Source organism: Strongylocentrotus purpuratus, unplaced genomic scaffold (genome assembly GCF_000002235.5).
Source record: "Strongylocentrotus purpuratus isolate Spur 01 unplaced genomic scaffold, Spur_5.0 spur5_scaffold_21, whole genome shotgun sequence".
In the NCBI taxonomy this organism is placed as follows: Eukaryota; Metazoa; Echinodermata; class Echinoidea; order Camarodonta; family Strongylocentrotidae; genus Strongylocentrotus; species Strongylocentrotus purpuratus.
The window spans coordinates 13,861,548-13,933,636 of NW_022145607.1; the positions used below are offsets into that span (position 1 = coordinate 13,861,548).

General features: G+C 34.1%; 1 protein-coding gene across 2 annotated transcripts; it reads left to right on the plus strand.

The window, feature by feature from the left end:
• The first annotated feature begins 1,122 nt into the window (after positions 1–1,122).
• Positions 1,123–33,681, plus strand: LOC591258 (Golgi-associated PDZ and coiled-coil motif-containing protein). Of its 2 annotated transcripts, none has more exons than XM_011669053.2 (8): positions 1,123–1,546; positions 2,767–2,931; positions 4,939–5,114; positions 23,433–23,598; positions 24,138–24,227; positions 25,691–25,855; positions 30,738–30,868; positions 32,129–33,681. In XM_011669053.2, the coding sequence occupies exons 1-8, from the start codon at positions 1,343–1,345 to the stop codon at positions 32,769–32,771; spliced, it is 1,740 nt and encodes a 579-aa protein (XP_011667355.1). In that variant the 5' UTR covers positions 1,123–1,342; the 3' UTR covers positions 32,772–33,681. The 2 variants fall into 2 exon arrangements, with proteins under 2 accessions (XP_011667355.1, XP_795922.3); XM_790829.5 differs by having other exon boundaries at positions 1,124–1,546; positions 32,126–33,681.
• Positions 33,682–72,089: the final 38,408 nt, after the last annotated feature.

The window sequence follows — 72,089 nt, forward strand, 5'->3', positions numbered from 1 at the left end:
TTCTGGCAACTTGTAAAATAGCCTCAGAGGTGGCGCTCCTGGGAGGGGGGGGGGGGGGTCCCACTTTTTCAAGTACCCCCAAAGTGCCCCTATTTATATAGGAAAAGTGCCCATCTACTTTGAAAAGTGCCCCTTTTATATTTTGACACGTGCCCCTTTTCCTTCGACAAGTTTCCATTTTCCTTCTTATAAATACCTCTATCAAAATCTGATGGGTGCCCCATTTCCATCGAAAATACCCATTTACCATTCTCATAAGCTAGTGCTTTTTCCATTCCTGGTGAGTGCCTCTTTTCGGGTTTAAGAAGTACCCCATTTTCACCTCTGATAATAACCCTTTGTACCTTGACACGTGCTCCTTTTCTTTTTATAATAAGCGTCTTTTTCCTTTCGATAAGTGTCCCTTTTTCCGTTCATAATTAAACGTGCCCCTAATTTAAATTCACTAAGAGCAATTTCCCCCAAAGTTTGTTCCCTACACTCACTTGCATTTATAGATCATATAATTATGTTACTTATCAAAGGTCTTTTCAGGCCTTCCGTTAATATGTGAATGACTTGTGCTTATAACCCCACCAGGATTGGGTTTTTCCTCTTTAATTATGAGATGTAATTTTTCGTACTGAGACCTCACAAATCTTGAATTTTTTCCTCGCTCGCTTGCATATAAATATTCAGACCATCACACCCAACTGGAAAGTATGATGCTATCATATCTTGTATGATGAAACAAATATTCCAGAAAATGTAACCACAATATAGGGGTATATACCAATGTCTACATTTTTTCATATTTTCGCTTTGTTAAGATTTCCCTTCGAAGGTGCCCTTTTTTTTTCTTTCTAGAAGTGTCCTTTTTTGGGGTGCCCCAGCCCCCTCTTAAAGTCGCTGCGCCGCCCCTGAATTGCCCCAAATGGGTGAGGATACTAGGCCTAATACACCCCATCCAGATTAATGCTTTTTTATTCTTACAAAATTGAAAAAGTGATTTGCAAGATTGTGAAGAATTAAAATATAGTTGTTCTAGATCTATGTTTGACGAATGAAATTGAATCAATAATTCGAGTTGAATGCAGACTAGATACGCCCTCTCTTATTTTCAACCCTACAACTCGCTGCTGTATGTGGCCAGCTCATTATGCATCCTGCACTGTACACACGCAATACAATGAAGTGTACTCAGTGAGTGTACGGAAGCTAGCAGTTTCATCGCAGTGTACGTGCTCATTTCCCCAGGAGTGCCCCGCTAGAACCGCCTACGTGTCCGCTGTGTGTGAAAAATCAGCCGAGCAGCAGCAAATCAATTTCCTATTTCATTTGGTTTGCCACAGGAAGCATCATCATGGCGGCTCTTCACTGGCTAGATCTTCTCGAAAAGGAATTCGACAAATCTTTTGTAGATCTGGATTTGGTGCTAGGAGAGGTAGATCCTGAGCAATGTGATCTGACTTATGAAGGAAGAGCCAAAATGACTTCGATGAGCTCGGCATTCGCTCAACTGTGTCACAAAGCTCAGACTATTTTCCAGAATAACGCAAAATTGGAGGTGGGTTATGCGAATTGTGTGTGAAAATTACTCTGTAATGAAGTGTACAATAACTATAGTGATGTAAAATAGATTTAATATTAATAAACCTTTGCACTGTGACTTTTTTTGCAGACTTGATCTTGAACATTTTTTTTAATTGATTGTAGACTAGGTCTAGAGCCTGGGGCCGGGGTCTACTTTTTTTTGTAGGCATTTGATTTGATTCTTTGGAAGATGAATTTACTATTTAGACCTAGACTAGTCGGCGCTTGTTCAGAAACCTATCCAAAATTTGGCCCGTAACTCCGGCGTGGAGATACCCTACTAAAACTTGCCCAAAGTGAAATAAATATTCATTAAATAAATGTCCAAATAAAGATTATGAGTTAAAAGTCGTTATGTTTATACTATTAGGTCTACCTGTTTCGTATCAATTTTCTTGTTATTTTTAGAGTATTTTTCTGGAAAAGGATGATATTAGTAGTCTATAGATCTACACTTTTTCACAGGTTTCACAGCAAACCGCTGCACAATACAAGTGCATCCCGATGTTGGGTTGTTGGCGGGCGCGTGCTTGTGTGAAGTTACACTGTAATGTCTCAGATCCTCGTTACGGTAGATAACTTCACACAACACAGGCGCGCACCGCGCCCGCCCGCAACCCACCATCGGTAGGCACTTGTAATGTGCAGCGGTTTGCCATGAAACCTGGGAAAAAGTGTATACTAATATCATCATTTTACCAAAAAATACTCTAAAAATAACAAGAAAATCGACACAAAACAAGTAATAAATAAATCGACCTTTAACTCATGACCTTTATTTGGACATTTAATGAATATTTAATTCATTTTGTGTAACTTTCAGTAGGGTATCTCCATGCCGGAGTTACATGCCTAATTTTGGATAGGTTTCTGAACAAGCGCCGACTAGTCTATATTAAATTTAATAAAGCCTTAAGGGTCGATAGCCAGAGCTAAGTTAATAATTTGATGGCAGGATAGGACTACAGTAGTCTAGGTTCTGTGTCTGGTAATATTAGCATGTTTCATTTCGCTTTACCTCATTTTTTAGGAAAAATCAGATCAAAGGCATCGTTTAACAATGTTTCCAGATACAGATACGAGATGCATTGATGTATGGTATAATGTTGACCATGTTTTGAAATTTGAGCCTCTGTAGTGCATTTCCAGGAAAAAATTAAATGAGTGCAATATTTTCCTATTTTCTACATGCAGGCACACATTCTAAACATGAGAGCTGACCTATGCGACTCCAAAGCAAGCAAAACGATCATGGAGAAGGAATTACACAACCAGCTCCTTCAGCTCCATGCGGTCCAGCTCCAACTCCATTCTAACATGGGCCAGAATGTCGACTCAGAGGCTATCAAGAAGAAACTGGTATGTACAGTACACCTGTACATGTACAGTGAAACCTGTCTATAAAGACCAGCCAAGGGAGACAAGAAAAGTGGTCTTTAGTACAGGTTGTCAGGTTCCTTTATTAAAGTACATGTTTCAATTAGAAACCATTTTCAAGGGAAACACAAAATATGGTGTCTGTAGACAGGTGGTCACTAAACCAGGTTTGACTGTACATGTGGAGGGGTTCAATAAAGTCAAGGGGTGCTTCACCTGACATTTTAGCTCTTGCAGTGTTCCCAGGGATCTTTGAAATCAGGGGTTTTAGAGAGGGCACTTTGTTCCAATTCTCATAGGAGAGAAATCAGAGAATTTCAAAGGCAGAGAAAGGAAGTAGCCAGTTTTCCTACTTTCCGACTACTCTTGTCTTCAAACAGCAAATTTTCAATGAATTATTGGTTATGATCTATTGTTGATCCTTTTTTGGGTTGCTTATTTCTAGAAACCTGAGATAGGCAATTTACCAATGTACATGTACTGTACGAGAATATTTAATGCAGCTATTTTGCTATTTTTTAAACAAAAACCCAAAGTTGCCAAACTACAATGTAATATTCATGTGATATTGTTTCTTTTCAAATAAAGGGTTCTGATGTAATGGAGTGGTAGATTTGGGAGGGGGGGGGGGGGGGAGGGGGTGTTATTTTTGTTTCAGAACATTTGCTCTTAGACCTGATTTGTTCAGAGACCAAGGTAGTGTAGAAAAAAGATTGGTACCAGCAAGTTTAAATTATTTGTCATGAAGTGAATGGCCAGTTCAATGTAACAGGCGCTTACGGTGTGTTCAAACTTCCTGAGGATTGCACTGCTAAAACAAAATCAGTGCACGTACAGTGTAAAATGCAGATAGGTGTGAAGACTATTATTTTCTTTAATCCATCATTAATCAGCTTGCTAATCTCAAGACCCTATGACTCATAATCTGTATGTTTCCTGGTCATCCCATTTTAGAAGGGAAGAGTCATGTCTTACCCTGTTGGGCAATGTTTACTGTGATAAGAAGCTTTTATGGGTTTTCAATTTGATAATATTAATGATAATAATCTGGGTTTAGCTTACCGGTAGTTCATTGATGTCAACTATAAAAGCGTTTAACAATAAAGATAAATTTGAGTTCAGGTAAAAAAAGAAAGAAAGAAAATGAATTCTCACAGAATCAAACAAAACTTTAATGTTCAAGATTACAAATATATGTCATTTGCCAAACAATTTTGGTAGAAAATCTACATGTACAGGTATACTGGCTGAGTAATGAGCATAGAAAGATAAGGATAAGGAAATCAAGGTATATGTACAGGGTACATGTACTTACCATTTGTATAGTCCCATATGTACATCTTTCTGTGTACAGTGCTTGTTACTTTACCAAGACTGGGCCAAATTTATTATTATTTTAATAACTCCAGAACCTTGCAGTACACACCAATACTGTACATGCTACATGATCAACTGTTTCTGATCCATTCCACACCTTTTCTTTCACAATGCAATCGCATGACCAGAACTCAACTTTATCTTTAACCTTATTCGGTTACCTTGTTGGAGAGTGGCAAATGTTGATTAATGTCTTGCCAAAGGACCTCCACAAAAATAAAACTATAGATACAAAGTACATGTACATACTGTACATGTACATTCACTTGTGTGGTAGATGTGTACAGGTTTGAAGGGTTTCACTGTATTATTTATTTATTTATTTATTTATTTATTTATGCATGTTCACAATTTCACAATTCATTGAAGTTAACATCACATGAAAAATTAATATAAGATGACAAATCATTTTCAATTTTACAATACATTTGAATTAACTTTACGTGAAAAAGAATATAACAAAGACAAGTTGCAACTTATATACAGTTTGAAGAATGAACACACAAAGGTGATGAAACATAAGAAAATAGAGCTTGAATCGTTACAACATCTTTCAAATTCCTAAATTCCTAAATTATGATCTGTCCTATTCCATATATCTGTCCAATATAGGAAAGTGAGATGGTAACCTTCCAGACAGACTCCTTCAAGCAGGTCAGGCTGGAAGCTGAGGTGGATGTGATGAGGAAGGAGAATGCTGAGCTCCGGCAGCATATCCTGGGGCTCCAGGGGGAGGTGTATGGAGCCAGGCTTGCAGCCAAGTACCTGGACAAGGAGCTAGCTGGCAGGTGAGTGCATCTTTTTTGTTGCTATAGAACGTTTCTTGTTTACACTAGTCTTTAACTTGAATGAATGGCATTGTGGCATCCCATTCCCAGCGGGAATAGCTTACCAATCGTTGCTCGTGGCAACAAAAATTTGCTTGCAACACAGGATAGTATGCATAAATGTATATTAATCTCCATTCCATTCAATTAAATTAAAATAGCTATTACATATTTTGCAAAATAAACTGAAATTCACATGCATTCATGTATAAACTACATGTACATGTACATGTAGGTAAATAGATCATTCAGAATTAACTGAGGCAGTTTACATGTGTACTTTATCATGCCTAGAGAGTTTAGACTGGATGGCTCTTTCAAATTATGAATAAATATATTTGTCCTAAAGAAACAAGAATAACATTCCTAGAGAATAGAAAAAAAGGGAGCTACTAAAAGGGTTTGTCAGCGCTATTTCACTAACTCTTAGTACATGTTTTCAGTTAAAGTACTGATCACCATTCTGAAAGGGAGAATTCTTTCAAGGTCTTTCTATTTTTATGTTGAGCATTGATTTGGTCACCAAGGATGTGAGACGACTGGACGAGTCCCTGCAAAGATAACTAGAAATATCTTTAATACATGATATAGGAACATTTTGCAAGTATTTGGAAATCAGGTTCTATGTGTGATTTACCTTCTTTAACCCTATCTGCACTAGTTTTTCCAGGAGGGATTAGACCTCCCTGCGTTGTTACTGACGGGTGGTTATCTCTACAAATCACCTCTCAATTAACAAAAGAAAAGGGGTACCTTTTGGTTATATACAGTGCGTCCCAGAAAAAAGGAAACCGAGAATTATTGATGTTTTATCATAACTTAGTCAAATTTATAATTAATAAATGGAGACATATTTGGAAAGCTAAGATCCTCTTCTTTCATTTGATGCAACTCATATAATGCATATTTCACGCATGAGTGATTAAAATGAATTTGAAGAGAGGAAACCAAAAAGTCATTTGGCGGACGGTATCTGAATTTTAAAGAGAAAATCACATTTCTAGAAAGTTGAGTTTCTGCCTTTTCATATGACACCTTAATCAGGAAAAATGAGCAAGGAATGACAAAGTTCTGTTTGTTTTAAAAGTAGTGCTTGCATTTCCCTAATTTTATCAAATGAATTCGTTTTCACTAGCTGCTTGCTGTAGCAACAAACTGAATTGACAAAAGACTTAACTCCGTTTCGTTGATAATCAGCCATGCATGAATTAGTCTTTCGTCAACGGCTGATTGTCAAAGAATCAGAGTGAAGTCTTTTGTTAATTCCGTAAGTTGCTACGGCAGGCAGCCAGTGAAAACTAATTCGTTTAATACAATTATGGAAATGCAAGCACTTCTTTAACCAAACAGAACTTTGTTATTCCTAGCTCATTTTTCCTGATTAAGGTGTCATACAGTGTATGAAAGGGCAAAAACTCCCTTTTTTAAAAATTGTGATTTTTCTCTTTGAAATTCAGATACCGTCCGCCAAATGAGTTTTTGGTTTCCTCTATTCAAATTCATTTTAATCACTCATGCGTGAAATATGCATTATATGAGTTGCATTAAATGAAATAGATCTAAGCTTTTCAAATACATGTATGTGTCATTTATTAATTATAATTGTGATTAAGCTATGATAAAAACATCGATAATTCTGTATAAAGGGTTCAAGTAGCTACAATGTACAAGTAGTGCAGTCCTGCTTTAAAGCATTTACTCAAATTAGCAAATTGACAGCAATAAGACAAAATATATTTATTTGTAATCGCTATTACGCAATATGAGAATGGATCAAATCATTGATTTTAATATCTTACAAAGTGACTCCTTTATAAAGTATCAGTATTCATTAAAGATTTGTTTGGGGTACAAGAAACCTGAATTACACGTTATTGATATTGAGAACTAACCATAGATGATAATATACAAAACTTTCCATTTTGTGTCTCCGTACATGTACATGTACATGTACATGTACAGAGCTGAAATTTCCTATTCATGCAGTACACACGTTGATCTAAATATATTGGAAGTTGAAAGGTATTTGTAATCATTTATTTATTTTTTGCTGTTGAAACTGATAGTAGACTCACTCATGACTGGTTTGAAATGTCACCAGACAATGTCAATTAGCATTGGGAATTAAATCGGCAAAATGATGCAGACGTACTAATTTGCTAAATTAGATCCATGTTTTTCTAGTAAACAAACCTAAAAGGGTTAAATTAATCAAATCTGTCATGTGCTGAAAGTTTGTATTATTCATCACAGTATCATGATTGTGTTTTTAAAGGGACATTGTCACCATTTAATTCAGTGCATCCTCAGTTTGGAGCTGAAGGGATTAAACGTCCCTTTTGGCGCTAAATAGACAATAATTTTTCATGAGGTTTATTCATTTAATTAATTGATGGATTGATTAATCAAGTACCGGTATTTAATTATTTCATTTCATGAAATGGGTACCTGGCAGGAATTTTGTCCTTGAAATGCTTAAGCGCCGTAATGGCAGCCATGCTAAAGCCAGGGTAATATTTGCAAAGCGCCAGGAGTGTCAAGTCTGACAGACATGAGCACTTTACAAGAACCCACTATTATTATTATTATTATTATTTATTTGTACATTCAATTTTTTCTTTCATTGAATTATATTTTTACTTATTCATTGGCTGCTTGTTGGAATGAATTTTTAGATTTTAAGCTGTATTGCGAAGAAGACCAAAAAGGGTGTAAGTAGAAATCTGACATTTGTTCTGATGGCAATGATAGGTTTAGGGTTGCGGTTTAGCATGGTTAATCTCGGATCTACAGTAGGTTTGAAATTGGGAATTTGGTTATCTTTAGAAATTGACTTTGAGTCATTTTGTACTTACACTGTACATGTGTGTAAGAAGAACAAGATGATTTAGAAATTAAACAGAGAAATAGTGCAAACAAAGTAATCAAAAGAAAAGGAGTGGAGTAGAAATAACTTTGTTTTTATTTTTAAAGAAAATAATTACCGGTTCCAATACATACCGTTTGAAAATGGAGGGGGGAAAATGGTGAGCATATTATAGAAAACATAGTAATTTTGTTTGTGTTAATTTGACTAGAGATATATGGAAAACCAGGAAAAGGTGTCTATGCCGAGATAAAATTGTATTCAGTGGGTTTAAGAAGAATATCAATTAGACAATTTGTAAGATTCTTTAAGCAAGATTCTTTGGACGAAATGGGAACTGCAGTCTAATATAACAGAGTCAGTATGCTCAATTGCAGATAAGGACAAGTAAACGAAATTCAAGATTTTTGGAATTCTGTAATTTTTTAGTAAAAAGTTAATTAATACAAAATAATATTAAGCTGTTTGTTCTTGTATACCACTTATCAAATGTGAAACCGTAATATAACAAAACCTTATACGTGTACAGAAACTTTAACATGGCACTTAATTGTAATTCTACAATCATCAAATGAGTGTCATCTATTAATTGACATGTAGATGCAATTAATATGAAGTAACCTTGAAGCCCCATCAATTCTGATCCACCTGCCATTAGACGCAGGCCCTCGTCAATGCTGCATTTCGTAGTTTTGTTCAAATTGGGTCATCGGCACCTGTCACCTTCTCTCATAGTAAAATGTAAACATTGTATTGATTGGTAAACGCCTCGTATTGACCCAGCCCTCCCAAGGCAGTGACGTGCTAGCTAGTCTACGACTCCCAGACATGGCACTTAAGAGTTCATGTTATCTGTACAGGTGCATTTGTACATTGTATAGGAGGATTTCTTTGGGTGCACCAAATTGCAAAGGGTGTTTGTACAGTGTACACGTATTCCAAAATGTACACAGAGAATGCGATGAGATCTGCCTAATTGCTACCCAACAGCTTCATGTAGCAATAGTGATCAGGTGCCAAATGGCTCGAAAGTTTTTCAAAATGGTGCGCTACATGCTTTACCTTTGACCACCTGGTACAGTACGCATTAGATCGGCACAGTTAATATGATACGGTACATTAGCATTTGCTTCCAGAAGTGCTTGAACACACCCCCCAGTCTTGACAACTTATCCTAGATTAAGCCCCCTTCCTGTGTAAGAGCTTCTGGTTAGTGTTCTGGTGTCCATGTCCAGTACAATACTGTATTGAATATTCATTTTTCTTCGAATTTCATTTTACAGAAAGATGTACACCCTTGTATTAAACTTTGATACCCTTTTTCCATATCTTATCACAAGTTGTCAGTCTCTTCAGATAATTTCATAAGATTTTAATATTATCGTGACCAGAACGTGTGATGACCTTTAATATGCCTTCCATGGTTGAATTGTCAATATGTACTTTCAACAAGTACCCCCCAACGCGCTTCAAATTATTATGATTACCGGCAGGTGAAAGAGAATTGCTTTCAATTAGCCTTCCCAGCCGTAGACCTCCCTCTTTTACCGCTCTCTCTTTCGTTTACCCTCCTCTTGGTTATTTTGCCCTCTAAATTTGATTGAAATAATCCAATGTTGTGAAATTGAAGTATTGATTTTTTTATCAAATTAAAAATAAATGTTATGAGCAACAGTACTGTACTCCCATACTTTATGGGTTGGCATCATTGCAGAGACAGGAATGATTTACGTTAATGTTGTGACTCTTCGACTTGTGAGAAGCGTTGAGGGTTTTGTACGTTTTAAGATTATTTCAAGAATAAAGTGAAATTGCTGACTTGGGGAGGGAGGAAGGGGAGGGGGCGGAATAAGAGAGAAAGAGAGAGAGAGAGAGAGAGAGGGGGGGGGGGTGAGGGGGGAGAAGGAGAGATATGAACATGGAGGTTCACGATAGCAGCTATTAAGCAAGGGATTAAAACTTTGAAACTAAAATTGAAAGCAAAACTGAACCAAGCATAGAGGGGAGGTTGGCCGAGAATATACATGTTTGTACATTATATGTACATGTACATGTACAGTACATGTACATTTACTGTGCATGTTTTTCAGGGGAGAATGTGAATCTGCAATGTGCATGTAGCTGGCATAGAAAAAAGGTCTTGGGTTTTCACTCACACTTTAGTATTATTCACAATAAATTTGACATGGATGTACATGTACAGTACACAAATCAATGTTAATGCAGGGGGTGTCAGTCTCAGTTTGGGACCTTCATTTTGATGTCACTTGAGCCACTGATGTATTGAAAGGATGATTGAATTTCACCTTATGAATACCAGAATGTTGATTTCCACCTGGTCAGATGTGCATAGCATTTCCAAGCGACATGGCCTCTTTCATTTTTATTTATTGTTTAATGCATTTTAGAGATTTAGTCTCCCCTTGTACAGGTCTACAATGTACTGTACCAATGAAAAAAGTATATGGGGGCTCGGGGCGAAATAATGCCCAAAAGAGCCCCCCATAAATTTGCATAGAGTTCAATAAAAACAAATTCTAGAATGTTATATTCATGCAGGCAAGCTTGAAAAGTAGCCCCCGAAAAATTAATATTAATTTTTCCCCTGCTGAATGTAAATGTGTACATGTACATGTTGGCTATTTCTAACATCTTCCTAACATGATACCAAAATTGGTTCGTTCAACATTATAGTTGTTATTATGTGTATGCACGACTGTTTTAAAACTGAAACCAATGAAAAGGGATTCTTTTCCAGGCCCCTACATGCATTTTTATGTACACTGTACATGTACAGGGTTTCTTAACATCTACTGTAGATCACAGTTTTTGAAACCTGTATTCTGGTCTTCAAATTGATAGTTGATCATACATGTATTTCATACAAAGCAGATCGATTGGGGATGTGTTTTGTATATTTCTTTTGTGCAAATCCTTTTCATGAAGTTTGCAGCAGGCTCATCTGACATAGCAACACATTGCATTAAAGCACTGTGTACCTAAATTGTTTATTGTCATGGATTTGTGTTGTTGAGCTACACCTGTACATGTACAGTGTGTACATCATTTATAATATACATGTAGTTGCAGCGTAGCCTAATAGGTATTTTTTTCATTCTTTTAGTTAACCTACCCCCCACCCCCCCCCCCCCCCCCCTACACACCAATCCTTGAAACTCCTAAACTTAAATTTAGAGAATAATCAGTGAACATTTCAAACATATTGTTATGAAGCCTCATACTGCAATGTAAAAAGGGTGATTAAACAATCTACACTGTACAAGATTTTGGAAGATTGATGTTTGTCTACACTGTCAATTTCCAGATTGTTCATACATGTATATTGAGTAATATATCATTCATTCTTATGTCTGCTTATTAATTACAAGAGGATCTGTGGCAATCTGCGTCTAATGCATGTCTTGGATGTTATTTATGTGGTGGCATCTTTCATTTAAGACAGTAACCACAAAGCGTTGATAAATATTTATAAGTAACCCAAAATGAACCATAACAAAGTCTTTTTCACTTCAGTTTTAGCTCAAAGTAACTGAAAATAGAAGTTTAGCTTCTAGATTTATTGGTATGGACTATAGAGCCATCATCTGTTGATAAAACCACATTTTTTCCTTCTGCATCTCTAGTACCTGTATACAGGTAGTCCTACATGTACATTAGGGCTACACAAAAAAAAGATGTTGTATTGCCCTTAGCGACCGACCCCAAAATCTTGAAATCTATGGTCAGCTTTTTTTAGTTAAAAAAAAATGTATTTAAGCATTAAAAACTGAGAGATATCAGCCCAAAGAGGGAGTAAAAAAAAGTTTAGAAAAGAAAAAGAAAAAGAAAAAGATTTCTGACCAACCGACCCATGTTTTGGCACCTAAAGGGCAATACAATATCTTTTTTTTTTAGGCCTTATAATGGACAGTACATGTGCATTAACTTTTTCTGATATTTATCACAGATTTATGTGTACATACAACTGTACATGTACGAACTGACCTGAAGAAATCTCACCTTTACTAGGGAAAATTTAAGAATAACTCCCATGAATAAAATTATAATTTGTTTACTCCTGACATTGTACAAACAAAGTACAAACATATAAAAACAAAAGGAATTGAATCTTCTTGCAGGCCCTGGTTCAGTTTACCTGTAGTCCCAATGCTACTGTAATAAACATTACATGTTCCTAGGTTTCACACATAACACTAATGGGGAAACCTGAGACCTTACTAAAGACGAGGTGAAAATCAAATTTGACCCGGCATTGGTGACTCTTGGGGGCAAAATGAGAGGTGTAAACTGTAATATTTCTGCCTCAATGCCATGACTTGAGGGGCAGAGGAAAGTGTTAAAAACGAAGCGATGCAATATAGATTGCATCCAAGAAAGGGTGTTCACTTGTTGTAGTCTAAATTTCAGACCGTTGCCAACTTCATGTGCTCTCTGGTGCTGGGGGTGTTTCACAAAGATCCTGAGTTGAACTTATCTTTAAGTTTGACTTAACAATTATGGAAAGTTGTTAGCATCTTTTAAAATATATTGTAAAATTTATTTTAAAGGGCATAAAATGTTGATTCAAGTAATTCATATATTTTCTATTATAAGATATTTCTATTTCTTGATGTGGAATTTATGAAAAGTCTAAAATCCTTTTAAATTTTTTAAAATAACTTTTGCTTTTGAATATATGTAATTTTAAGGCTACAAATGGCTCCCATAATGTTTAAGTCCAACTTAAGTTTGATTTAGGATATGGGAAACACTCCCCAGGAAAAGTCTATACACATTACTTTGTTTGTGAAATCATACATGTACATGTACATGTATGTATCTTAAATACATCATCGAGTCCCGCCGCGGCACCAATGTCCTTTGGCAAGACATTGATCTACATTTGCCACTCTCAACCCAGGTGATGTAAATGGGTACCTGGCAGGAATTAATTCCTTGAAATGCTGGAGCGCTGTAATGGCTGCTCGGCTAATAATTAAAGCCGGGGTAATAATAAATGCGCCTCGGAATAGAATTTTTAGGTATTATTATCATTATCTTTTAAGAGCCAGAAGGGCCTTCAGGTAAATGTAGCTCATATCATTTCACACAGAAGTAACACCGGTATGGCTCCAGACAGATGACATCTTCTTCAAAATTACAATGATTCTCTGCACATTCCAATTGATGCTCATAATCATGTCCTCATGATATCATATTTCTTCCATCTTGTTTCTTGCCTCTTTTGATTTTGTGTGATTTTTGTATGAATATTTATTTATTTATTTATTTCTGATATTTGTACAGGGTAGCACATATCACCAATTTGGTGGTCCTCAATGAGGCCCTGTGGTAAGAATAAATAATAAATAATAAAGATAATTCATCCCTACTCTCTTTATTGTTAGGTTTACCCTTGCCAACAAGAACCGGTTGGCTCCTGTAGTGTACATGTATGAAGTCTAAGGGAATGAGAGAATACAGTAGTCGATAGATTAATTTAGTCATTTGGAAGGAATAGAGGCGTTCTTAGTGGCACTCTTTTTTTGTTGAATTACATGTACACTTGAATATCTTTTTGGTTGCACTCTGTTTTAAAAGCCAGATTTGAGTACATGTAAGTTGAATGTGCCAAAAGGAGCCAATGAGCCTTTCTCTTACTAAATGTATAAATGTGCCTGTAGGGGTAAAAGTACTCCAGTCTTCTCCTGAAAATGTATTTCAATCTGCACAAGTACATGGAAAAATCAAGATTTCATCAGAATATATACACTTCAATGGGATGCATAAGAAATTGAGATGGTGCACTCCAATTATAGTGCAATGCAGTTTAGCGTTACATTCTCGCCTCCTCTCTTCCGACTGCCTGAGATCTCACCGAGGCCAGCCAAGGGAGAGAGAGAGAAGGAGAGAGAGAGAGAGAGAGGGAGAGGGAGAGAGAGAGAGAGAGAGAGAGAGAGAGAGAGAGAGAGAGAGAGAGAGAGAGAGAGAGAGGGGGAGAGAGAGAGAGAGAGAGAGAGTGGACCCCTCTTCACTGATTAGTGATTTGATAGATGCCCTACATACATTGTACACCCTGTAGGAGAAAGAGAGAAGGGATGAATTATCTTTAATCTGGAAGGGTGGCAAGCCAGCCCAGCCAGCCAGATCTGGGGCATGATGACAGGGCAATAACATATAAATCAAGAGAATGGGGGTTCGTGTGCCACAGATATATTGGCATTTGAGAAGTAATTTTCTTGTCAGGTTGTTGAGGGGGAATGACGGGCCAGCGTGGACAACTTCTACAGGGGATGCGGAGACTGTCTGGGGCTAGTGTAGTGTATTATAAGGCATGGGAAAGAGAGAGTTGGGATTAGGTAGGGAGAGACAGTCCTGAAGGAAAGGAGGGAGAGAGAGAGAGAGAGAGAGAGATAGAGAGAGAGAGAGAGAGAGAGAGGGTGAGAGAGAGAGAGAGAGAAAGAGACAGGGTAGGTGTCGAGACCGGAGGATACCGGTAGTCATAATATGGAGGCAGGGAATTTCATACAGAATATCTGTTTGGAGCCACAAATGCGTCAACTCAGAGTTAAAAGGCTTATCGCTCCAACGAGACAATCAGGGCTCAAATTAATTTTTTGTCCACGGGGGCTCTTCCCCCCAAAAAAGAGCCCCCGTGAGCCTTCTCACGGGGGCTCTTTTAGTACTGACGGGGGCTCTTTTTGTATACAAAAGTCCATTGAATTGGTAACTATGATACTCCTCAATTATTTGCTATTTCATCATTATCATTTCAATCAGCATTTTCCCTCTTACAAATTTACAAGCTACATAGCTGTTAATGGCCTGTGTATATAATATATACGCATACAACACTGATCTTTATGATGTCTTTAACGTGACATAATTATCTTCTTCTCCCCTTGCAAACGAGAAAGAAAACAAGGTCATTAAAAGGGATTAAGCGACAAATAATGATTGTGATTCAAATCGATGCGAATATTTGTTTGAATAAGCACTGCTATTCACCCGAATCTTCTTTGTAAAAACAACTTTTACAAATCTCAGCCATACTTACTGAGTTGAGACGTTCCATTCAATGTAAAATACTCATTAAAGAATACACTTCTCCTAATCTGAAAGTGATCTTACAACACAGTGGCAGATTTGGGCTGAGATTTGTAAAAGTCGTTTTTACAAAGAATATTCTGGTGAAAAGCATTGCTTATTCAAAATCCTTGCATCAATTTGAATCACAATGATTATTTGTCACATGATCCTTTTATTAAATAACCTTGTTTTTTTTTTTTTTTTTTTTTGCAGTGTTTGCACTGCGAGCTGAATAACTAGGCCTACTCATAAAACGAGAAATCTTGCACGCTAATCTAAGTTCCATTTCATTGGTTTAAGGTTTAAAAATTGAAACTCAATATTGTGTTAAAGTTATAACAGAAAAGATAATCTTTGTTTTATAATTCCACGGGGGCGATTTTTAATTTTGCAATCGCCCCCGTGAGCAACCTGACGGGGGCGATTATGTAGCTCACGGGGGCGAATCGCCCACCGCCCCCGTGTATTTTGAGCGCTGGAGACAATACATTTGTATGTTTATGTAGACTGAGAAGAGAATAGTAATGAAGTTTAACATTTTATAAGAGATGAGGAGAGCAAAAGGTAGAGAGAGAGAGAAATTATATAGAGACAGAAAGTGTTTGATTTGGACACAGGCAAATTTTTTTTAAGACTTTGCTCACTTTGTTTTCACACTCGGGTTCTGTTTATAAACCAAAGTGGGCTACACTGTACTCTGTAGCTCCACCGGTAGAACAGGAATATTTGGCTCCGGAAAAAGGCAGGGTTAGCACCGCAATTGACCAGTAACCTTGTCCTTGGGCAAGCTTTCAGGTTGTCAATAACAACCTTTGTTTAATATAACAAAATTGTTAAAATTTGAATACGTTAATAAACCGGTCTATTTGCGGTGCTGTCTCTTGAAATGCGGTGCTACATGTACATGTAAGAGGTCAATGAGAACAAAAGTGTAAATAGTCTTGGGCTAAGGAAGAGCGGTGCTAACATGTGAAGGCGGAAACACAGTGTCCAATCAGAGCTGGTCTGGTGTTAGCGATTTTGAGTATTAAAGATCAGTGTGGGTTTCCTTAGCCCGGGTTAGGCAAATACAACTGTAGTATAGGGTTAAGAAAAAAAAGTGTGAAAAGGAAAATAAAAATGTATGGGGCCGAAATTGTACTGGGCTAAAGATACATGTACATGTACGTGTAGTAGGGCTAAGAAACCGAGTGTGAAAAGCATTAGAAAGATACTTATAAAGAGAGAGAGGGAATTTGTATGGTATGTTTTTCTCTTTCCTTCCCATTGTAAATTATTACAGTGCAGAATAAAAAGATTGATCCTAACTGCCTGCCTCAGAGAGGGTTACATGTAACTACTGTTTAATACTGGTACAGTGCATTTTTCCAAATGGAAATTACGCATACACTGTACACCAGCGTGGGACCATAGACAGGGATGCCTGCACCTACTTGAGAAGTAACATAAACATGGAAAGCTGACAAAGTAGTCCAATTGTCTCCTCTTGCGAAAACAATATTTGACTTTCTTTTGGCTGATAGGATTGAAATGCAAATTGAGTTCCACAGAATACATAGTTGTTCATGTATATTGGATCTGTGGACTGTAAGTCTTAGCCCGGATTAGCTCAGCATTGAGATCCAATAGGTGTTTGCAAACCTTATTCTCTTTTTAAAGGGCGCATACAGAAGTTTACAGAGCCTGGGTCTTCTTCTTTCCACATATATTTGTCCATCTTTTCATTCCTGCTCTTGTTTTCATTTTTCTGTTTCCCCCCCTTACATGTATTTTGTTCCCGTTTATCGGGAGAGCACACAGCTAAAGGTATGCCTACATTCAAGAATAAAACTAGTCCTGCGTGCAGATCTTATGTTTTCAGAGGCAAACTTCTTTATATTCATAGGCTTATGTTTTAGAGTTTGATGCTTAATACCGTAATTAATGTTGTATAAATGGCCCTCGTGTATTAACCGCACCCCTCTTTTTCACCCTAATTTTTTTTATTATTTTTTTTTTGCCGACTTAAAAAACAGTAGAAGACCTAGGATAGAACCTTGTGGTATGCCGTGTAATAGAAGAAAAATTGGAGGAATTATTATTATAAACTACATATTGAAATCTATCAGAAAGATTACTTTCAAACCAAGATGACAGACAAATTTGAGTGTTGTTCTACTTTCCGAGTGGTGAGTCAACACACCGATAACTGAGCTGGGAGACATTGCCAGGCATAGCGCCAGGTGAAGGGGCATAAATCGAAACTTTAAAAAAAAAAAAAAAACGGTTAATACACCGTTAATTACGGTAAGTTCATAGTAAGACAAATAGCTGTTGTTTATTTCAAGCCTTAAAAGCAATCAGAGGGCCTATCATTCAGGTTTCTGAGCATGCAATACTTTTTTGTGTACCGTACAGTAGATAGATTCTGAAGTTTTAATGGTTGAAAAATTACATGTAGATCTAACTGTATCATGAATATAAAGTGTTAGATGTCTTTGTGGAACTCCAAAGTGATGCAACATGTATGCATTGCTTTATAGTTAATTAATGTTTAATCGCTAAAAACTCCAACTAGACAGATACATGTACAATGTATGCTGACTGTGATTGTGAATACACACCCTATTTTAATTGAAGATACCTCAGAAAAGAAATGAATGAAATTTGTGAAACATGTTTTCCCAATTTGAATAGCATTTAAGAGAGAAGCCATATTGCCATTCAGTTGTAGTTTCCTCCAATTTACGGTAGTTTATTTGCATTTGTCTTCCTGTAATGCACTCATTGTCATTATTTGTAATGGAGATCAGTAGCTGATTTACATGGCATACGTGATATGGGATACCTTGAGTACACAAAATGTGAGCCCCCAAATTGTGCTATTGTGCTCCTTTTTTGAGACAAAATAAGGCTGCTTAGACAATGCTAAAAACTCTCCTATAATTGTCTTTTTGTATCCAAGAATTTAATTTAGCTTTTTTCTTCTTTTTTTGCTTGCGTTTTAGAGATTTGATTGTTTGGAATTGTGCCTATTCTGCTCCCCCTTCTGTACAGAATACTGAGTCCAATCCTGATCAAGATAAAAAAAAAACATTCTGAAGATCATGAGAATATTCAATAGGTCATTTAGATGTTTAATGCCAAACCTCTTCACACATGGGTCGTGTAGAAACAGGGGGCATGTACATGTACCCCCCCCTCCATGGTTTGATGAAATATATTTCAAAAGCAAGAAAAGGGAGAAAGGGAAATGGAAAGAGAGAAGGCAAGGTAAGGTATGGTATTTATTCATCAACATATCGCAGCCAATGGCTGAATTGCATGCATGATTTACAGAGATTTGATTAAAAAAATTAAAAACATATTTACAATTCATTATTTAACAATAATTCAACAAAAAAACTCAGTTAACCTCGAAAAGGGAGGAAAAAAGTAAAGGAATAATGTGGAGCGGGAACATAAGGAGAAAAGGAAAGGAGTGTTGAGGGAAAGCGAAGAAGGGGAAATGGAAATAGAGGAGGAGGGATGGAAAGAGAGAAGGGGGAATGGATGGGAAAAGAAGGAGCCCTGGACCACCTCCCTCTCTCTCTCCCCCTAACAGTAGCCTTTTTATTTTGTTTCTCATTTTGCGAGTGAGACCTGTGCCTTCCCATGCAATCATTCTATTGCCCCTTAATGGATGGCTCATGCTCCGGCACTGCATAATACATTCACCTACATGTACATGTACATGTACATGTAGGTTGGACCAGCTCTTATATTATTTAAAATCTACAATGTACATGTAGGCATTGAAGGGCGTAGCCCATTCTTCATATGAATGTTTCCAGCTACAATCCAGGGATCACTGCTTTATCTCCTGTTTGGACAAACGATGCAAAACGCAAATTACATGAATAATAGATTATTAGTACGTCATTTGTCCCCAAGGCTGCGTTTGTGTTGAAGGTCGATCAATAATGTGATAATGCAGCGATAGTGCCTTGATAATTTGCCTTGTTGTGACAGCTTTGTTTTTGCCTCTTTCAGCCCCAGCGTGAACTTGCTTTCAGACATTGAATAGAGAAACATTCTAAAAGTGGAACATCTGTAGCTACATTTCAAACCATTGCCAACAACCGTAACCACAAATATGACTTTGATTATATCAGGCTCGATTTTTAACTTGAGTTTACTTATATTTTTAAACCCTAATTTGATTGCTTTATTGAATTGAGTTGAAAAGCATTGAGAAGGATTAGTGTTAAAAAATCCAAAGTCACAGCCAAAAGCTGATATAAAGTGCATTTAGAAATAAGATAAAATGCATTTAAAGATAAAGACCAGTTATGGTCATGTGATTGCATTGTGAAAGAAACGTTGTGGAATCGATCAGAAAAGGTTGATCATCTAGCATATAAGTATTGGTGTGTACTGCAAGGTTCTGGAATCATCAACATTATAAGAAATTTGGCCCAGTCTTGATAAAGTTACAAGCACTGTACACAGAAAGATGTATATGGGACTACGCGACATGTTCGCAATACCTATCAGGTCCAAATAGATATAATAATTTACCAAATATATCAATTAGTAGGCAGTTTCTCTGCAAAATTTGTATCACATATTTATAGTCAAAACATATTCTTTTACATGATTGGTAATAAGAGCTTCCATTTTATTTTTTGAGAGAGGGGCGTTTCCAAAACTGGCCTTTACCTTTAAAACCGGTCCCACTTCTTATCATTCTGTAATTAATAGGTCACTGGCCTGGTTTTTGTTTAACTTTCCAAAGCTGTTAAAAATTCATCTCTATTCCCTTGTATAATTCAATATCTTGTTGTTGTCAACCATCTCATTGTGCGTCATGTTGCACTTTTGACATTTTCCTCCCCCCAGCTTTCCACGTTTTATCTCGGAAGAGTCAGAACATGAATGATTTATCGACCAGCCCTGTTTACACTGGCCACTACGGACCTGAAGTACAAGTATAAGTTGAAGCACATGATTTGGAAGGGAACTTTTAAAAAAAATTGACTTACAATCAAGTGTACAATTTACAATTTTTCTCCATATATTCTATCTAGAACTAATTGTAAACTGCTGTTGATGGTAAAGATGTGATTGATTTAGGGTACATTTAATGAGATTTGATTGAAACTTGGTGACATACATACATGTACATGTATGTGTATAATTATGAGACAGTATTGATGTACATTAAATCTTCATGTTACAGGACACAGATCTGTGAAATGCGATCTCCAAAAGTTGTGTTGTCTGGTTTGTTCTGGTGCCGGTGCTGCATACAAAAAGAGCTCTGCATGTATTAACATACATGTAGCTCTCAAGATAATGGAAACGGCCATGGCTGAGCACTAAACATGTAATGTTAGATTGGCTAGCCGCCGTGAAGGTTGTACTTAATGTATGGGCTTTGAGGCACATATGTGTGCCAGGCAGAAAGAAGAAAAAAAGGGAGACAGTCTTGTATTTCAAAGACATTTATCATGCGTAGAGGCGCAATGTACATGTAGGATACCGGTAGATTGTGGATGAGCCACAAATTGATTGAAAGAGGAAGATGTAGGGGAGAAATTTGGAGGGATCTTGGCATCCAGCCTTGAGCTGTTCAAATCAGTGTCTCCTTTTTAGGCCTGCTCCTTTTAGAGATGTTTGTGGGTCCAGAATTCTAGGAATTAGCATAAAGAGCAATAACAACTCTGTAATTGTAATTTATCATTGAAGTCTCTTTATTGACAAGTCTCTTAATTGGCAAGTCTTGAAATCACTATTTTCATGTCAACAATTATGTCTGAGTAGAAAATGGAAGTAATTGGTGTCTGTTTGAGGAGGAAAAGCTGATTTATTTTAGACCTTAGGAAAGCTCTTCTTTATATACAGTATATAGAGAAACCTCTTAAAAACAAGCAAAAGACAGAGTAGAAACTATTTTACCTGGAAGGTTGGGGATGAAAAGTTATACCGGGTGTCCTGCAAAATGTGGAGTGCTCTTTTTAATACATATATGTACTGTACAATGGATGTGTCTTTTCACATTTTGCTGCACATTTTGCTGCACATGGTGATTTTTGAAGCGGTGTACTGAGTTACAGTGTGTATTAAAGTGCTTGAACGGAGCTTCCAACTCTTCATTTGTGCAGCTTTTAGTGGCTCATTTGTGGGAATATGTGCACAGCCACACAAGGCACTTTATATGCACTTTCCACTCTTTGTAAATGTTACCTTGTTTAATAGCAGCCTGCACAATGCCTTGCCGGTCTTAGCTGTGCATATTAAAGGTACTATGTCCCTTTTGCAGCCAACCTCAAATGCTGTAGAACTTTGCAGGAAAATATGAATATGTCATGTATGTCCTATCTGTGAAATTTAAACGTTAGCAGTGTCCTCATATTCAAATTATGCAAGGAAACCTGTTTACTTGCTAGACTTCACTGTCAGACACTATTGAGTGACTGACTGGATTTTTTTCTTCTTAATTGGTAATAACATACATGAAAAGAGTTGTGGGTACATGAGCATTTGTCTACATCAATAACCCACTTCTTGTGATGGCCAAGATTAAACTGATTGAATCTTTGCGCAGCATAAAACGTATGACAATTCGGTACAATTGTCTGAAAATCAAGACTATTACTTTTGGGCTCTATAGCCCTAAAGTCGATTTGACAACTAATACTCATTATTTTCCCACTTGAAGACATTTTCAAGCCCAACCTTTTTTAGGGAAGTTTTAAATTAGTATTATCTTTCAAATGCAGTTGGAATTTAACTTTTTCATTTTTTTGGCCTGCAAATGGGACATAGTCCCTTTAAGGCTGTATGGAAATGTGTTCAAAGTGTCAAATTAAAGTGTGTGCCTACAGACTTTTAGCTACCAGTGATGAATTGCAATTTCTAAGTTAAAATGGGCTTCCCGTTCCATATTTTCAAATTTCTACATGTAGCTACTAGTTTGTCCTCATACTCAAGCTACATGTATTTTATGATCATCAGAGCTGCAGTATCTTGGAGCTTCCCAGAGCTACTTGTAAATCACTCACTTTTCCTATGTTTTTTTTCTTCCACCGCCGAGCCTCCCTTTCGTGGACAACCCATTCTTTCAATTTAGATTCATTAGGTTGTGAGATCTACATACAATGTGTTTGATGATAGGAAGATGGGATTTCTTGGGCGATGCAGAAAACAGATGCAAATCTGGCAAAGGAAGGAAACATGGAGGGGGTGATTGGGAAAAATGAAGGCTAACTGTATTTTTAGGGTTGACTTTGATGTTTGAACAGCTCATTTTTTTTAGAGAACCCAGTACTTTCAAAAACATTCATTATAAAATATTCCATCACTTTATCTCTATCAAACATGTAAGCATGCTCAGGTTCCTCTAATTATGTGGTTGGTAGTACTATCATTTCATTGTTGTATTAGTCCTTCATGCCTTGTTCTATCAATAGGATGAAATCATTTCTTTATGAACTCAAGATGACTGCATCATCCGATAGCTTTACAAACACCTATACAAATACACTGCCTTTGTTTAAAATCATCAACAATTCATATCATATCAGTCAAGCCAGCAAATGGTTTATTCTCTTCACTTGTCATACAAAAGTGCATTTTTGTAATGCAATTACACTGCAAACGGTATTGGCATTAATTTTAAAACGGCTCCTTTTGATTTGGCGTATCTACATTTACATTTATATAATCAGGAATTGCATGAGGACAATAGGGTGTTATGGAACATTACAAATCAATTTTTGCTCCTTTCTCCTGCGAATTAGAAAGATATAAAGTTCAAGGTTTTTCACTGGGGTAGAAACTGTATGCACTCAAGGTCACCAATCATTGTCAACTTTCCATCCATTAAATATGCAGACTGCTCAGTAAAACGGTATCGGATGAAATTGGAATGTGTCACTTTCAATACAACTTTGTCATGCATCGAGTTGGGAGAGTTTAATTAAATGTCGTCAGGTAAACATCCCTCTTCCTGGTTACCATGACTTTAGATGGTTGGCGGTCTAATGTGCTGTGAAACGGGGTGATTACGAGCATTAAGGAGCAAATATTGGAAATGTGTTTATGACAGGTTTTCCCCACGATTCAACCAATTAATTTGAAATCCTTTTTTCTTCATTAACTTCACCATGAATAAAAAAGATATGATCTACGTTGGAGGATCACTAACTTTTCTGATAAAATTGGAAAATAGAGTGAATTGACTTTGCACATATTTGCAAGTATGTCTATGTATTGCACTCATACTAATTTGAATAAAGTATGATTTGATGACGACTTTATCTAACCTATTACACTATCTCCTTCTTCTTTTTATATCATAGGATCCAACAGATTCAGCTCCTTGGTCGCGACCTTCGAGGACCAGAGCACGATAAGCTGTGGAATCAACTAGAGGCAGAGATCCACCTTCACAGACACAAGACAGTCATCCGGGCCTGTAGAGGGCGCCGTGCAACCAGGAGGCATGTCCCGCAGCCAGAGGGTCATGTGAGTATGGAGGTCAAGGTCAAATAGAAAGGTTAAAGTAAATGATGATTTGCCATGGATGGTAGTCCAAAGATCTTTTCAGCATCAGAACTTCTCACTTTCTTGCAATACATCTAGTATGGACTTCCCAGTAGCTACATGTAGAAGGTTCTGAACTTGTTTATGACTAAATTACCCCTCCCCCCTTAATGCAGAAACTCCCAGGTTGCTGTAGGCCTTTGATTAAGATAAAAGATCCATGGAAAGGATATTCTGATACATACATGTAGTTGGAGGGTCCATCATGAGACTGAGATATTTTGCTATTAAAGATGAAACTGGTAATGTCAATTGAGAAAGTTTTTCTGTAAAATATGTATGTGCATCTTCCCATTAAGATAAAAAAATATTTGCTTTAGCAAATTTGCCAGATGTATGTGCTTCGTCAATTGTCATTTTTAAATTCTTGGCTACATGTACCTGTACTGTTCACAATTATACAGTATATAAAAAGAGATACAATTTGACATATGACTGTAAATTATTTGCTTTTCATACAGGATACTGCTATTAACAACAGAGGAGTTGGTGATATAAGGACGGTAACATTGGTGAAAGAACCAGAGGAAGGCCTAGGAATGTCCATAACAGTAAGGCTCATGTATATTTTTGTAAAAACAGATTCATAGCCCAAAACATTGATGGCAAAATCTCACTTAAATTGTATCATAATATGGAAGAGGATTTCATTTAAAACACAATACTGCAAGGATTTTCAAAACAAATGTGTTAGAAGTTGAATATTGATGAAAGAATACAAAATTTAGGTTTTTTGCAAACACAGAAAACCCCAATTATGTATTCTTTTTATCCATATTTGTCTTCAAACACATTTTTTTTTTCCGAGGGGGGGGGGGGGGTGGGGTAATTTTTGCACAAGTGTGTCTTAAATGACACCCTCTATCACATTCTCATACTATTTCACTTAAAGTGAAATTTTGCCATCAAATTTTTGGCGAATAAGGTGCTCTCAACACTTCAGAGGGGCTTTAAAAAGAATCAAATATTGATAGTAAATATGCCTCTCACATTAGGATGTCCCTCCTTAAGCCCTGCAATTAATTGTGGTTACACAGAAATAACAGAATGAAAGCATTTACTCCTTCTATTATTGATAACCTTTGCTCACGCAGGGCCTTTGCTGTGGAATTTCCTCCCTCAAGAGACTCGTAATAATAGATCAGTTGAAGTGTTTACAAAAAAAAATCATCAGCTTATAATTAATTATTCTGTCAATTTTGTGTTCTACCATACTTCTCCTCCTTTGTTCATAATGCAGATGCTTTTATGTGTTCTTTTTTTTATTTATTTCACAAGTGTGCCTTTAGCATTTGATTCCAAGTGGATTTTGCACCTTACAAACCTGATATATCATTATTCATTATTATTGTATCCGTCAAGAAGAGGATTACTTCCTTTGATACAGCAATGATACCCCAGGTCCACCGTGTCACATTTCTTGTGTCTGCTCTACTGGCCATATATTTCAACAAATTTTGTTCAGATTTTCATACACGATACTGCTATTAACAACAGAGGTGTATCATGGGCAAATCTGGACACCTAATTTTATTGATGGTGCCCAGTTTCTAAAACTTTTATTAGGCCAATGGCCATAATATATTTATGGTGGGTGTCTACCGTAAATGGGTATGTTACATCCTCACATTTATATTGTAAAACAAGGATTTACTAACATAGTCAAATTATTTGCAAAATTTTTAACAAAGTTGGTTTCTGATGACCTGAAATCTTGCCCAATGTTTTCCCGACATAGCAACAGATATTGTATGCAGACAAGATTCCAAGTATTGTAGCTCATTCATTAATTACATGTCAATGGAATAATTTGTGACTAGGTCGCCAGGAAAGAAACATCCATACTTTTGAATATGTTGTAAAACAGTGTATTCACTGGAGAATGAATTCCTTTGTTTCCGTTGGCTGTAATATAGTAGGCAATGGGCCAAGTGGTGTGTTCCAGTGTGTGCCATGAAAAAGAACAATCACTGACTTCCATCTCTGTTCATCTCTTCTCTTCTTCTCTTTGCAGGGCGGTAAGGAACACGGTGTTCCCATCCTGATCTCTGAGATACATCCCAATCTCCCTGCCGACCGTTGCCAAGAGCTCTACGTGGGTGATGCCATCCTCTCGGTCAACGGCATCAATCTCCTTGACATGAAGCATGCTGATGCTGTGGAGATACTCTCACAGCAGGTGGGTTTTGATTTGATTTCTATATCATATTTTAAACATACATATTTTAAACATATATATTTTAAACATACATATTTTAACCATACATAATTTCCATCAGTGTGATATAATTTGTGTTTCAAAGTACAAAACATGATACTCACACTGTATCAAACATAGACAAAACATAGAAGAATATTACTCATGATAGAGAGGGATGTACTGTGTAAGCAACTATTATTAATTAAACTAACCTAAACTGATCTAAACTAAACTAACAGCCTATTTGTAGAGGTGTTGTGGTCATGTGGATACGTCACCGGACTGTCGAGTCCCGCCGCGGCACGAATGTCCTTTGCCAAGACATTGATCTACATTTGCCACACTCAACCCAGGTGAGGTAAATGAGTACCTGGTAGGATTATTCCTTGAAATGCACTGTGCGCTGATAAAGCTGCCGGAGTTAAAGCTAGGGTATTAAAGTCCAAAGCTCTTTGGAAGCGCATAGAGATGTTATTTCATGACGTATTATGCGCTATACAAGAACTGAACTATTACTATTATTATTATAGTATTATATGAAACATAATGAAGAGAGAGAACGACTTGTTTTAAACTTTGTTTCCCCTCAGAGTCTCATTAGTTTTAAGTGAACTAATCACCAAAATGTGTTTTGGCCTTAGTATAAGGGGTTCCATGTAGTTATACTGTATTCAACATGTATGTGCTTCAAATATTGCTTTTCCAAAGCGATTTGACAATTTAAATACATTCTCAGTGAACAGATACATATCTTTTTGAGTAGACTAGTTAATGCATGTGTACGCATTTAGATACAATGGGACACGCATTAAACCCAATTCCTATTTGGGTACGAGCCTTATACGCTGGGTTTTATGTTATCCCTTATCAACTTTGTAGTCCTCAAACGCTTACCTACAGAATGCCAGGTAACTTTTTTGTGACGTTGATTTACTTTCTAGCTATGCACAAATGTCTTATTAACTCTTAAGCTGCCCCCATGCAATGCACCCAGTGCCACAGTGCTAATCCCTATTGTGCCAGCCACTAATCTCCTGTGTGCCAAGTTAATTTAGGGTTGGTTCAAGTGCGTGTAGTTTAAATTGTTATTATGTTTGATCCACTATAACATCTCATCTGTAAATTGTATTAAAAAGAATTGTACCTTAAAGTTGTATAAAATTTAACCCTCTTTCTGTTGATACCAATATCATTTCATGAATCTGTAATTTTGGTAAAGTAAATAAGCACTATCAGTGAGTTGTCAAACCAATCTGTTGTCTCATTTCCCGCACACAATCTGAGGGGCCATGATTAAAACTGACAAATTTGATGATAAAATATCGCAATTTTCTCAGGAAAATCCAATGTAACGGTATATGTGAAGCACGCAAAATCAAAACAGCAATAAACCCCTTCCACAAATACAGTAAGCACTAGCTGTTTGCGCCCGTTAAACGGGCGCTCTTTGATGTGGCAGCCATTTTGCGTTCGTCCGCGGCATCAAACTTTTCAGCCTTTAGCTTCCGTAAAGATTGACATATATAACAATTCTATTTACAATTGTATTTATAATTGATTTCATCATGAAATAAGCTAATAAATATCAAATTAAGACTTGACTGATTTAAATTTAGAATATTATATTTTAATTAAAAATAAGCTAATAAATATCAAATAAAGACTTGACTGATTTAAATTTAAAATAGACCTATTATATTTTAATTAAAAATATTGATTGATATTCATAAATTTCTGTGTTTGCGTGGCGAGCTTCTTTTCGGTCATTTTCTTCGCGTACGCAAGAAATACAGCTCCGTTATTCATGAATGAGGTATCAAGTTGACCGGAATCATTGTCCGAATACCTGTAAGAAACGTCAATTAAATATATCAACCGGTTCAATTTAAAAAAATAAAATAAAAAAATTCACTTCAGCTCAGAAAATACAGCATCTGCTGCAATTACGGCCGGTTTTAAGCCCCAGAGTTCTGGGGAAGAAAAGGGCTAGAGATAGCTATGATTACTGATTAATTTTTTCCATTAAACATCACATCCTATTTCTACTACATCACATATACATGTATATATAAGGTCTAGGCCTAGAATCTAGACGATTTTTATAACGCTGTTTGACCATGAATGACGCACCGTTTTGATGAAGGAACTGTATCATAGTAAAAGTATTCTATCCAGCTATAGACAATGCCAATGGCTATGTTTTTAAACGACCGTCTGATTTTCTTGTGAAAACTTTACTTTGAAAAATGATTATCGAAATTTAGCATACAACTATACATGGACAGAATAATCACAATCTAAGCTCAGGTTTCATACCTCTATAGTCACGAAACTATATTGAAATATAGGGGCAATAAGAGCAATTTCAAAATGTTGTCGAGTCTACTCTATAATAGCTCAGCTCAGCTCACCTCACCTCACACACAGTCACAGTTCCGACAGTGCTCGGCAGCAGTGGCGCACTGCACTGCCTGTGCCTCATGGCAGCTAGCTTGCAACTGAACTGTCAGTTACGATGAATTTCTTGTGAAAACTTTACTTTGAAGAATGATTTTCAATATTCAGTAAACATGAACAGGATAATACCAAAGTAACCCTGCTTGCATACCTCTATTCACGTAAACTATAATTTGATTAGAGTCAACCCACACACAGCGTGCTCTGTCTACAAATACGTTAGCGTGGATGTGTCTGGAAAGGACATTTTGCTGACCAAATCATACAGATACAGATATATAAATCACGGCAATCATCATAGAATCAAAGACGAAGCGACTGAGCTGTGCGTGTGACGGTGAGCGTAGAATCATCGCATACATTATACACGTACGTTCGTACACGCAGCAGGTCCGGCTGGCCTACAAAGCATATCATATAAAAAGACGCATAACACGGGTAAGCCCAACCCGTGAGAGCGTGCATTTCTTACATCCCCTCACCCGGGTGAGTCATCTGTTAATGTGTATTTCTCTTACATGCTACAAAGCGTATCCTATAGCAAGAGGCCTAAACTCGGGGTAAGCCACAACCGTTACTACGTGATGTGCTACATCCATTGACAGAGTAGATTCTCGTCCGCTGTGTGTCTCTTTGTTGATTGCACAGAGGGCGGATGCACGCCTTGCCGACTCGCTCTCGCGGGTTCGTCGCCTCCTTGCAATCCGCGACGCCCGCCGTGCCCTCGTCCGCCCGTCCTCCCCGGGACCCCGAAACCGCCTTTATCGACGTCGACGGCGACCACGACCGAAGATCGAACGGGGACGTGGCCAAATGGGTAGATTAAAACGTCGTCCGTCCGCGGGACCGCCCGGCGGCGACCGGGGGCGGGCGGGAGGGGAGATTTGGGCGCTGTAAAATGGACCCCAGATACCCCCCTCGACGCCTTAGAGTATTATTATATAGATTCATGCGTGCACGCAATGCGCATCGCACAATAGGCATAAACAATTAGCGTGTGTACTTATGCATGAAAATGTGTACGTGGCACGCGAGCGAATGAGAGTTTATGTGTGCATGGCAAGTCAACAGAAACCCTATTATGTGAGCGTGGCACGCCAGCGCATGCACAGAACAGTGTTCTTGGCACGATAAGAGTTAAGGTGATTTGTAAATTTTAAATCAGGGTTTATATCTGGTTTGGTTTGGGTTTTTTTTCCGTTTATATAAATTTAAATGAATACAATTTACAAATGAAGAATTAAGAATTAAAAAACGGCTGAAATGCTCTATTCAGAGCCATTATTAAAATGGCTCTGTTCTTCCTGGAGGCCTAATAGAGTCCTTTTTTCCCCTCAAGTCCCAAGTTGGTGTGATGGATTCATTTAGCTGAAGCATGGTGGCAGGCATTAAAGGGAAATCAAACGTTGATAGCAAGCTCATCTAATAGAGAGCAGAAAAATCAGAGAACTACACTGTACACTTGTGAAGGTCTGAACGAAATCGGACAAGAAAGTTATGAATGTCTGAAAGGAAACACGTTGGCCCGAATTTACAAAGCAAGGTTGGAGCTCAAACCTCCTTTTGTTCTTTACAAACCAGGTTTGTAAAAAACGCTTAAAACGCGTCATATGATGTACGAAAACCAAGGTTTGTCGACAAACCTCCTTTGTGAATTCGGGCCTGTATGTATGGGAATGTTAAATTGGAAATTAATGATATTTTTGTACATGACGAACAGGAGAGTTATCCATGACTATGCCACAATCCACTGACCAAACTGCCAATTAGAGATTGCAGAGACTTTGTAATCTCCAATTTCACACAATCATAACTATTTCATTATTGTTCCAATTTACTTCAAACTTGTGCCTTCCAGTTTTCTTTATTTTTCTGCCATCATAAAAAAATTAACTTATTTCAAGGTTTGGATTGCCCTTTAATAAGACCATGGGTGGTATTCCGGTAGCGCGTACTTAGTTAGTTCATACTTTTATGGAGTGCCTGTTGCAAACTAATTTACCCTGTACAGATTATTTTAATCCTTCAATGAAAAGTGTCCAAAAAATTAATGTTGCAATGAAATGGGAGGAAAAATATATTATGAGTATGAAGTAAATTTCAACAAAGTCTTTGGTGGATTATCTTTGTCATGAATATTGAAGGAGGAAGGTGAAACCTGGCATTCCATAGAAGTGTGAACTAAAATTCTTGTTTAGTCTGGACTTAGTCCCGGCTTAACTTATGAGAATACCACCCATGTTTTACTAGTCCTCTTTGTGCATAGATGTACATGTAGTACCTCCTTTTTAAACCAAACTTGGCATTTTTTTCTTTCTTTTTTGCCATTCATCATGTGTTGTTACTCTACCTTTGATATTTAAAATGATTTTGTCATCCTTCCTTCTCCCTTCTTTTATCACAGGATGGTGAGATCAAGCTGAAGGTCCAGTTTGTAGCTCCAGACTCTGACAGTGACGATGATGAGGAGGAGGATGAGGAAGATGATGAGGAGTATGAAGACGAGGAGGAAGCTTTCATGGAAAATGGGTACAGGTATGATCTTGGTATACACGTTACAGGCTTACAACGCACAAGCAATGACAAGGAAAATGTAGAGGACATGGGTAGGATAGGTCCCTGAGCAAGGCATTTTATATTCATTAGGTATATCTGTCGAGATCAGCTCGAGATTGCCAAATCGCCCGCTATTTCTGATTTGGGAAATAAGCCCAAAGTTACAAATCGGGTCTTCATCAGCGTTCACACATAATGTGAGTCTTCGGGCTGGTGAAGACGCACCAAACAAATAGCGGGATATTTTGCAAACTAGCCCAAGATATCTTTTGATGATTATCTCTACCAAATCTCCTGCTAATTGCAACTGCGGGCTGATGAAGACGCAAAGTAGCTGGATAATTTGCGATCTGGATAGTTAAAATAGCTGGTTGTTTGGCAATCTCAAGCTGATGGAAACAGGCCTATTGCTTCTCTCCTACCTAGTGATGGGAAAGTTAATGTGCTTGGATTAGCATGTGCACACCTGGATAATAAGGCGACAGACTGGAATGCTCCCTAGTCAGGTGGAGAGTCTGCGCTGGAAAGTGGAGAATCGTAATTGAATCCAGTGACGGTGGTAATGATAATGCTGTGGAGAGCTTTATAACAAACAGTAAGCACTCATAGCATTATTATTATCAAAAGATATATTAGTTTGTTTAAGAGCTAAAGGGAAGAAGGTAGAAGATGGCAGGTTTGCTGAATAGGCTACTTGAAAAGAGTTAAAAGCTATTGTTAATCTTTGAGAAGTAGCACCTCCTTGCCCCCAAAAGAGATGAAACACACGCACACAAAAAAAATACATGTAAGTTCTTAGAGATAGATGATGAAGAATCCTTAGCATTACACATCAGAGAGAAGAGGGGCTGTCGAGACAGGGAAAAATTTATAGTACGTTGTTATCAAGTTCTAGTGTGATGAATGCAATTTATTGTATATTTCTGGCCAAAGCACCGACTTTACAAATAATGTTTACCTTCAGGAATTCTGACAATTAATGCCTCAAAAGGGCAAAATAATATGTTTTTGTTTTTAAGACATATGTCCTATTACTCCTCTGTAATTTTCTGAAGTTGAACATTTCAGCAGATACAGGTCCATGTAGTTTAAAAGATAAACTTTACGAAAATTAGTTTTTGTAATGATCAAATAACACACTTATGGCAGGTTTGATAATGCTTTTATAATGTTTTTAGTGCTCTATCTGCAGTCTCGAGTTTTTACAAGGATTACCATTGTCTCCCATTTCCTCAGTAGATACAGATCAGCTTCAGAGGAGACGTTACCGAACGGACAGGAAGAGAAGCGTCCTCTACGGCAAGGCGCAGTCAACAAAACACCGCAGAGGACACCATCAAGTTCATCTCAATCAGGGCCCAGGCAGGATGCAAGCACCAATACCTCCACTACATCCACAGTAGCGACAAGTCCACCAACCCCTGAGCAACAGCAGGATAATGTCCAACAAGCTCCAATTTCATCTCCACGAAAGCAGCCTCAGGTATCGAGTTCTGCACCAGCAACTCCTGAAGAGCAAGCAAAGGACATTTTGGTTACCCCACAAAAACAGGCAGAGGCATCCTTACCACCAACTCCTGCAGCAAGCGCTCCAGCAGCTTCACAAGAGGCAGAGAGCAAGACGTCCAGCGAGGCGGAGCAGCAAGCGGAACAGGCAAAGAGCCCAGAGGCATCACCTGCAATGTCTGCAGGGTCTGCAACAAGTGGCACTTCGGAGGGTCAAAAGACACCATCGACCAGTCCCTCTAAAGATGACTCGGCCAAGTCTACTGGGACCATCAATTCACCCATGATGAACGTTGGTACCATGGCTGCACATGCCATCCAGTCATATAGCGGATACAGCGAGGAGGACGCAAGTGACCATGTCTTCTCTGGCTAAATTCTGCAAGACAGATGGTAGAGGACGAACGGTAGAGGACAAACACATAAAGATGCGATTTAGACAGAGCTTTCATGTATCGCTCGAGTTGATATAACCAGAAAGGCATTCCATCTGTGTACACTGCAAGGTCTTATTGTCAAACACACGTTAGCATCTGGAATCTAGATCAGATGGACCAGGCTCAACTAAATTGACCTGCTGAGAACTTGGGAAAGGACAGCGGTGTTACAGATTTTCTCTGTGATGCTATGGTAGGAGTTCATGTACCATTCAAAGAGTTGTGGTGTTCCACCCTTTGTGTAATTGTGTGACATGGTATCTGTGTACTATCTGAGAGACTTTGAAATGAAGTTGGATATGAATCATTTTAATGAAAAGATTATTACTCTAAAAATATGTGTCATGTTCTAGAACCTGTTTCCAAATTAAGTGTTCGTGAAGTAATAACCTGAGATATATGCTCCTATAGAAGTACATGATTAAGAGACGGATAATTTCCTTCTGCAAAGTTTGTATGATAACTTTATTAATACAAACAAATATTGTTAGAAAGGTCATTATGAAGGGTTATCTCTACTGCCCAAACATGATGGATATCTAGGATATTTCAACACATTCATGATAAGTCTGCTTCATTTCTATACATTTACACCAGAGATGACAGTTTGTTTTAGAGACAGGAATAATTAGCTGTGCTTTCATTGATGTATCTAAATGTTAATGCTGGTGGTGTAGATGTAGAAACTCATCAATATTTTCATGTATTCTGGAAATTATACAATGATAAATGGCAACTCAGAGTGTAGTTACCCCTTCGTTAAATTCACAAAGGTTATTTACTCTTCAAGCATCGGTAATACCTATAATTATCACTTAAAAGGTACTGTGTCCCATTTGCAGGTCAAAACAAAATGAAAAGGTTAAATTTCAACAGCATTTGAAAGATAATACTAATTTAGAACTTCCCTAAAAAAAGGGGGCTTGAAATTTGTTTAAATGGGAAAATAACGACTATTAGTTGTCGAATCGACTTACATGTAGGAGCTATAGAGCCAGTAAGTAATAGTCTGATTTTCAGACCAATGTACCGAATGGTCGTACGTTTTATGCTGTGCAAAGATTCATTCAGCTTAATTTTGGCCATTACAAGAAGTGGGTGATTGATGTAGACTTTACAGATTATTTGATGTATATTATTACCAAGGAAGAAAAAAAGCCAGTCAGTCACTCAATAGTGTCTGACAGTGAAGTCTAGCAAGTAAACAGATTTCCTTGCATAATTTGAACATTAGGAAACTGCTAACGTTTAAATTTCACAGATAGGACATACATGACATATTCATAATTCCTGCAAAGTTCTACAGAATTCGATGTTGGCTCCATATGTACATTCTGCATTAGAATTTGCCAATTTGATTATTAAATTATTATTTACATGTATGTGAGAAGTACATATATAATGATTTATTTTTTGTATTCAATATATTTCATAATCATTTAGGGTAGGATAGAATTTAAATATCAGATAGTATTACTAAATCCAAATCTATCACATAATTTAGAGGAAATGGGTGAAACCGGTTATTTAATAGGACATTATATTTATATATTTTGTTTGATGATGCAATATACCGATTTCTTTCTTTTTTTATCAACTTTTTGTCCAGAGTATGTTTTTTAACACTCACTGCTACCTTTTTTTAAGAAGAAGGAATATTTTATGCTTGCTGATCACTACATGATAAGATTTTAAAAAGTTACAATTCAGAGCCAGCGCTCATAATCATTACTTTCTGTTCTTTTATAATTTTAATGAATGAAATATAAAGTCCTTTCAAATGTATCATTTTTGTGCCTTGGTTTTAAATATAATTTCTACGCAATTTCTATGTTTTGACACTTTGACATCTCATTGAAAACAGGAATCAGGTATTAACAATAAAGCAACGCAAAACACAGTCTCATTGCACAGAATTAATTTGCCAATATTTTGTTTTTGTAAATCCACAGTGAATTGATTGTTTGAAACGTCAGATACGTACTTGTGTGGTCAGTTGTGATATATACATAATAAAAATGGATCAGTAGATGTTACGAGCCCTAAATGTACATGTATGTCCAAGCTGCCTCAGCTGCACAGCATTTTAAAGATTAATAATAATGTACCTGTGCCGCTGCTTTGCATAATACAAACAAAAATGAAAATCAAGGCTTGTAAATGTATCAGTACAACAATCTTTATATTTTGTACAGGACTACAATGTCTAATTCTAAATTTGTTGCTAAAGCCTCGGTCACAAATGCCATTACGAACGCTGACAAACGATTTTCAGACAATAGAAAAACAGGGAGATTCGTACAAAATTATCGTTGGTATGAAAGTTTGTGACCGTAGCATTAGATTTCTTTTAGCTTTTGTTTTTGTTAAAAGTGATTTTAATACCGTCCAACAAAACTGGTAGGTTTCTACTTGTCCACTTCAGTATAGCATAGCAGATACATCCTTCAGCATTGTCTATCAGTCCTTCATGTCTGTTAAACCTTGAATATGAAATACTTTTTGTAAATTAGTTTGAGTTGTGTATTTAAAGTCTTTTAAATAGGATTTTAATTTCAAGAGGCTTTCCAAGGAATATATATTTGATCAAAAGAACAGTTTTGTATTATTTTTGTAGCAAACAAATGCATTGCATGCATTACTCTTGTTAATTCATGATTTGAATATGATTTTGTGAATTCATATATATGTATGAAATAAATTTAGGAAATGTTGAACTTAAAAAGCAGCTTTATAAGAATTTAATATTAAATGAGTAGTATTGAGTACCCACTTACACGTTTGTAAAACAGAGATAACTGATTCTTAATCCGAGATACGGCTTGACAATCATGGTAGCGTACAACGAGACGGACTGGATGTGCATACAAAATGATAAAATAACACTAAAGCTATTGCACATGACTAGGGCCCTGTTTCATAAAACTTGTTATCGATTTCAGTAGCTTTTAACCGTTAATTCAGAGCTGCCAACCATTACGTTTTTCCTGGAATTATTATGTTTTTTAAATAACTATCTTTTTTTTTTACATACCGCACGTCAAACAACTGCCCTTAAATGTTGATTTGATCACAAATTCAATAGAATACTAACATTAAAACATCTTGAAGAGAAAAATATTCTCAAAAAGAATGAAACGCCGATAACACCAAAATAACAACAACAAAATATCTACTTGCAAATAAACTAGGTCCTAATATGGAAAAAACAGCATGAGGAATGGCAATTTCTGCATTGGAAGTGTGTCGCGCATTGTTTAAAAGGATTCCTTTTTTTGCTTGAAATTCCTTTTTTTTTTTTGCCATCATGGTTCCTTTTTTGGTCGCTCAAAGTTGGCAGCCCTGCGCTATTGTAACTTGTTGTCAGTAATGCGTGTTATAAAACAGGGCCCAGTAATGATCAGTTATTGCAGAATATTATCTTGAAAACTAGTCTCTGTATCATTACATGTAGGTTATCAGTGTTTCCACTTTCAATTAACTTCTGTCCCTGCGTAGCATAAATGGAATGGAAAATCACTATATAGCCATTTTTTATTTTTTGTTACATATAGTTATATTTGGTAATGTCTTCAATGCATGTGTGTGATGGTAGCATATAACCTAAGACATTGCATTTACATTAAACATTCCTTTTGACACAATGAAGGAACTCCATAATTATTTAGGACTGTACATGAAAAGAAGTAAAAGATTAATGCCAAAAGAAGTAAAAGACTGCGGCACAGAGTGTCTCAATATTACAGCTGCAATTCTCGAATATCAGCATTCCAGCCAAAATGGATACAGTTGGTCATTTCTGATTTCTGCCAAATGTGCTGTACAAATCATTAGGGCCATTTAACCAACAGGGAAGTTAACAGTTCTTGTTAAGCCATCGTCAGATATTATGTGAATGAAGATTTAAGTAAAGTGAATTCTTCATAACCTGAATTTTCATGAATAGGCTATTTTTGTAATGTAAATTGCATACATTATTTTTTTGCTAGGTAGGACAAACAAAATGGATTGCCCTACCTAAATAAATTTGTAATATAATTTTGCAAGTTGCATACCGACTATTGAAATTCAATTATTTGTAACAGGTGAATTAAATAATTTGTATCAAGGCATTTCACAAAGACTAAATTTAAAAAAAAGAGTCTTATTGTTATTGTGTTGCAATAATTTACAATTTTGATATATTTGGATGCCCCTAATGATGTAATATAAGCACTAGAAATACAAAACCCTTCTGCTCTCGAGAAATTGAATAATACAAAATTTACCTGTGCTTCCGGTAAATTTCAAATATTTCAAATAGCGCCTAAGGCCATTCCGTGGTAGCTGCGACCATGAAAATCTCAGGATATGCAGTTCCGATCTATAATTTCCAAACGGGAATAGCGAATCGGTTGATTGTAGTCCGGAAACATTGTTTTAAAGCTTAAGTAATACCAGTCTTGAGAGGGCGCTATACAACATAAAGAGTTTAACATTTACAATTTTATCACTTTAGACTCGATTTCAACCGCGACAACAATCATTGAATATTGTAAAATTGCATATGCTTCCAATATGTTTATTTGAACCAAATTCATGACCCCATACCAAAACTTGATGTATCAGCAAATTTTGGCAGTTGAATTATACTGAATTCTCTGGATGTCAATACAACACAAAATAAAAAGGACCTATTCAGAATGTTCTGAATAATGTTGGATTTTGCTGAGGCTGCAGGCTGAGGTTGAAATGTTAGTGCATGATGGGAAACTCTGAATTTGATGTAGAATATATGTTATATGGAAGATATGTATAACTGTATAACAAACTGTTGTGTGTCACATGATAGCCTATCAGCCAATTGGGTGCTCTCAAACGAATGCCCTATTCTTGTGTGTAATATCATGCTTCTGTATGGGCTTTCTAAAAGATGATGTCTTTGTAATTTGTAAGCAAATCTTTACTGGTATACATGTATTATTTATTTCAGAAATAAGAGTTTGATTCGCATTTCAAAGATTTTCCTGTTGATATAAAGTCCTTCCGAGCTTCATTAATTCTTCCAGTTTCAGTTACAATGAATATATAGTTTTGGTTTTTCTAGAAGTTGATTATATGGAGAAGAAAAATGTGCCCTTTCCAATGTATGTAAATACATTTAATAATGTTAAAGTTGGTGTCAGGCTGTTATGTCATTATACATGTATGTACAACATGTGCAGTATAGGGTCCACTCGCTATATGAATAATGGTCCTTACCCTGCAGTATAACACACACCAAAAATATGTTGTCTTGTTGTGAAGGGGATCATGCAGAAATAAGAATGTTCCTGAAAACAAAAGAAGAGAATAAATTTCAATATTGCCATGATTAAAAACAAACTCAAATCAAGGCGTTAAAATTATCCAGGGGTTAAAAAAAAATCTGTCAACAGAAACGCCATGAAAGGATAAAAACCCTCTAGTTCACCTCTTTGTAGCATATGGTATTGGGGGAATAAATCAGGTTGATTCTTATTTCTGCATCATCCCCCAAATATGTGATGTAGGGTGTGAAGTGTGCATATATGTGTGTGCATTGTGCAATACATTGATAAATAAGTATATATTCCAGTAGCATATCATTAGATCGCATTTTTGTATGAATATTGTAAGGTTGATGGTATTTATGGTGAGTCTCCATTAAATTATGTTTCTACATGTAAGTAGAAACATAAAGCAACAACATCTAGAATGTTACTAAAGTGCTTCTTTTTCCAGTATTTGAAAATATTAATTTCTAATAATTTACAGTAGTTCGTCTTTTGAAAATTCATGAATTTTGGCCTAAAAAGATGGGATTATTAACCCCTTGCCATTTTGTCACATTTCATGAATTGATCTGCAATGACATATTTTAAATAAACGGGGGTCATACAAAACATCTAGATAGAAAAGATATGAAAATGAGCCTTTCTGAAAATTCAGGAATTTTGCCAAAGACGATGGGCAACCCATTGCCACTTTTGTCAAATTCGTCTTTTTTCAACATTTCATGAAATGATCTGCAATAACATATTTTGAATTGACAGGGGTCCAAGAGATGAAAAGATATGAAAATAAGCCTTTTTGAATTGCCATTTTGTGTCAAAAAGTGTCATTTTTTAACATTTCATGAAATGATCTGACACAACATATTTTGAATAGACAGGGGTCCAAGAGATGAAAAGATATAAAAATAAGCCTTTTTGAAAATTCATGATTTTTGGCCAAAAAGATGGGCTAACCCCTTGCCATTTTTGTCAAAAAGTGTCATTTTTTAACATTTCATGAAATGATCTGCAATAAGATATTTTGAATAAACAGGGGTCCAAGAGATGAAAAGATATGAAAATAAGCCTTTTTGAAAGTTCATGATTTTTGAAAATTCATGATTTTTGGCCAAAAAGATGGGCTAACCCCTTGCCACTTTTGTCAAATTCGTCTTTTTTCAACATTTCATGAAATGATCTGCAATAACATATTTTGAATTGACAGGGATCCAAGAGATGAAAAGATATGAAAATAAGCCTTTTTGAAAATTCATGAATTTTGGCAAAAAAGATGGGCCCACCCCTTGCCATTTTTGTCAAAGAGTGTCATTTTTTAACATTTCATGAAATGATCTGCAACAACATATTTTGAATAGACAGGGGTCCAAGAGATGAAAAGATATGAAAATAAGCCTTTTTGAAAATTCATGATTTTTGGCCAAAAAGATGGGCTAACCCCTTGCCATTTTTGTCAAAAAGTGTCATTATTTCATATTTCATGAAATGATCTGCAATAACATATTTTGAATAGACAGGGGTCCAAGAGATGAAAAGATATGAAAATAAGCCTTTTTGAAAATTCATGAATTTTGGCCAAAAAGATGGGCTAACCCCTTGCCATTTTGTCAAAAAGTGTCATTATTTAACATTCCATAAAATGATCTGCAATAACATATTTTGAATAGACGGGGGTCCAAGAAATGAAAAGATATAAAAATAAGCCTTTTTGAAAATTCATGATTTTTGGCCAAAAAGATGGGCTAACCCCTTGCCATTTTTGTCAAAAAGTGTCATTATTTACCATTCCATAAAATGATCTGCAATAACATATTTTGAATAGACGGGGTCCAAGAGATGAAAAGATATGAAAATAAGCCTTTTTGAAAATTCATGAATTTTGGCCAAAAAGATGGGCTAACCCCTTGCCATTTTTGTCAAAAAGTGTCATTATTTCATATTTCATGAAATGATCTGCAATAACATATTTTGAATAGACAGAGGTCCAAGAGATGTAAAGATATGAAAATAAGCCTCTTTGAAAATTCATGAATTTTGGTCAAAAAGATGGGCTAACCCCTTGCCATTCTTGTCAAAAAATGTCATTTTTTAACATTTCATGAAATGATCTGCAATAACATATTTTGAATAGACAGAGGTCCAAGAGATGTAAAGATATGAAAATAAGCCTTTTTGAAAATTCATGATTTTTGGCCAAAAAGATAAGCTAACCCCTTGCCATTTTTGTCAAAAAGTGTCATTTTTTAACATTTCATGAAATGATCTGCAATAACATTTTTTGAATAGACAGAGGTCCAAGAGATAAAAAGATATGAAAATAAGCCTTTTTGAAAATTCATGATTTTTGGCCAAAAAGATGGGCTAACCCCTTGCCATTTTTGTCAAAAATTGTCATTTTTTAACATTTCATGAAATGATCTGCAATAACATATTTTGAATTGACAGGGGTCCAAGAGATGAAAAGATATGAAAATAAGCCTTTTTGAAAATTCATGAATTTTGGCCAAAAAGATGGGCTAACCCCTTGCCATTTTTGTCAAAAAGTGTCATTTTTTAACATTTCATGAAATGATCTGCAATAACATATTTTGAATAGACAGGGGTCAAAGAGATGAAAAGATATGAAAATAAGCCTTTTTGAAAATTCATGATTTTTGGCCAAAAAGATGGGCTAACCCCTTGCCATTTTTGTCAAAAAGTGTCATTATTTCATATTTCATGAAATGATCTGCAATAACATATTTTGAATAGACAGAGGTCCAAGAGATGTAAAGATATGAAAATAAGCCTTTTTGAAAATTCATGAATTTTGGTCAAAAAGATGGGCTAACCCCTTGCCATTTTTGTCAAAAAGTGTCATTTTTTAACATTTCATGAAATGATCTGCAATAACATATTTTGAATAGACAGGGGTCCAAGAGATGAAAAGATATTAAAATAAGCCTTTTTGATAATTCATGATTTTTGGCGAAAAAGATGGGCTAACCCCTTGCCATTTTTGTCAAAAAGTGTCATTTTTTAACATTTCATGAAATGATCTGCAATAACATATTTTGAATAGATAGGGATCCAAGAGATGAAAAGATATGAAAATAAGCCTTTTTGAAAATTCATGATTTTTGGCCAAAAAGATGGGCTAACCCCTAGCCATTTTTGTCAAAAAGTGTCATTATTTCATATTTCATGAAATGATCTGCAATAACATATTTTGAATAGACAGACGTCCAAGAGATGCAAAGATATGAAAATAAGCCTTTTTGAAAATTCATGATTTTTGGCCAAAAAGATGGGCTTACCCCTTGCCACTTTGTCAAATTCGTCTTTTTTCAACATTTCATGAAATGATCTGCAATAACATATTTTGAATTGACAGGGGTCCAAGAGATGAAAAGATATGAAAATAAGCCTTTTTGAAAATTCATGATTTTTGGCCAAAAAGATGGGCTAACCCCTTGCCATTTTTGTCAAAAAGTGTCATTTTTTAACATTTCATGAAATGATCTGCAATAACATATTTTGAATAGATAGGGATCCAAGAGATGAAAAGATATAAAAATAAGCCTTTTTGAAAATTCATGATTTTTGGCTAAAAAGATGGGCTAACCCCTTACCATTTTTGTCAAAAAGTGTCATTTTTTAACATTCTATAAAATGATCTGCAATAACATATTTTGGATGGACGGGGGTCCAAGAGATGAAAAGATATGAAAATAAGCCTTTTTGAAAATTCATGATTTTTGGCCAAAAAGATGGGCTAACCCCTTGCCATTTTTGTCAAAAAGTGTCATTATTTCATATTTCATGAAATGATCTGCAATAACATTTTTGAATAGACAGAGGTCCAAGAGATGTAAAGATATGAAAATAAGCCTTTTTGAAAATTCATGATTTTTGGCCAAAAAGATGGGCTAACCCCTTGCCATTTTTGTCAAAAATTGTCATTTTTTAACATTCTATAAAATGATCTGCAATAACATATTTTGAATGGACGGGGGTCCAAGAGATGAAAAGATATGAAAATAAGCCTTTTTGAAAATTCATGAATTTTGGCCAAAAAAGATGGGCTAACCCCTTGCCATTTTTGTCCAAAATTATCATTTTTTAACATTTCATGAAATGATCTGCAATAACATATTTTGAATAGACAGGGGTCCAAGAGATGTAAAGATATGAAAATAAGCCTCTTTGAAAATTCATGAATTTTGGTCAAAAAGATGGGCTAACCCCTTGCCATTCTTGTCAAAAAATGTCATTTTTTAACATTTCATGAAATGATCTGCAATAACATATTTTGAATAGACAGAGGTCCAAGAGATGTAAAGATATGAAAATAAGCCTTTTTGAAAATTCATGATTTTTGGCCAAAAAGATAAGCTAACCCCTTGCCATTTTTGTCAAAAAGTGTCATTTTTTAACATTTCATGAAATGATCTGCAATAACATTTTTTGAATAGACAGAGGTCCAAGAGATAAAAAGATATGAAAATAAGCCTTTTTGAAAATTCATGATTTTTGGCCAAAAAGATGGGCTAACCCCTTGCCATTTTTGTCAAAAATTGTCATTTTTTAACATTTCATGAAATGATCTGCAATAACATATTTTGAATTGACAGGGGTCCAAGAGATGAAAAGATATGAAAATAAGCCTTTTTGAAAATTCATGAATTTTGGCCAAAAAGATGGGCTAACCCCTTGCCATTTTTGTCAAAAAGTGTCATTTTTTAACATTTCATGAAATGATCTGCAATAACATATTTTGAATAGACAGGGGTCAAAGAGATGAAAAGATATGAAAATAAGCCTTTTTGAAAATTCATGATTTTTGGCCAAAAAGATGGGCTAACCCCTTGCCATTTTTGTCAAAAAGTGTCATTATTTCATATTTCATGAAATGATCTGCAATAACATATTTTGAATAGACAGAGGTCCAAGAGATGTAAAGATATGAAAATAAGCCTTTTTGAAAATTCATGAATTTTGGTCAAAAAGATGGGCTAACCCCTTGCCATTTTTGTCAAAAAGTGTCATTTTTTAACATTTCATGAAATGATCTGCAATAACATATTTTGAATAGACAGGGGTCCAAGAGATGAAAAGATATTAAAATAAGCCTTTTTGAAAATTCATGATTTTTGGCGAAAAAGATGGGCTAACCCCTTGCCATTTTTGTCAAAAAGTGTCATTTTTTAACATTTCATGAAATGATCTGCAATAACATATTTTGAATAGATAGGGATCCAAGAGATGAAAAGATATGAAAATAAGCCTTTTTGAAAATTCATGATTTTTGGCCAAAAAGATGGGCTAACCCCTAGCCATTTTTGTCAAAAAGTGTCATTATTTCATATTTCATGAAATGATCTGCAATAACATATTTTGAATAGACAGACGTCCAAGAGATGCAAAGATATGAAAATAAGCCTTTTTGAAAATTCATGATTTTTGGCCAAAAAGATGGGCTAACCCCTTGCCACTTTGTCAAATTCGTCTTTTTTCAACATTTCATGAAATGATCTGCAATAACATATTTTGAATTGACAGGGGTCCAAGAGATGAAAAGATATGAAAATAAGCCTTTTTGAAAATTCATGATTTTTGGCCAAAAAGATGGGCTAACCCCTTGCCATTTTTGTCAAAAAGTGTCATTTTTTAACATTTCATGAAATGATCTGCAATAACATATTTTGAATAGATAGGGATCCAAGAGATGAAAAGATATAAAAATAAGCCTTTTTGAAAATTCATGATTTTTGGCTAAAAAGATGGGCTAACCCCTTACCATTTTTGTCAAAAAGTGTCATTTTTTAACATTCTATAAAATGATCTGCAATAACATATTTTGGATGGACGGGGGTCCAAGAGATGAAAAGATATGAAAATAAGCCTTTTTGAAAATTCATGATTTTTGGCCAAAAAGATGGGCTAACCCCTTGCCATTTTTGTCAAAAAGTGTCATTATTTCATATTTCATGAAATGATCTGCAATAACATTTTTTGAATAGACAGAGGTCCAAGAGATGTAAAGATATGAAAATAAGCCTTTTTGAAAATTCATGATTTTTGGCCAAAAAGATGGGCTAACCCCTTGCCATTTTTGTCAAAAATTGTCATTTTTTAACATTCTATAAAATGATCTGCAATAACATATTTTGAATGGACGGGGGTCCAAGAGATGAAAAGATATGAAAATAAGCCTTTTTGAAAATTCATGAATTTTGGCCAAAAAAGATGGGCTAACCCCTTGCCATTTTTGTCCAAAATTATCATTTTTTAACATTTCATGAAATGATCTGCAATAACATATTTTGAATAGACAGGGGTCCAAGAGATGAAAAGATATGAAAATAAGCCTTTTTGAAAATTCATGATTTTTGGCCAAAAAGATGGGCTAACCCCTTGCCATTTTTGTCAAAAAGTGTCATTATTTCATATTTCATGAAATGATCTGCAATAACATATTTTGAATAGACAGGGGTCCAAGAGATGAAAAGATATGAAAATAAGCCTTTTTGAAAATTCATGAATTTTGGCCAAAAAGATGGGCTAACCCCTTGCCATTTTTGTCAAAAAGTGTCATTATTTAACATTCCATAAAATGATCTGCAATAACATATTTTGAATAGACGGGGGTCCAAGAAATGAAAAGATATAAAAATAAGCCTTTTTGAAAATTCATGATTTTTGGCCAAAAAGATGGGCTAACCCCTTACCATTTTTGTCAAAAAGTGTCATTATTTACCATTCCATAAAATGATCTGCAATAACATATTTTGAATAGACGGGGTCCAAGAGATGAAAAGATATGAAAATAAGCCTTTTTGAAAATTCATGAATTTTGGCCAAAAAGATGGGCTAACCCCTTGCCATTTTTGTCAAAAATTGTCATTTTTTAACATTTCATGAAATGATCTGCAATAACATATTTTGAATAGACAGGGGTCCAAGAGATGAAAAGATATGAAAATAAGCCTTTTTGAAAATTCATGAATTTTGGTCAAAAAGATGGGCTAACCCCTTGCCATTTTTGTCAAAAAGTGTCATTTTTTAACATTCTATAAAATGATCTGCAATAACATATTTTGAATGGACGGGGGTCCAAGAGATGTAAAGATATGAAAATAAGCCTTTTTGAAAATTCATGATTTTTGGCCAAAAAGATTTGTCAAAAAGTGTCATTATTTCATATTTCATGAAATGATCTGCAATAACATATTTTGAATAGACAGAGGTCCAAGAGATGTAAAGATATGAAAATAAGCCTTTTTGAAAATTCATGAATTTTGGTCAAAAAGATGGGCTAACCCCTTGCCATTTTTGTCAAAAAGTGTCATTTTTTAACATTCCATTAAATGATCTGCAATAACATATTTTGAATAGATAGGGATCCAAGATATGAAAAGATATAAAAATAAGCCTTTTTGAAAATTCATGATTTTTGGCCAAAAAGATGGGCTAACCCCTTGCCATTTTTGTCAAAAAGTGTTATTATTTAACATTCCATAAAATGATCTGCAATAACATATTTTGAATAGACGGGGGTCCAAAAGATGAAAAGATATAAAAATAAGCCTTTTTGAAAATTCATGAATTTTGGCCAAAAAGATGGGCTAACCCCTTGCCATTTTTGTCAAAAAGTGTCATTTTTTAACATTTCATGAAATGATCTGCAATAACATATTTTGAATAGATAGGGATCCAAGAGATGAAAAGATATAAAAATAAGCCTTTTTGAAAATTCATGATTTTTGGCTAAAATGATTGGCTAACCCCTTGCCATTTTTGTCAAAAAGTGTCATTATTTAACATTCCATAAAATGATCTGCAATAACATATTTTGAATAGACGGGGGTCCAAGAGATGAAAAGATATAAAAATAAGCCTTTTTGAAAATTCATGAATTTTGGCCAAAAAGATGGGCTAACCCCTTGCCATTTTTGTCAAAAATTGTCATTTTTTAACATTTCATGAAATGATCTGCAATAACATATTTTGAATGGACGGGGGTCCAAGAGATGTAAAGATATGAAAATAAGCCTTTTTGAAAATTCATGATTTTTGGCCAAAAAGATTTGTCAAAAAGTGTCATTATTTCATATTTCATGAAATAATCTGCAATAACATATTTGGAATAGACAGAGGTCCAAGAGATGTAAAGATATGAAAATAAGCCTTTTTGAAAATTCATGAATTTTGGTCAAAAAGATGGGCTAACCCCTTGCCATTTTTGTCAAAAAGTGTCATTTTTTAACATTCCATTAAATGATCTGCAATAACATATTTTGAATAGACGGGGGTCCAAGAGATGAAAAGATATAAAAATAAGCCTTTTTGAAAATTCATGAATTTTGGCCAAAAAGATGGGCTAACCCCTTGCCATTTTTGTCAAAAAGTGTCATTATTTAACATTTCATGAAATGATCTGCAATAACATATTTTGAATAGACAGGGGTCCAAGAGATGAAAAGATATGAAAATAAGCCTTTTTGAAAATTCATGATTTTTGGCCAAAAAGATGGGCTAACCCCTTGCCATTTTTGTCAAAAAGTGTCATTATTTCATATTTCATGAAATGATCTGCAATAACATATTTTGAATAGACAGAGGTCCAAGAGATGTAAAGATATGAAAATAAGCCTTTTTGAAAATTCATGATTTTTGGCAAAAAAGATGGGCTAACCCCTTGCCATTTTTGTCAAAAAGTGTCATTTTTTAACATTTCATGAAATGATCTGCAATAACATATTTTGAATAGATAGGGATCCAAGATATGAAAAGATATAAAAATAAGCCTTTTTGAAAATTCATGATTTTTGGCCAAAAAGATGGGCTAACCCCTTGCCATTTTTGTCAAAAAGTGTCATTATTTAACATTCCATAAAATGATCTGCAATAACATATTTTGAATAGACGGGGGTCCAAAAGATGAAAAGATATAAAAATAAGCCTTTTTGAAAATTCATGAATTTTGGCCAAAAAGATGGGCTAACCCCTTGCCATTTTTGTCAAAAAGTGTCATTTTTTAACATTTCATGAAATGATCTGCAATAACATATTTTGAATAGATAGGGATCCAAGATATGAAAAGATATAAAAATAAGCCTTTTTGAAAATTCATGATTTTTGGCCAAAAAGATGGGCTAACCCCTTGCCATTTTTGTCAAAAAGTGTCATTATTTAACATTCCATAAAATGATCTGCAATAACATATTTTGAATAGACGGGGGTCCAAAAGATGAAAAGATATGAAAATAAGCCTTTTTGAAAATTCATGAATTTTGGCCAAAAAGATGGGCTAACCCCTTGCCATTTTTGTCAAAAAGTGTCATTATTTCATATTTCATGAAATGATCTGCAATAACATATTTTGAATAGACAGAGGTCCAAGAGATGTAAAGATATGAAAATAAGCCTTTTTGAAAATTCATGATTTTTGGCAAAAAAGATGGGCTAACCCCTTGCCATTTTTGTCAAAAAGTGTCATTTTTTAACATTTCATGAAATGATCTGCAATAACATATTTTGAATAGATAGGGATCCAAGATATGAAAAGATATAAAAATAAGCCTTTTTGAAAATTCATGATTTTTGGCCAAAAAGATGGGCTAACCCCTTGCCATTTTTGTCAAAAAGTGTCATTATTTAACATTCCATAAAATGATCTGCAATAACATATTTTGAATAGACGGGGGTCCAAAAGATGAAAAGATATGAAAATAAGCCTTTTTGAAAATTCATGAATTTTGGCCAAAAAGATGGGCTAACCCCTTGCCATTTTTGTCAAAAAGTGTCATTATTTAACATTCCATAAAATGATCTGCAATAACATATTTTGAATAGACGGGGGTCCAAGAAATGAAAAGATATAAAAATAAGCCTTTTTGAAAATTCATGATTTTTGGCCAAAAAGATGGGCTAACCCCTTGCCATTTTTGTCAAAAAGTGTCATTATTTCATATTTCATGAAATGATCTGCAATAACATATTTTGAATAGACAGAGGTCCAAGAGATGTAAAGATATGAAAATAAGCCTTTTTGAAAATTCATGAATTTTGGTCAAAAAGATGGGCTAACCCCTTGCCATTTTTGTCAAAAAGTGTCATTTTTTTACATTCCATTAAATGATCTGCAATAACATATTTTGAATAGACAGGGGTCCAAGAGATGAAAAGATATGAAAATAAGCCTTTTTGAAAATTCATGAATTTTGGTCAAAAAGATGGGCTAACCCCTTGCCATTTATGTCAAAAAGTGTCATTTTTTAACATTCTATAAAATGATCTGCAATAACATATTTTGAATGGACGGGGGTCCAAGAGATGTAAAGATATGAAAATAAGCCTTTTTGAAAATTCATGATTTTTGGCCAAAAAGATTTGTCAAAAAGTGTCATTATTTCATATTTCATGAAATGATCTGCAATAACATATTTTGAATAGACAGAGGTCCAAGAGATGTAAAGATATGAAAATAAGCCTTTTTGAAAATTCATGAATTTTGGTCAAAAAGATGGGCTAACCCCTTGCCATTTTTGTCAAAAAGTGTCATTTTTTAACATTCCATTAAATGATCTGCAATAACATATTTTGAATAGATAGGGATCCAAGAGATGAAAAGATATAAAAATAAGCCTTTTTGAAAATTCATGATTTTTGGCCAAAAAGATGGGCTAACCCCTTGCCATTTTTGTCAAAAAGTGTCATTATTTAACATTCTATAAAATGATCTGCAATAACATATTTTGAATAGACGGGGGTCCAAAAGATGAAAAGATATGAAAATAAGCCTTTTTGAAAATTCATGAATTTTGGCCAAAAAGATGGGCTAACCCCTTGCCATTTTTGTCAAAAAGTGTCATTATTTCATATTTCATGAAATGATCTGCAATAACATATTTTGAATAGACAGAGGTCCAAGAGATGTAAAGATATGAAAATAAGCCTTTTTGAAAATTCATGATTTTTGGCAAAAAAGATGGGCTAACCCCTTGCCATTTTTGTCAAAAAGTGTCATTTTTTAACATTTCATGAAATGATCTGCAATAACATATTTTGAATAGATAGGGATCCAAGAGATGAAAAGATATAAAAATAAGCCTTTTTGAAAATTCATGAATTTTGGCCAAAAAGATGGGCTAACCCCTTGCCATTTTTGTCAAAAAGTGTCATTATTTAACATTCCATAAAATGATCTGCAATAACATATTTTGAATAGACGGGGGTCCAAGAAATGAAAAGATATAAAAATAAGCCTTTTTGAAAATTCATGATTTTTGGCCAAAAAGATGGGCTAACCCCTTGCCATTTTTGTCAAAAAGTATCATTATTTCATATTTCATGAAATGATCTGCAATAACATATTTTGAATAGACAGAGGTCCAAGAGATGTAAAGATATGAAAATAAGCCTTTTTGAAAATTCATGAATTTTGGTCAAAAAGATGGGCTAACCCCTTGCCATTTTTGTCAAAAAGTGTCATTTTTTAACATTCCATTAAATGATCTGCAATAACATATTTTGAATAGACGGGGGTCCAAAAGATGAAAAGATATAAAAATAAGCCTTTTTGAAAATTCATGAATTTTGGCCAAAAAGATGGGCTAACCCCTTGCCATTTTTGTCAAAAAGTGTCATTTTTTAACATTTCATGAAATGATCTGCAATAACATATTTTGAATAGATAGGGATCCAAGAGATGAAAAGATATAAAAATAAGCCTTTTTGAAAATTCATGATTTTTGGCTAAAATGATGGGCTAACCCTTTGCCATTTTTGTCAAAAAGTGTCATTATTTAACATTCCATAAAATGATCTGCAATAACATATTTTGAATAGACGGGGGTCCAAGAGATGTAAAGATATGAAAATAAGCCTTTTTGAAAATTCATGATTTTTGGCCAAAAAGATTTGTCAAAAAGTGTCATTATTTCATATTTCATGAAATGATCTGCAATAACATATTTTGAATAGACAGAGGTCCAAGAGATGTAAAGATATGAAAATAAGCCTTTTTGAAAATTCATGAATTTTGGTCAAAAAGATGGGCTAACCCCTTGCCATTTTTGTCAAAAAGTGTCATTTTTTAACATTTCATGAAATGATCTGCAATAACATATTTTGAATAGATAGGGATCCAAGAGATGAAAAGATATAAAAATAAGCCTTTTTGAAAATTCATGATTTTTGGCTAAAATGATGGGCTAACCCCTTGCCATTTTTGTCAAAAAGTGTCATTATTTAACATTCCATAAAATGATCTGCAATAACATATTTTGAATAGACGGGGGTCCAAGAGATGAAAAGATATAAAAATAAGCCTTTTTGAAAATTCATGAATTTTGGCCAAAAAGATGGGCTAACCCCTTGCCATTTTTGTCAAAAAGTGTCATTTTTTAACATTTCATGAAATGATCTGCAATAACATATTTTGAATAGACAGGGGTCCAAGAGATGAAAAGATATGAAAATAAGCCTTTTTGAAAATTCATGAATTTTGGTCAAAAAGATGGGCTAACCCCTTGCCATTTTTGTCAAAAAGTGTCATTTTTTAACATTCTATAAAATGATCTGCAATAACATATTTTGAATGGACGGGGGTCCAAGAGATGTAAAGATATGAAAATAAGCCTTTTTGAAAATTCATGATTTTTGGCCAAAAAGATTTGTCAAAAAGTGTCATTATTTCATATTTCATGAAATGATCTGCAATAACATATTTTGAATAGACAGAGGTCCAAGAGATGTAAAGATATGAAAATAAGCCTTTTTGAAAATTCATGAATTTTGGTCAAAAAGATGGGCTAACCCCTTGCCATTTTTGTCAAAAAGTGTCATTTTTTAACATTCCATTAAATGATCTGCAATAACATATTTTGAATAGACGGGGGTCCAAGAGATGAAAAGATATAAAAATAAGCCTTTTTGAAAATTCATGAATTTTGGCCAAAAAGATGGGCTAACCCCTTGCCATTTTTGTCAAAAAGTGTCATTATTTAACATTTCATGAAATGATCTGCAATAACATATTTTGAATAGACAGGGGTCCAAGAGATGAAAAGATATGAAAATAAGCCTTTTTGAAAATTCATGATTTTTGGCCAAAAAGATGGGCTAACCCCTTGCCATTTTTGTCAAAAAGTGTCATTATTTCATATTTCATGAAATGATCTGCAATAACATATTTTGAATAGACAGAGGTCCAAGAGATGTAAAGATATGAAAATAAGCCTTTTTGAAAATTCATGATTTTTGGCAAAAAAGATGGGCTAACCCCTTGCCATTTTTGTCAAAAAGTGTCATTTTTTAACATTTCATGAAATGATCTGCAATAACATATTTTGAATAGATAGGGATCCAAGAGATGAAAAGATATAAAAATAAGCCTTTTTGAAAATTCATGATTTTTGGCCAAAAAGATGGGCTAACCCCTTGCCATTTTTGTCAAAAAGTGTCATTATTTAACATTCCATAAAATGATCTGCAATAACATATTTTGAATAGACGGGGGTCCAAGAGATGAAAAGATATAAAAATAAGCCTTTTTGAAAATTCATGAATTTTGGCCAAAAAGATGGGCTAACCCCTTGCCATTTTTGTCAAAAAGTGTCATTTTTTAACATTTCATGAAATGATCTGCAATAACATATTTTGAATAGATAGGGATCCAAGAGATGAAAAGATATAAAAATAAGCCTTTTTGAAAATTCATGATTTTTGGCTAAAAAGATGGGCTAACCCCTTGCCATTTTTGTCAAAAAGTGTCATTATTTAACATTCCATAAAATGATCTGCAATAACATATTTTGAATAGACGGGGGTCCAAGAGATGAAAAGATATAAAAATAAGCCTTTTTGAAAATTCATGAATTTTGGCCAAAAAGATGGGCTAACCCCTTGCCATTTTTGTCAAAAATTGTCATTTTTTAACATTTCATGAAATGATCTGCAATAACATATTTTGAATAGACAGGGGTCCAAGAGATGAAAAGATATGAAAATAAGCCTTTTTGAAAATTCATGAATTTTGGTCAAAAAGATGGGCTAACCCCTTGCCATTTTTGTCAAAAAGTGTCATTTTTTAACATTCCATAAAATGATCTGCAATAACATATTTTGAATAGACAGAGGTCCAAGAGATGTAAAATATGAAAATAAGCCTTTTTGAAAATTCATGAATTTTGGTCAAAAAGATGGGCTAACCCCTTGCCATTTTTGTCAAAAAGTGTCATTTTTTAACATTCCATGAAATGATCTGCAATAACATATTTTGAATAGACAGGGGTCCAAGAGATGTAAAGATATGAAAATAAGCCTTTTTGAAAATTCATGATTTTTGGCCAAAAAGATGGGCTAACCCCTTGCCATTTTTGTCAAAAAGTGTCATTATTTCATATTTCATGAAATGATCTGCAATAACATATTTTGAATAGACAGAGGTCCAAGAGATGTAAAATATGAAAATAAGCCTTTTTGAAAATTCATGAATTTTGGTCAAAAAGATGGGCTAACCCCTTGCCATTTTTGTCAAAAAGTGTCATTTTTTAACATTCCATGAAATGATCTGCAATAACATATTTTGAAAAGACGGGGGTCCAAGAGATGAAAAGATATAAAAATAAGCCTTTTTGAAAATTCATGAATTTTGGCCAAAAAGATGGGCTAACCCCTTGCCATTTTTGTCAAAAAGTGTCATTTTTTAACATTCCATAAAATGATCTGCAATAACATATTTTGAATAGACGGGGGTCCAAGAGATGAAAAGATATGAAAATAAGCTTTTTTGAAAATTCATGAATTTTGGCCAAAAAGATGGGCTAACCCCTTGCCATTTTTGTCAAAAAGTGTCAATTTTTGAACATTTCATGAAATGATCTGCAATAACATATTTTGAATAGACAGGGGTCCAAGAGATGAAAAGATATGAAAATAAGCCTTTTTGAAAATTCATGATTTTTGGCCAAAAAGATGGGCTAACCCCTTGCCATTTTTGTCAAAAAGTGTCATTTTTTAACATTCCATAAAATGATCTGCAATAACATATTTTGAATGGACGGGGGTCCAAGAGATGTAAAGATATGAAAATAAGCCTTTTTGAAAATTCATGATTTTTGGCCAAAAAGATGGGCTAACCCCTTGCCATTTTTGTCAAAAAGTGTCATTATTTCATATTTCATGAAATGATCTGCAATAACATATTTTGAATAGACAGAGGTCCAAGAGATGTAAAGATATGAAAATAAGCCTTTTTGAAAATTCATGAATTTTGGTCAAAAAGATGGGCTAACCCCTTGCCATTTTTGTCAAAAAGTGTCATTTTTTAACATTCCATGAAATGATCTGCAATAACATATTTTGAATAGACGGGGGTCCAAGAGATGTAAAGATATGAAAATAAGCCTTTTTGAAAATTCATGATTTTTGGCCAAAAAGATTTGTCAAAAAGTGTCATTATTTCATATTTCATGAAATGATCTGCAATAACATATTTTGAATAGACAGAGGTCCAAGAGATGTAAAGATATGAAAATAAGCCTTTTTGAAAATTCATGAATTTTGGCCAAAAAGATGGGCTAACCCCTTGCCATTTTTGTCAAAAAGTGTCATTTTTTAACATTCCATGAAATGATCTGCAATAACATATTTTGAATAGATAGGGATCCAAGAGATGAAAAGATATGAAAATAAGCCTTTTTGAAAATTCATGATTTTTGGCCAAAAAGATGGGCTAACCCCTTGCCATTTTTGTCAAAAAGTGTCATTATTTAACATTCCATAAAATGATCTGCAATAACATATTTTGAATAGACGGGGGTCCAAGAGATGAAAAGATATAAAAATAAGCCTTTTTGAAAATTCATGAATTTTGGCCAAAAAGATGGGCTAACCCCTTGCCATTTTTGTCAAAAAGTGTCATTTTTTAACATTTCATGAAATGATCTGCAATAACATATTTTGAATAGATAGGGATCCAAGAGATGAAAAGATATGAAAATAAGCCTTTTTGAAAATTCATGAATTTTGGTCAAAAAGATGGGCTAACCCCTTGCCATTTTTGTCAAAAAGTGTCATTTTTTAACATTCCATGAAATGATCTGCAATAACATATTTTGAATAGACGGGGGTCCAAGAGATGTAAAGATATGAAAATAAGCCTTTTTGAAAATTCATGATTTTTGGCCAAAAAGATGGGCTAACCCCTTGCCATTTTTGTCAAAAAGTGTCATTATTTCATATTTCATGAAATGATCTGCAATAACATATTTTGAATAGACAGAGGTCCAAGAGATGTAAAGATATGAAAATAAGCCTTTTTGAAAATTCATGAATTTTGGTCAAAAAGATGGGCTAACCCCTTGCCATTTTTGTCAAAAAGTGTCATTTTTTAACATTTCATGAAATGATCTGCAATAACATATTTTGAATAGACGGGGGTCCAAGAGATGAAAAGATATGAAAATAAGCCTTTTTGAAAATTCATGAATTTTGGCCAAAAAGATGGGCTAACCCCTTGCCATTTTTGTCAAAAAGTGTCATTTTTTAACATTCCATAAAATGATCTGCAATAACATATTTTGAATAGACGGGGGTCCAAGAGATGAAAAGATATGAAAATAAGCTTTTTTGAAAATTCATGAATTTTGGCCAAAAAGATGGGCTAACCCCTTGCCATTTTTGTCAAAAAGTGTCAATTTTTGAACATTTCATGAAATGATCTGCAATAACATATTTTGAATAGACAGGGGTCCAAGAGATGAAAAGATATGAAAATAAGCCTTTTTGAAAATTCATGATTTTTGGCCAAAAAGATGGGCTAACCCCTTGCCATTTTTGTCAAAAAGTGTCATTTTTTAACATTCCATGAAATGATCTGCAATAACATATTTTGAATAGACAGGGGTCCAAGAGATGAAAAGATATGAAAATAAGCCTTTTTGAAAATTCATGAATTTTGGCCAAAAAGATGGGCTAACCCCTTGCCATTTTTGTCAAAAAGTGTCATTTTTTAACATTCTATAAAATGATCTGCAATAACATATTTTGAATAGACGGGGGTCCAAGAGATGTAAAGATATGAAAATAAGCCTTTTTGAAAATTCATGATTTTTGGCCAAAAAGATTTGTCAAAAAGTGTCATTATTTCATATTTCATGAAATGATCTGCAATAACATATTTTGAATAGACAGAGGTCCAAGAGATGTAAAGATATGAAAATAAGCCTTTTTGAAAATTCATGAATTTTGGCCAAAAAGATGGGCTAACCCCTTGCCATTTTTGTCAAAAAGTGTCATTTTTTAACATTTCATGAAATGATCTGCAATAACATATTTTGAATAGACAGGTCCAAGAGATGAAAAGATATGAAAATAAGCCTTTTTGAAAATTCATGAATTTTGGCCAAAAAGATGGGCTAACCCCTTGCCATTTTTGTCAAAAAGTGTCATTTTTTAACATTTCATGAAATGATCTGCAATAACATATTTTGAATAGAAAGAGGTCCAAGAGATGTAAAGATATGAAAATAAGCCTTTTTGAAAATTCATGAATTTTGGCCAAAAAGATGGGCTAACCCCTTGCCATTTTTGTCAAAAAGTGTCATTTTTTAACATTCTATAAAATGATCTGCAATAACATATTTTGAATAGACGGGGGTCCAAGAGATGAAAAGATATGAAAATAAGCCTTTTTGAAAATTCATGAATTTTGGCCAAAAAGATGGGCTAACCCCTTGCCATTTTTGTCAAAAAGTGTCATTTTTTAACATTTCATGAAATGATCTGCAATAACATATTTTGAATAGACAGGGGTCCAAGAGATGAAAAGATATGAAAATAAGCCTTTTTGAAAATAAGCCTTTTTTTGGCTAAAAAGATATGAAAATAAGCTTTTTTGAAAATTCATGAATTTTGGCTAAAAAGATGGGCTAACCCCTTGCCATTTTTGTCAAAAAGTGTCATTTTTTAACATTTCATGAAATGATCTGCAATAACATATTTTGAATAGACAGGGGTCCAAGAGATGAAAAGATATGAAAATAAGCCTTTTTGAAAATTCATGATTTTTGGCCAAAAAGATGGGCTAACCCCTTGCCATTTTTGTCAAAAAGTGTCATTTTTTCATATTTCATGAAATGATCTGCAATAACATATTTTGAATAGACAGGGATCCAAGAGATGAAAAGATATGAAAATAAGCCTTTTTGAAAATTCATGATTTTTGGCCAAAAAGATGGGCTAACCCCTTGCCATTTTTGTCAAAAAGTGTCATTTTTTAACATTTCATGAAATGATCTGCAATAACATATTTTGAATAGACAGGGGTCCAAGAGATGAAAAGATATGAAAATAAGCCTTTTTGAAAATTCATGATTTTTGGCCAAAAAGATGGGCTAACCCCTTGCCATTTTTGTCAAAAAGTGTCATTTTTTCATATTTCATGAAATGATCTGCAATAACATATTTTGAATAGACAGAGGTCCAAGAGATGTAAAGATATGAAAATAAGCCTTTTTGAAAATTCATGATTTTTGGCCAAAAAGATGGGCTAACCCCTTGCCATTTTTGTCAAAAAGTGTCATTTTTTAACATTTCATGAAATGATCTGCAATAACATATTTTGAATAGACAGGGGTCCAAGAGATGAAAAGATATGAAAATAAGCCTTTTTGAAAATTCATGATTTTTGGCCAAAAAGATGGGCTAACCCCTTGCCATTTTTGTCAAAAAGTGTCATTTTTTAACATTTCATGAAATGATCTGCAATAACATATTTTGAATAGACAGAGGTCCAAGAGATGTAAAGATATGAAAATAAGCCTTTTTGAAAATTCATGAATTTTGGCCAAAAAGATGGGCTAACCCCTTGCCATTTTTGTCAAAAAGTGTCATTTTTTAACATTCTATAAAATGATCTGCAATAACATATTTTGAATAGACGGGGGTCCAAGAGATGAAAAGATATGAAAATAAGCCTTTTTGAAAATTCATGAATTTTGGCCAAAAAGATGGGCTAACCCCTTGCCATTTTTGTCAAAAAGTGTCATTTTTTAACATTTCATGAAATGATCTGCAATAACATATTTTGAATAGATAGGGATCCAAGAGATGTAAAGATATGAAAATAAGCCTTTTTGAAAATTCATGAATTTTGGCCAAAAAGATGGGCTAACCCCTTGCCATTTTTGTCAAAAAGTGTCATTTTTTAACATTTCATGAAATGATCTGCAATAACATATTTTGAATAGACAGAGGTCCAAGAGATGTAAAGATATGAAAATAAGCCTTTTTGAAAATTCATGAATTTTGGTCAAAAAGATGGGCTAACCCCTTGCCATTTTTGTCAAAAAGTGTCATTTTTAACATTTCATGAAATGATCTGCAATAACATATTTTGAATAGACAGGGGTCCAAGAGATGAAAAGATATGAAAAAAAGCCTTTTTGAAAATTCATGATTTTTGGCCAAAAAGATGGGCTAACCCCTTGCCATTTTTGTCAAAAAGTGTCATTATTTCATATTTCATGAAATGATCTGCAATAACATATTTTGAATAGACAGAGGTCCAAGAGATGTAAAGATATGAAAATAAGCCTTTTTGAAAATTCATGATTTTTGGCCAAAAAGATGGGCTAACCCCTTGCCATTTTTGTCAAAAAGTGTCATTTTTTAACATTTCATGAAATGATCTGCAATAACATATTTTGAATAGACAGGGGTCCAAGAGATGAAAAGATATGAAAATAAGCCTTTTTGAAAATTCATGATTTTTGGCCAAAAAGATGGGCTAACCCCTTGCCATTTTTGTCAAAAAGTGTCATTTTTTAACATTTCATGAAATGATCTGCAATAACATATTTTGAATAGACAGAGGTCCAAGAGATGTAAAGATATGAAAATAAGCCTTTTTGAAAATTCATGAATTTTGGCCAAAAAGATGGGCTAACCCCTTGCCATTTTTGTCAAAAAGTGTCATTTTTTAACATTCATGAAATGATCTGCAATAACATATTTTGAATAGACAGGGGTCCAAGAGATGAAAAGATATGAAAATAAGCCTTTTTGAAAATTCATGAATTTTGGCCAAAAAGATGGGCTAACCCCTTGCCATTTTTGTCAAAAAGTGTCATTTTTTAACATTTCATGAAATGATCTGCAATAACATATTTTGAATAGATAGGGATCCAAGAGATGTAAAGATATGAAAATAAGCCTTTTTGAAAATTCATGAATTTTGGCCAAAAAGATGGGCTAACCCCTTGCCATTTTTGTCAAAAAGTGTCATTTTTTCATATTTCATGAAATGATCTGCAATAACATATTTTGAATAGACAGAGGTCCAAGAGATGTAAAGATATGAAAATAAGCCTTTTTGAAAATTCATGAATTTTGGCCAAAAAGATGGGCTAACCCCTTGCCATTTTTGTCAAAAAGTGTCATTTTTTAACATTTCATGAAATGATCTGCAATAACATATTTTGAATAGACAGGGTCCAAGAGATGTAAAGATATGAAAATAAGCCTTTTTGAAAATTCATGAATTTTGGCCAAAAAGATGGGCTAACCCCTTGCCATTTTTGTCAAAAAGTGTCATTTTTTAACATTTCATGAAATGATCTGCAATAACATATTTTGAATAGACAGAGGTCCAAGAGATGTAAAGATATGAAAATAAGCCTTTTTGAAAATTCATGAATTTTGGCCAAAAAGATGGGCTAACCCCTTGCCATTTTTGTCAAAAAGTGTCATTTTTTAACATTTCATGAAATGATCTGCAATAACATATTTTGAATAGACAGGGGTCCAAGAGATGAAAAGATATGAAAATAAGCCTTTTTGAAAATTCATGATTTTTGGCCAAAAAGATGGGCTAACCCCTTGCCATTTTTGTCAAAAAGTGTCATTTTTTAACATTTCATGAAATGATCTGCAATAACATATTTTGAATAGACAGAGGTCCAAGAGATGAAAAGATATGAAAATAAGCCTTTTTGAAAATTCATGAATTTTTGGCCAAAAAGATGGGCTAACCCCTTGCCATTTTTGTCAAAAAGTGTCATTTTTTAACATTTCATGAAATGATCTGCAATAACATATTTTGAATAGACAGGGGTCCAAGAGATGAAAAGATATGAAAATAAGCCTTTTTGAAAATTCATGATTTTTGGCCAAAAAGATGGGCTAACCCCTTGCCATTTTTGTCAAAAAGTGTCATTTTTTAACATTTCATGAAATGATCTGCAATAACATATTTTGAATAGACAGGGATCCAAGAGATGAAAAGATATGAAAATAAGCCTTTTTGAAAATTCATGAATTTTGGCCAAAAAGATGGGCTAACCCCTTGCCATTTTTGTCAAAAAGTGTCATTTTTTAACATTTCATGAAATGATCTGCAATAACATATTTTGAATAGACAGGGGTCCAAGAGATGAAAAGATATGAAAATAAGCCTTTTTGAAAATTCATGAATTTTGGCCAAAAAGATGGGCTAACCCCTTGCCATTTTTGTCAAAAAGTGTCATTTTTTAACATTTCATGAAATGATCTGCAATAACATATTTTGAATAGACAGGGGTCCAAGAGATGAAAAGATATGAAAATAAGCCTTTTTGAAAATTCATGATTTTTGGCCAAAAAGATGGGCTAACCCCTTGCCATTTTTGTCAAAAAGTGTCATTATTTCATATTTCATGAAATGATCTGCAATAACATATTTTGAATAGACAGAGGTCCAAGAGATGTAAAGATATGAAAATAAGCCTTTTTGAAAATTCATGATTTTTGGCCAAAAAGATGGGCTAACCCCTTGCCATTTTTGTCAAAAAGTGTCATTTTTTAACATTTCATGAAATGATCTGCAATAACATATTTTGAATAGACAGAGGTCCAAGAGATGTAAAGATATGAAAATAAGCCTTTTTGAAAATTCATGAATTTTGGCCAAAAAGATGGGCTAACCCCTTGCCATTTTTGTCAAAAAGTGTCATTTTTTAACATTCATGAAATGATCTGCAATAACATATTTTGAATAGACAGGGGTCCAAGAGATGAAAAGATATGAAAATAAGCCTTTTTGAAAATTCATGAATTTTGGCCAAAAAGATGGGCTAACCCCTTGCCATTTTTGTCAAAAAGTGTCATTTTTTAACATTTCATGAAATGATCTGCAATAACATATTTTGAATAGACAGGGGTCCAAGAGATGAAAAGATATGAAAATAAGCCTTTTTGAAAATAAGCCTTTTTGGCTAAAAAGATATGAAAATAAGATTTTTTGAAAATTCATGAATTTTGGCTAAAAAGATGGGCTAACCCCTTGCCATTTTTGTCAAAAAGTGTCATTTTTTAACATTTCATGAAATGATCTGCAATAACATATTTTGAATAGACAGGGGTCCAAGAGATGAAAAGATATGAAAATAAGCCTTTTTGAAAATTCATGATTTTTGGCCAAAAAGATGGGCTAACCCCTTGCCATTTTTGTCAAAAAGTGTCATTTTTCACATTTCATGAAATGATCTGCAATAACATATTTTGAATAGACAGGGATCCAAGAGATGAAAAGATATGAAAATAAGCCTTTTTGAAAATTCATGATTTTTGGCCAAAAAGATGGGCTAACCCCTTGCCATTTTTGTCAAAAAGTGTCATTTTTTAACATTTCATGAAATGATCTGCAATAACATATTTTGAATAGACAGGGGTCCAAGAGATGAAAAGATATGAAAATAAGCCTTTTTGAAAATTCATGATTTTTGGTTGTCAAAAAGTGTCATTTTTTAACATTTCATGAAATGATCTGCAATAACATATTTTGAATAGACAGAGGTCCAAGAGATGTAAAGATATGAAAATAAGCCTTTTTGAAAATTCATGAATTTTGGCCAAAAAGATGGGCTAACCCCTTGCCATTTTTGTCAAAAAGTGTCATTTTTTAACATTCATGAAATGATCTGCAATAACATATTTTGAATAGACAGGGGTCCAAGAGATGAAAAGATATGAAAATAAGCCTTTTTGAAAATTCATGAATTTTGGCCAAAAAGATGGGCTAACCCCTTGCCATTTTTGTCAAAAAGTGTCATTTTTTAACATTTCATGAAATGATCTGCAATAACATATTTTGAATAGACAGGGGTCCAAGAGATGAAAAGATATGAAAATAAGCCTTTTTGAAAATTCATGATTTTTGGCCAAAAAGATGGGCTAACCCCTTGCCATTTTTGTCAAAAAGTGTCATTTTTAACATTTCATGAAATGATCTGCAATAACATATTTTGAATAGACAGGGTCCAAGAGATGAAAAGATATGAAAATAAGCCTTTTTGAAAATTCATGATTTTTGGCCAAAAAGATGGGCTAACCCCTTGCCATTTTTGTCAAAAAGTGTCATTTTTTAACATTTCATGAAATGATCTGCAATAACATATTTTGAATAGACAGGGGTCCAAGAGATGAAAAGATATGAAAATAAGCCTTTTTGAAAATTCATGAATTTTGGCCAAAAAGATGGGCTAACCCCTTGCCATTTTTGTCAAAAAGTGTCATTATTTCATATTTCATGAAATGATCTGCAATAACATATTTTGAATAGACAGAGGTCCAAGAGATGTAAAGATATGAAAATAAGCCTTTTTGAAAATTCATGAATTTTGGCCAAAAAGATGGGCTAACCCCTTGCCATTTTTGTCAAAAAGTGTCATTTTTTAACATTTCATGAAATGATCTGCAATAACATATTTTGAATAGACAGGGATCCAAGAGATGTAAAGATATGAAAATAAGCCTTTTTGAAAATTCATGAATTTTGGCCAAAAAGATGGGCTAACCCCTTGCCATTTTTGTCAAAAAGTGTCATTTTTTAACATTTCATGAAATGATCTGCAATAACATATTTTGAATAGAAAGAGGTCCAAGAGATGTAAAGATATGAAAATAAGCCTTTTTGAAAATTCATGAATTTTGGCAAAAAGATGGGCTAACCCCTTGCCATTTTTGTCAAAAAGTGTCATTTTTTAACATTTCATGAAATGATCTGCAATAACATATTTTGAATAGACAGGGGTCCAAGAGATGAAAAGATATGAAAATAAGCCTTTTTGAAAATTCATGATTTTTGGCCAAAAAGATGGGCTAACCCCTTGCCATTTTTGTCAAAAAGTGTCATTATTTCATATTTCATGAAATGATCTGCAATAACATATTTTGAATAGACAGAGGTCCAAGAGATGTAAAGATATGAAAATAAGCCTTTTTGAAAATTCATGATTTTGGCCAAAAAGATGGGCTAACCCCTTGCCATTTTTGTCAAAAAGTGTCATTTTTTAACATTTCATGAAATGATCTGCAATAACATATTTTGAATAGACAGGGGTCCAAGAGATGAAAAGATATGAAAATAAGCCTTTTTGAAAATTCATGATTTTTGGCCAAAAAGATGGGCTAACCCCTTGCCATTTTTGTCAAAAAGTGTCATTTTTTAACATTTCATGAAATGATCTGCAATAACATATTTTGAATAGACAGAGGTCCAAGAGATGTAAAGATATGAAAATAAGCCTTTTTGAAAATTCATGAATTTTGGCCAAAAAGATGGGCTAACCCCTTGCCATTTTTGTCAAAAAGTGTCATTTTTTAACATTTCATGAAATGATCTGCAATAACATATTTTGAATAGACAGAGGTCCAAGAGATGTAAAGATATGAAAATAAGCCTTTTTGAAAATTCATGAATTTTGGCCAAAAAGATGGGCTAACCCCTTGCCATTTTTGTCAAAAAGTGTCATTTTTTAACATTTCATGAAATGATCTGCAATAACATATTTTGAATAGACAGGGGTCCAAGAGATGAAAAGATATGAAAATAAGCCTTTTTGAAAATTCATGATTTTTGGCCAAAAAGATGGGCTAACCCCTTGCCATTTTTGTCAAAAAGTGTCATTTTTAACATTTCATGAAATGATCTGCAATAACATATTTTGAATAGACGGGGGTCCAAGAGATGAAAAGATATGAAAATAAGCCTTTTTGAAAATTCATGAATTTTGGCCAAAAAGATGGGCTAACCCCTTGCCATTTTTGTCAAAAAGTGTCATTTTTTAACATTTCATGAAATGATCTGCAATAACATATTTTGAATAGACAGGGGTCCAAGAGATGAAAAGATATGAAAATAAGCCTTTTTGAAAATTCATGAATTTTGGCCAAAAAGATGGGCTAACCCCTTGCCATTTTTGTCAAAAAGTGTCATTTTTTAACATTTCATGAAATGATCTGCAATAACATATTTTGAATAGACAGAGGTCCAAGAGATGTAAAGATATGAAAATAAGCCTTTTTGAAAATTCATGAATTTGGCCAAAAAGATGGGCTAACCCCTTGCCATTTTTGTCAAAAAGTGTCATTTTTTAACATTTCATGAAATGATCTGCAATAACATATTTTGAATAGACAGGGATCCAAGAGATGAAAAGATATGAAAATAAGCCTTTTTGAAAATTCATGATTTTGGCCAAAAAGATGGGCTAACCCCTTGCCATTTTTGTCAAAAAGTGTCATTATTTCATTTCATGAAATGATCTGCAATAACATATTTTGAATAGACAGAGGTCCAAGAGATGTAAAGATATGAAAATAAGCCTTTTTGAAAATTCATGAATTTTGGCCAAAAAGATGGGCTAACCCCTTGCCATTTTTGTCAAAAAGTGTCATTTTTTAACATTTCATGAAATGATCTGCAATAACATATTTTGAATAGACAGGGGTCCAAGAGATGAAAAGATATGAAAATAAGCCTTTTTGAAAATTCATGATTTTTGGCCAAAAAGATGGGCTAACCCCTTGCCATTTTTGTCAAAAAGTGTCATTTTTTAACATTTCATGAAATGATCTGCAATAACATATTTTGAATAGACAGAGGTCCAAGAGATGAAAAGATATGAAAATAAGCCTTTTTGAAAATTCATGAATTTTGGCCAAAAAGATGGGCTAACCCCTTGCCATTTTTGTCAAAAAGTGTCATTTTTTAACATTTCATGAAATGATCTGCAATAACATATTTTGAATAGACAGGGGTCCAAGAGATGAAAAGATATGAAAATAAGCCTTTTTGAAAATTCATGATTTTTGGCCAAAAAGATGGGCTAACCCCTTGCCATTTTTGTCAAAAAGTGTCATTTTTTAACATTTCATGAAATGATCTGCAATAACATATTTTGAATAGACAGGGATCCAAGAGATGAAAAGATATGAAAATAAGCCTTTTTGAAAATTCATGAATTTTGGCCAAAAAGATGGGCTAACCCCTTGCCATTTTTGTCAAAAAGTGTCATTTTTAACATTTCATGAAATGATCTGCAATAACATATTTTGAATAGACAGGGGTCCAAGAGATGAAAAGATATGAAAATAAGCCTTTTTGAAAATTCATGAATTTTGGCCAAAAAGATGGGCTAACCCCTTGCCATTTTTGTCAAAAAGTGTCATTTTTTAACATTTCATGAAATGATCTGCAATAACATATTTTGAATAGACAGGGGTCCAAGAGATGAAAAGATATGAAAATAAGCCTTTTTGAAAATTCATGATTTTTGGCCAAAAAGATGGGCTAACCCCTTGCCATTTTTGTCAAAAAGTGTCATTATTTAATATTTCATGAAATGATCTGCAATAACATATTTTGAATAGACAGAGGTCCAAGAGATGTAAAGATATGAAAATAAGCCTTTTTGAAAATTCATGATTTTTGGCCAAAAAGATGGGCTAACCCCTTGCCATTTTTGTCAAAAAGTGTCATTTTTTAACATTTCATGAAATGATCTGCAATAACATATTTTGAATAGACAGAGGTCCAAGAGATGAAAAGATATGAAAATAAGCCTTTTTGAAAATTCATGAATTTTGGCCAAAAAGATGGGCTAACCCCTTGCCATTTTTGTCAAAAAGTGTCATTTTTTAACATTCATGAAATGATCTGCAATAACATATTTTGAATAGACAGGGGTCCAAGAGATGAAAAGATATGAAAATAAGCCTTTTTGAAAATTCATGAATTTTGGCCAAAAAGATGGGCTAACCCCTTGCCATTTTTGTCAAAAAGTGTCATTTTTTAACATTTCATGAAATGATCTGCAATAACATATTTTGAATAGACAGGGGTCCAAGAGATGAAAAGATATGAAAATAAGCCTTTTGAAAATAAGCCTTTTTGGCTAAAAAGATATGAAAATAAGCTTTTTGAAAATTCATGAATTTGGCCAAAAAGATGGGCTAACCCCTTGCCATTTTTGTCAAAAAGTGTCATTTTTTAACATTTCATGAAATGATCTGCAATAACATATTTTGAATAGACAGGGGTCCAAGAGATGAAAAGATATGAAAATAAGCCTTTTTGAAAATTCATGATTTTTGGCCAAAAAGATGGGCTAACCCCTTGCCATTTTTGTCAAAAAGTGTCATTTTTTCATATTTCATGAAATGATCTGCAATAACATATTTTGAATAGACAGGGGTCCAAGAGATGAAAAGATATGAAAATAAGCCTTTTTGAAAATTCATGATTTTTGGCCAAAAAGATGGGCTAACCCCTTGCCATTTTTGTCAAAAAGTGTCATTTTTTAACATTTCATGAAATGATCTGCAATAACATATTTTGAATAGACAGGGTCCAAGAGATGAAAAGATATGAAAATAAGCCTTTTTGAAAATTCATGATTTTTGGCCAAAAAGATGGGCTAACCCCTTGCCATTTTTGTCAAAAAGTGTCATTTTTCATATTTCATGAAATGATCTGCAATAACATATTTTGAATAGACAGAGGTCCAAGAGATGTAAAGATATGAAAATAAGCCTTTTTGAAAATTCATGATTTTTGGCCAAAAAGATGGGCTAACCCCTTGCCATTTTTGTCAAAAAGTGTCATTTTTTAACATTTCATGAAATGATCTGCAATAACATATTTTGAATAGACAGGGGTCCAAGAGATGAAAAGATATGAAAATAAGCCTTTTTGAAAATTCATGATTTTTGGTTGTCAAAAAGTGTCATTTTTTAACATTTCATGAAATGATCTGCAATAACATATTTTGAATAGACAGAGGTCCAAGAGATGTAAAGATATGAAAATAAGCCTTTTTGAAAATTCATGAATTTTGGCCAAAAAGATGGGCTAACCCCTTGCCATTTTTGTCAAAAAGTGTCATTTTTAACATTTCATGAAATGATCTGCAATAACATATTTTGAATAGACGGGGTCCAAGAGATGAAAAGATGAAAATAATGAAAATAAGCCTTTTTAAAAAGATATGAAAATAAGCTTTTTGAAAATCATGAATTTTGGCCAAAAAGATGGGCTAACCCCTTGCCATTTTTGTCAAAAAGTGTCATTTTTTAACATTTCATGAAATGATCTGCAATAACATATTTTGAATAGACAGGGGTCCAAGAGATGAAAAGATATGAAAATAAGCCTTTTTGAAAATTCATGATTTTTGGCCAAAAAGATGGGCTAACCCCTTGCCATTTTTGTCAAAAAGTGTCATTTTTTAACATTTCATGAAATGATCTGCAATAACATATTTTGAATAGACAGGGATCCAAGAGATGAAAAGATATGAAAATAAGCCTTTTTGAAAATTCATGATTTTTGGCCAAAAAGATGGGCTAACCCCTTGCCATTTTTGTCAAAAAGTGTCATTTTTTAACATTTCATGAAATGATCTGCAATAACATATTTTGAATAGACAGGGGTCCAAGAGATGAAAAGATATGAAAATAAGCCTTTTTGAAAATTCATGAATTTTTGGCCAAAAAGATGGGCTAACCCCTTGCCATTTTTGTCAAAAAGTGTCATTTTTCATATTTCATGAAATGATCTGCAATAACATATTTTGAATAGACAGAGGTCCAAGAGATGTAAAGATATGAAAATAAGCCTTTTTGAAAATTCATGAATTTTGGCCAAAAAGATGGGCTAACCCCTTGCCATTTTTGTCAAAAAGTGTCATTTTTTAACATTTCATGAAATGATCTGCAATAACATATTTTGAATAGACAGGGTCCAAGAGATGTAAAGATATGAAAATAAGCCTTTTTGAAAATTCATGAATTTTGGCCAAAAAGATGGGCTAACCCCTTGCCATTTTTGTCAAAAAGTGTCATTTTTTAACATTTCATGAAATGATCTGCAATAACATATTTTGAATAGACAGAGGTCCAAGAGATGTAAAGATATGAAAATAAGCCTTTTTGAAAATTCATGAATTTTGGCCAAAAAGATGGGCTAACCCCTTGCCATTTTTGTCAAAAAGTGTCATTTTTTAACATTTCATGAAATGATCTGCAATAACATATTTTGAATAGACAGGGGTCCAAGAGATGAAAAGATATGAAAATAAGCCTTTTTGAAAATTCATGATTTTTGGCAAAAAGATGGGCTAACCCCTTGCCATTTTTGTCAAAAAGTGTCATTATTTCATATTTCATGAAATGATCTGCAATAACATATTTTGAATAGACAGAGGTCCAAGAGATGTAAAGATATGAAAATAAGCCTTTTTGAAAATTCATGATTTTGGCCAAAAAGATGGGCTAACCCCTTGCCATTTTTGTCAAAAAGTGTCATTTTTTAACATTTCATGAAATGATCTGCAATAACATATTTTGAATAGACAGGGGTCCAAGAGATGAAAAGATATGAAAATAAGCCTTTTTGAAAATTCATGATTTTTGGCCAAAAAGATGGGCTAACCCCTTGCCATTTTTGTCAAAAAGTGTCATTTTTTAACATTTCATGAAATGATCTGCAATAACATATTTTGAATAGACAGAGGTCCAAGAGATGTAAAGATATGAAAATAAGCCTTTTGAAAATTCATGATTTTGGCCAAAAAGATGGGCTAACCCCTTGCCATTTTTGTCAAAAAGTGTCATTTTTTAACATTTCATGAAATGATCTGCAATAACATATTTTGAATAGACAGAGGTCCAAGAGATGAAAAGATATGAAAATAAGCCTTTTTGAAAATTCATGAATTTTGGCCAAAAAGATGGGCTAACCCCTTGCCATTTTTGTCAAAAAGTGTCATTTTTTAACATTTCATGAAATGATCTGCAATAACATATTTTGAATAGACAGGGGTCCAAGAGATGAAAAGATATGAAAATAAGCCTTTTTGAAAATTCATGATTTTTGGCCAAAAAGATGGGCTAACCCCTTGCCATTTTTGTCAAAAAGTGTCATTTTTTAACATTTCATGAAATGATCTGCAATAACATATTTTGAATAGACAGGGGTCCAAGAGATGAAAAGATATGAAAATAAGCCTTTTTGAAAATTCATGAATTTTGGCCAAAAAGATGGGCTAACCCCTTGCCATTTTTGTCAAAAAGTGTCATTTTTTAACATTTCATGAAATGATCTGCAATAACATATTTTGAATAGACAGGGGTCCAAGAGATGAAAAGATATGAAAATAAGCCTTTTTGAAAATTCATGAATTTGGCCAAAAAGATGGGCTAACCCCTTGCCATTTTTGTCAAAAAGTGTCATTTTTTAACATTTCATGAAATGATCTGCAATAACATATTTTGAATAGACAGAGGTCCAAGAGATGTAAAGATATGAAAATAAGCCTTTTTGAAAATTCATGATTTTGGCCAAAAAGATGGGCTAACCCCTTGCCATTTTTGTCAAAAAGTGTCATTTTTTAACATTTCATGAAATGATCTGCAATAACATATTTTGAATAGACAGGGTCCAAGAGATGAAAAGATATGAAAATAAGCCTTTTTGAAAATTCATGATTTTTGGCCAAAAAGATGGGCTAACCCCTTGCCATTTTGTCAAAAAGTGTCATTTTTTCATATTTCATGAAATGATCTGCAATAACATATTTTGAATAGACAGAGGTCCAAGAGATGTAAAGATATGAAAATAAGCCTTTTTGAAAATTCATGAATTTTGGCCAAAAAGATGGGCTAACCCCTTGCCATTTTTGTCAAAAAGTGTCATTTTTTAACATTTCATGAAATGATCTGCAATAACATATTTTGAATAGACAGGGGTCCAAGAGATGAAAAGATATGAAAATAAGCCTTTTTGAAAATTCATGAATTTGGCCAAAAAGATGGGCTAACCCCTTGCCATTTTTGTCAAAAAGTGTCATTTTTTAACATTTCATGAAATGATCTGCAATAACATATTTTGAATAGACAGGGTCCAAGAGATGAAAAGATATGAAAATAAGCCTTTTTGAAAATTCATGATTTTTGGCCAAAAAGATGGGCTAACCCCTTGCCATTTTTGTCAAAAAGTGTCATTATTTAACATTTCATGAAATGATCTGCAATAACATATTTTGAATAGACAGAGGTCCAAGAGATGTAAAGATATGAAAATAAGCCTTTTTGAAAATTCATGAATTTTGGCCAAAAAGATGGGCTAACCCCTTGCCATTTTTGTCAAAAAGTGTCATTTTTAACATTTCATGAAATGATCTGCAATAACATATTTTGAATAGACAGGGGTCCAAGAGATGAAAAGATATGAAAATAAGCCTTTTTGAAAATTCATGAATTTTGGCCAAAAAGATGGGCTAACCCCTTGCCATTTTTGTCAAAAAGTGTCATTTTTCAACATTTCATGAAATGATCTGCAATAACATATTTTGAATAGACAGGGGTCCAAGAGATGAAAAGATATGAAAATAAGCCTTTTTGAAAATTCATGATTTTTGGCCAAAAAGATGGGCTAACCCCTTGCCATTTTTGTCAAAAAGTGTCATTTTTTAACATTTCATGAAATGATCTGCAATAACATATTTTGAATAGACAGAGGTCCAAGAGATGAAAAGATATGAAAATAAGCCTTTTTGAAAATTCATGATTTTTGGCCAAAAAGATGGGCTAACCCCTTGCCATTTTTGTCAAAAAGTGTCATTTTTTAACATTTCATGAAATGATCTGCAATAACATATTTTGAATAGACAGGGTCCAAGAGATGAAAAGATATGAAAATAAGCTTTTTGAAAATTCATGATTTTTGGCCAAAAAGATGGGCTAACCCCTTGCCATTTTTGTCAAAAAGTGTCATTTTTTCATATTTCATGAAATGATCTGCAATAACATATTTTGAATAGACAGGGGTCCAAGAGATGAAAAGATATGAAAATAAGCCTTTTTGAAAATTCATGATTTTTGGCCAAAAAGATGGGCCCCTTGCCATTTTTGTCAAAAAGTGTCATTTTTAACATTCATGAAATGATCTGCAATAACATATTTTGAATAGACAGGGGTCCAAGAGATGTAAAGATATGAAAATAAGCCTTTTTGAAAATTCATGATTTTTGGCCAAAAAGATGGGCTAACCCCTTGCCATTTTTGTCAAAAAGTGTCATTTTTTCATATTCATGAAATGATCTGCAATAACATATTTTGAATAGACAGAGGTCCAAGAGATGTAAAGATATGAAAATAAGCCTTTTTGAAAATTCATGAATTTTGGCCAAAAAGATGGGCTAACCCCTTGCCATTTTTGTCAAAAAGTGTCATTTTTAACATTTCATGAAATGATCTGCAATAACATATTTTGAATAGACAGGGGTCCAAGAGATGAAAAGATATGAAAATAAGCCTTTTTGAAAATTCATGATTTTGGAAAAGATCATGCCATTTTTGAAAATTCATGATTTTTGGCCAAAATATTGAATAACCCCTGAAAAGTTTTGAAAATAAGCCTTTTTTTCAATTTTTCAAAAAGATGGGCTAACCCCTTGCCATTTTTGTCAAAAAGTGTCATTTTTAATATTTCATGAAATGATCTGCAATAACATATTTTGAATAGACAGAGGTCCAAGAGATGTAAAGATATGAAAATAAGCCTTTTTGAAAATTCATGATTTTGGCCAAAAAGATGGGCTAACCCCTTGCCATTTTTGTCAAAAAGTGTCATTTTTTAACATTTCATGAAATGATCTGCAATAACATATTTTGAATAGACAGAGGTCCAAGAGATGTAAAGATATGAAAATAAGCCTTTTTGAAAATTCATGAATTTGGCCAAAAAGATGGGCTAACCCCTTGCCATTTTTGTCAAAAAGTGTCATTTTTTAACATTTCATGAAATGATCTGCAATAACATATTTTGAATAGACAGAGGGTCCAAGAGATGTAAAGATATGAAAATAAGCCTTTTTGAAAATTCATGAATTTTGGCCAAAAAGATGGGCTAACCCCTTGCCATTTTTGTCAAAAAGTGTCATTTTTAACATTTCATGAAATGATCTGCAATAACATATTTTGAATAGACAGGGGTCCAAGAGATGAAAAGATATGAAAATAAGCCTTTTTGAAAATTCATGATTTTGGCCAAAAAGATGGGCTAACCCCTTGCCATTTTTGTCAAAAAGTGTCATTTTTTAACATTTCATGAAATGATCTGCAATAACATATTTTGAATAGACAGGGGTCCAAGAGATGAAAAGATATGAAAATAAGCCTTTTTGAAAATTCATGATTTTTGGCCAAAAAGATGGGCTAACCCCTTGCCATTTTTGTCAAAAAGTGTCATTATTTCAATTTCATGAAATGATCTGCAATAACATATTTTGAATAGACAGAGGTCCAAGAGATGTAAAGATATGAAAATAAGCCTTTTTGAAAATTCATGATTTTGGCCAAAAAGATGGGCTAACCCCTTGCCATTTTTGTCAAAAAGTGTCATTTTTTAACATTTCATGAAATGATCTGCAATAACATATTTTGAATAGACAGAGGTCCAAGAGATGAAAGATATGAAAATAAGCCTTTTTGAAAATTCATGAATTTTGGCCAAAAAGATGGGCTAACCCCTTGCCATTTTTGTCAAAAAGTGTCATTTTTAACATTTCATGAAATGATCTGCAATAACATATTTTGAATAGACAGGGGTCCAAGAGATGAAAAGATATGAAAATAAGCCTTTTTGAAAATTCATGA

What these genes read in the sequence shown, in the direction of transcription:
- LOC591258 (XM_790829.5), top strand. Translation starts at nt 1,343, where the DNA reads ATGGCGGCTCTTCACTGGCTAGATCTTCTCGAAAAGGAATTCGACAAA. An exon ending in TCCCGCAGCCAGAGGGTCAT is followed by an intron (nt 23,599 to 24,137) that starts GTGAGTATGGAG and finishes CTTTTCATACAG; the next exon opens with GATACTGCTATTAACAACAG. An exon ending in GCCTAGGAATGTCCATAACA is followed by an intron (nt 24,228 to 25,690) that starts GTAAGGCTCATG and finishes TTCTCTTTGCAG; the next exon opens with GGCGGTAAGGAACACGGTGT.